Raw genomic sequence first — 68,028 nt, forward strand, 5'->3', positions numbered from 1 at the left:
CAAATTGAGGGATATTGCCTCATTTTTGCCACTCTATTTTATGAAATTATTTATTGTTTCTATGATTTGTTCTTTGACCCACTCATTGTCTAGGATTTGAGTTACAATCAGCTTTAAATCTATGCTTTCACCACCTTTGTGAAATGTACTTTTTATTTTCCCTTTTTTATGATCTTTTGGGGATATGGGCCCATTAAAGACATTGCTGTATCAAAGGGTACGTGCAGTTTAATAGCCCTTTGGACATTGTTCAAAATTGTTCTCCAGAATGATTGGATCAGTTCACAACTCCACCAGCAATGTATTAGTATCCCAGTTTTCCTATATCCTCTCCAATATTTATCATTATCTTTTCCTGTCATCTTAGCCAATCTGAGAGGTTGTGTAATGGTACCTCAGACTTCATTAATTTTCATTTCTCTAATCAATAGTGGTCTCTGGACCAGCCTCCTTCCCTGTTTCATAGATTTCACTTTCCATCTTCCTATGTTGTTTTGAGCTAGAAGAATGCTTTACTCTTATTTTTTATTGGCTCTACCACTTCAGAATTCTGCTTGAGATATTATATTAAAGTTTTTTAGAGGGAAATGTTGGGAGAACTTGACCAATTGTTTCTTCTATCACTCTGGCTGTATCTTAAGGTTGTTCATGTACATAGGAAATGAAATCATTTTCTTCTCACAATAATTCTTATGCACATTTTATAGTTGGAGAAATGGAGACTGAGAAAAATGTGGAGGAGAGGGACCACACAGCTAATAAATATCAAAGATAATATGTGTATCTAATTGTTCCATATGCCAAGTGTAGTGGCCTGAACTAGGGCTTCTTAAACTCTTTTTATTTGCAACCTTTTTTCACCCAAGACAGGTATACAAGTCAAACATTTACAGATAATAAATCATAATTTTATAATCTCCATAATCAATTATGAAACACCATATGGGATCACAAATCACACTTTAAGAAGCTGGGGCCTAGACATGGTGTCATTGTCTTATTTAATTATCAAAACAACTCTATAAGCCAGGTAATATAGGTCACTTAAGCCCCAATTTATTGATAAAAAATTGGCTCAGAGAAATTAAATAAACAATCCATGCTTACACAATTAAAGACAGAATTAGAACTTTGGTCTTCCCGAAATTCAAACCCAGTATTCAAAAGATATCAGAGTTAAAAAACAGCACCATCTTACAGAGAATATTAATGATATGACCCTCCAATCAAGAGGAAGCAGGTCTTCAAATAAGAGACACTGAAGTCATCTTTTGACTTATACTCAATGTGGCACAGTGGATAGAATACTGGGCCTGGAATCAGAAAAAGCTGAATTCACAGCTCTTTCTAGTCATACGATCCTGAACACTTCATACTGCCAAAGTTTTCTCATTGGCAAAATCAGGATAATAATAGCACCTATCTACCAATGTTGTGTGAATTAAATGAAATATTCGTAAAGCACTTAACACAGTGCTTAGCAAGTTCTATATAATCATTTGCTATTATTATTATTACTATTATTCATCAGCTGAGCTTCTCAGAGTTTTGTGCTTAACTTTCAAGAATCCAAGGTGACCTTTGAGTCTTATTGAGAGGTATGAAAGTTTGTTTCCTTGATGTGTTTTCATTTACACTAACAATTCACCCTCACAACTATTCCTTTGAATTGTACCAGCAATATCATTATCATTTTACAGATAAGTAAAACTGAGACTCAGAAAGTTTACTCCCTCTTGCTTCGGTTACACATCTTGAGGGAAAGATAATCAGGAATACAATTTATGAGTTATGACTTCCCATACAACATGACAACATTAATACACAAAGTTATATATAGAATGAGAGCCATGAGCTCAGTGTGGCAGCAAATTCTGGGGTAAATATTACTGCTGTTTTTTTTCACTGAGGGTAACTTGCAAGATGTGTTACCATAGAAAAAGTCTTTAATACTCTCTGTATCACGCTGAGGAGAAGGGAAAGGTCAAAGAATAATCATTCAGGTGTGACAGCTCAGCATGACTCACAATTGAACATGCATTTATGAAAGGTATTACCAGTCACAGTGCAAGAAAATAGCAATATAAAAACCAAAATAAATAGTCTATCTTCAAAGAGATTATATTCTACTAAAGTAATATGGTAGCTATACAGATAGGAATAACAAAGTATGTACAAGGTAAATATAATATAGTTTGGACAGAGGAAACAATAAAGCTTCGGGACAGTGGGGAGAGAGATGGTTAGGAAAGATCTCTAGTAGGAAGGAGCTAATGCTGGAATTAAGCCTTCAAGGAAAGGAAGAACATAGTAATTGGAAGCCATTTTTTTCTAGTCATATTGTTTTGATTCCTGCTGAACAATTAATAAAATCAGTCACAGTGACATGCTTTTAGCTGAATTTCTAATAACATTTATTGATACCATATTTGAGATCCATTCCGTAAATGACCCATGGAGCCAAACATCAAAATTTATTGCATCAGGCACGCTGTATTTGTTGTCTGCTGCCAATATTGGCAGAGGATTTGATACTAGAAAATCAATAAGAGCAATGTGGAAGAAACATGAATGTGGCGTGCCCTATTCATCTCTTTCATTAATGCAGGAAATTAATTACAAGTGGCAGAAATTTAATTCCATATCATGCCAAACCATCTGGCTTTTTGGACCAAAAAAAAATGTCACATTGTATAGGAAATTCAAACAGACTTAGAATTGGACAATCTGGGGTCAAGCCTCAGCGCTACTGCTTGCTAGCACACAAGCAACTGATCATTTTTGAGTCTCGGTCTTAATATTATCCTGAAATACAATAGGAATGAGAATTATTTGCAATTCATAACATCCCTGCTTTTGCACAGGCTGTCTCTAATATCTGCTATGCACGCCCTTTTCATTCCCAACTCCCAGTAGCTCTAGCTTCCTTCAAGTACTAGTGCCATCTCCTAAATCAGACCTTTACCAACCTCTCTCCCCCAGTATTCATTCATTCAATGAGCATATATCAATCACCTACTATGTTCCAGGATGGTGCCCAATTCCTCTTGAAATTGATTTGCCTAATAGGATTATCATAGAAATAGCCTTCTATTCATAGGATTATCCCTTACCCCTATCCACAAATATGAGACAAAGACTGTTTCCTGTTTTTTGTTTTTAGCACAGTGTCAGGCATGTAGCTGGTGCTTAATAAAAACAAAAGTGATTGTATTGGATTGAGTTGAACAATGCATGCTGAGTTATTTTGGAGAAGAAATACTGCTTTGGAAAGCTCTGCGTGACCCTAAATTGGGATAGAAGAATGCTCCTGATAATATGATGAAGCCCTAAGAGATTCCTGTCTGTGAATGACATCGTGCCGATTTCAGCAAGCTTCAGAATATTACAGTGATGTTGAAATATCAACCATCACTCAAAATAGCTCAACTCAACAAGTCACACAGGAAAAACCATGTGGATGAAGAATGACAGCTATCCAAACACTGGCATGTGGTTAGGTGGGCCACCTGTTAACCAAGGCTACTACAACCAATAACTTAGACGAGAGTGCAAATGGCTAATGAGCTGCAAATAATTTATTTCAATTCTATTTCTGAAATATTATTAAACACCAGTGATGCTCCAGCTACTGATGCTGATGTAGGAGACACAAAGACAAAACAAAATGTTCTCTGCTTTCAAAGATTTTATGCTCTATTGGGAAAATTCAACACTGAGGCAGGATTGAGTGGAAAAAATACTAGCTCTGAACTCAGAAGAAATATGTTCAAATCATATCTTTGATACTTATGCCTGTGTGAGTTTAGGCAAGTCAAATATATGTGTGTTTGTATGTATATTTATGCATGCAAAAGGTTTATATGTATATATACATAAGTATATGTATATTTATGCTTGTATAAAAGGTATCCCAATGGTCTTAGTGCAATTTTAAGCTATAATGCATTAAAATTTCACTAAGATTTTTGGGACATCTTATTTATGAATGTACTGCATTGACTATTTTCCCATACAAATACATTCATCTCTAAGAACCTAACACCATGCTGCCCCCTTAATCCCCCCCAAATTTTACTTCAAATTAAAGCTGTTCTGTCATCATCTTTAGTGTTTCATTCCTGACAATTTTCCTATGCTTTTAAATGGAATTAATTAAACCCATTCTTTCTAGAAACTTGTTGTTCAATGCTGCCCTTCCTTTTTTTCTTCTTCAGAGATGGATATTAAACTATACCAATCATTCTTCTCCTTCATTATAATAAAGTACATGATAGAGAGGTCACTTCTACCCCCAATAATTTTAGCATTTCTTTTTTTTTTTTTTATTTAATAGCCTTTTATTTACAGGATATATACATGGGTAACTTTACAGCATTAACAATTGCCAAACCTCTTGTTCCCAATTTTTCACCTCTTACCCCCCCACCCCCCCCTCCCCTAAATGGCAGGATGACCAGTAGATGTTAAATATATTAAAATATAACTTAGATACACAATAAGTATACATGACCAAAACATTATTTTGCTGTACAAAAAGAATCAGACTCTGAATTATTGTACAATTAGCTTGTGAATGAAATCAAAAATGCAGGTGTGCATAAATATAGGGATTGGGAATTCAATGTAATGGTTTTTAGTCATCTCCCAGAGTTCTTTTTCTGGGTATAGCTAGTTCAGTTCATTACTGCTCCATTAGAAATGATTTGGTTGATCTCGTTGCTGAGGATGGCCTGATCCATCAGAACTGGTCATCATCTAGTATTGTTGTTGAAGTATATAATGATCTCCTGGTCCTGCTCATTTCACTCAGCATCAGTTCGTGTAAGTCTCTCCAGGCCTTTCTGAAATCATCCTGTTGGTCATTTCTTACAGAACAGTAATATTCCATAATTTTCATATACCACAATTTATTCAGCCATTCTCCAACTGATGGACATCCATTCAGTTTCCAGTTTCTAGCCACTACAAAAAAGGGCTGCCACAAACATTCGTGCACATACAGGTCCCTTTCCTTTCTTTATAATCTCTTTGGAGTATAATCCCAGTAGTAACACTGCTGGATCAAAGGGTATGCACAGTTTGATAACTTTTTGAGCATAGTTCCAAACTACTCTCCAAAATGGTTGGATTCGTTCACAACTCCACCAACAATGCATCAATGTCCCAGTTTTCCCGCATCCCCTCCAACAATCATCATTATTTTTTCCTGTCATCTTAGCCAATCTGACAGGTGTGTAGTGGTATCTTAGAGTTGTCTTAATTTGCATTTCTCTGATTAATAATGACTTGGAGCATCTTTTCATATGACTAGAAATAGTTTCAATTTCTTCATCTGAGAATTGTCTGTTCATATCCTTTGACCATTTTTCAATTGGAGAATGGCTTGATTTTTTATAAATTAGAGTTAATTCTCTATATATTTTGGAAATGAGGCCTTTATCAGAACCTTTGACTGTAAAAATATTTTCCCAGTTTATTGCTTCCCTTCTAATCTTGTCTGCATTAGTTTTGTTTGTACAAAAACTTTTCAGTTTGGTATAATCGAAATTTTCTATTTTGTGATCAGTAATGATCTCTAGTTCTGCTTTGGTCATAAAGACCTTCCCCTTCCACAGGTCTAAGAGGTAAACTATCCTATGTTCCTCTAATTTATTAATAATTTCATTCTTTATGCCTAGGTCATGAACCCATTTTGACCTTATCTTGGTGTGCGGCGTTAAGTATGGATCAATGCCTAGTTTCTGCCATATTAGTTTCCAATTTTCCCAGCAATTTTTATCAAACAGTAAGTTCTTATCCCAAAAGCTGGGATAGCATTTCTTTTTCAGAAAAAATATTCTTCTTTACGAACTGCAATTAAGTTCAGAATATTTCATTTTCTTCTCCTCCTTTGGAGAGATAAAATTATGAATAAGACAAGAAGTAAATATATAACTGTTCTACTTTTAGAAAAGAAAGTCTACAGATGCCAGGGAATTGAAAGTATTCAGCACTATGATATCATACTCCTACACCATGTAGGCAATTCATTTCCCAAAATCCTTATCTAATTCTCCTTCTGAAGAGACAGTCTATTGCATACTAATAATAAGGTACAGCTTCTAGAGAAAATATTACAATAATTTTAAGGTCCCCTGACCTTAGAGTGCTATTGTTCTAACAATCTGTCTGTCTTCTGACCTTAGGAGAGTCCTACAAACATAGCTGAGTGTCAGATACATAATCTGCTGGTCAGTGATAATCAAATTTCTAAGAACACTCCTTCTAGGCCATAAAATCAGCATATCAATTACTGAAGAACTGGATAAATTCATCTCCTTGATCCTAGTTCTTTGTTAAATTCTTTTGGAACTTAGCCCGCTTCAATTGTTGTTGCAATTACAATAAACTTTGCCCCTTGACTTGGAAATGGGTTCAAACCTGCAAATTCTTTTGGACACCTCGTCACACTGGTCTGTGACCCCAATTTTTGGGAGTCTCTTCTCAACCTCAACATTAATAAAACACAATAGCTTGTATTTTCCCACTTGATGATCTCTAACCAAACGTTCCCCAGCTCTTCCTCTGAAAATCATTTCCATCTCCGTTTCTGTTGAAACACCATCATTCTTCCAGTTTCCCAAGGATGTGAATATTTCATGCTTTTTCATTTCTCCTCAAACTTTCAAGGCTACATTATCTAAGTCGAAGACTGTCCTTCATATTACTCCTTCCAAAATAGGTCATACACCAAGAGTTGTCTTTTCTTTCTTCCTCTTTACCTCAAATTAGTCATATTTCTTCTCCCACTACATCTTTCTTCAAATCTGGCTCATATGAAGCAACCTTTTGTCTTGTCAAACCACTCCATCAAAACTTTTGATCGTTTGCTGTTCCTTTCCACTGTTTATGTCTGGAAAGCTCTCCTTCATCTCTAACTCCTGGTTCTTTAAAGATTTATCTCAAATATTACCTTCTTCGACAAGCCTTTCCTAGTCACTCTTCTGTTCCTCAGTTCTAATGCTTTCATTCTGAGATCATCTCAGATTTACACTGAATACATACCTGATTATTTGTATGCTGCCTCAGTCCATTAAAATGTGAGCTCCCTGAGGGCAAGAACCAAGTTTTAGCCTTTTATATCCCCAGTTCTTAGTTCAGTGCCTGGTACATTGTCAATGCTGAATGAATTCTTGCTCTAAGACTTAGTGTTTTTTCTTTCATTATCTTCCTTTCAATTTTAAGTACATTCTCATTATAATTGTTTGCCTCAAAGCAAATATAAATTTATCCTTTTCCCCTTGACTAAGAGTCTATATTCCATTTATTTTATTATGGTTTATTAAGAAACATTGCTTATTAACATTGTTTATATATTATATAATATTATTTGTTCATGTACATTGTGTTAAAATATATTAATAGAATTACATTTTTAATAATACATAATATATTAGTCCAACTTCTTAAACTGAGGTTCACAATCCTATGTGGGGTCTGGTAACTGAATATGTGGGTCATGAAATTATGATTTTTATCAGCAAATGTTTGATATACATACCTATTTTATATACCTATATACCCAAGATCACATAAAATTTCTCTGGCTAAAAGGGGTTGCGAGAGGAAAAAGTTTAATCCCCCCCATATTATAGCTTATACTATATTACACACATTAATATATTATATTGTTATTTATTAATATATGTTAATTGCTGATCAATTTTAAGTGGTCATTCTGAAATTCTGACATCCCCCTTTTTATATACTGCCTTCTTATCTTTATATTCCCTTTGCAAATTATATTTTCTTTTCTCAATCTCTTTATCAGTCTTCAGTTGTGATGAAAACACCATCTGTGGCCAAAGGCCTTTCCAGTTTTCTTGACTTCGCAATCCTTAGCAAAGCTTCTTAGGGTCTTTTGGGTAAATCCTATTCTTCAGGAGTCATGAGAAATGGATAATGTTTATTAGATTTAACAAGTATCAGGAGGGTCTCTGCCACATCTTGTTTTTAGGTCTTAAGGAGACAGGAGATCTCTAACATTTTTCAGCTTATGTCTCTGTATCTCTGTCATTTACCAATGATCTCCACTTGCCTCTTCTTTCTCTAACCATTACTAAGTGACTTTTCACTTGTGAAACCTTATTATCATTCCTGACAACACAATGAAAGATTTCCTTCTAATATGGATGAGATCTTAAATCTGAGAAGAGCTCCATGATTATATTTAATTATAGATTTTTAGTTCGCCTTATTTTTATCCTCTATGGAATAAGCTTCTACCTTCTTACATCTTCAGATTGAAATTTCCTATGAATTTTACTTATTATTTGTTTCTTCCTTAAAGTACTTCTTACTGTCTTTAAGACATTCATTCCTTCTAGAAGCGTGGTGAATAAAGAGATATTCCTCCAATCATTTGACTTTATTCCTGTACTAGGAGGTTGAAAGCAAGGACAAATTTATTTATCCTAATACAATTTTTTCTCTTGATTTGTTGTTTTGTCATTCAGTCACATCCAACTCTTAATGATCCCATTTGGGATTTTCTTGGCAAAGATACTAGACAAGTGTGTCATTTCTCTCTCTGGCTCATTTTTACAGATGAGGAAATTAAGGCAAATAAAATTAAGTAAGTGTCCAAGGTCACATGGCTAATAAGCAAGTAAGTCCACATTTGAATTCAGGAAGATGAGTCTTCCTGACTCCAGATCTGGCAACTTTACCTATTGTGCCACTTAGCCATTCTTCTTGGCCATTATTGTTATTATTTTTAAAAGCTACCTAACTACCTATTACTTCTACCTACTTCTTTTGATAGAATTGAACCATTAGGATAACTGCTTTTAATTGCCAATTAGCACCTTCCCATCATTTTATAGTTTAAGCAAAAGCCACTCCAAGAACTGAAAATCAATTATTTAATTACACTTAATTAGATATCTCTTTTTTCCTTAAAATTGAGCTCCAGATATCTTTTTTTGCAATTTCCTAGCCAGTTGGCTCTCCTCCTTGCTTTTTCTGGCTCCCTCCACTATCTCCCTTTTCTTATTCATCCCACATACTATTGGCAGAATAATCTTTGAGTAAGTCCTCCTTGTTCATTTGATGTTTAGAGAACCTCAATATTTCTTCAATGTCTATCACATGTAAACTCTTCTTCAGCTTGGCATTTGAAGCCATCTATAATTAAGGCGCTGCTTATTTATCTAATCTTTCTCCCTAAGCTATAAAATGATCCATTCACTCCAATCAGACCAGTTTCTTAACAGGTGACTGAAGGTAGACTCTGGATAGAAGAAACTAGAATTGACGGATATTAAGAGAGATCACAGATAGGCGATAATGCTTTTTAATGGGGCCTAAAGGAAGTCAGGGATTCAAAGAGATAGACTTAAGGAGGAAGTGAAAGACCTTGAAACTGTCAATCAATAATGGCTCCAGAGCAGAGAATAAGGCTGTTGACTTTCCACAGCCTTGCCTCATTTAAATTCATTTCACTTTGTATTGTCATTGATCCTCTTCAGAAAATGAAGGACAAACAGCAAGAGCTTCTTCTCTACAACTGCCTTCAAATGGCCCTTATATGTTGTCTCACCCAGCTAGAGTGCAAGTTTATGGAAGACAGGAATTGTTTCTCTCTTTTTTTTGTCTTGTTTTGTCTCCTGTGGGCCTAGTACAGTGTTTTATACATAGTCAACAGTTTAAAATATTTTCCGATTAAGTATTGTTTGGCAGGCTGCTATCCTCAGAATATTTTCCAATTAACCAAAGTCCTTCCTAAAATGTGGCAGGAAGTACTGCTTTAGTCCCAAACTGTGTGACTCTAGCTAAGTCTAAAACTTTCAGTGTTCCAGCTAACTCCCAAAGATTATAATTTGCAGAACAGTTGTATGATAATTGTACATTTTATATTGCTGGATGTTATAGTTATAATGATGGGATTTGGCCAATATGGAGTCACTTAGGCTAAGTGGTCCTGATGCCCATAAAACATTTAGTCAAAGACTGACAGATTTGTACTTTTCCATTGTCCTGATCTGCATTAATGTTGTTTCAATTAGTTAATGCTCATATCTTCTGATATGAGCCAGCCTCTTCTCTACAACCTCAGATACTCAACTCAAACATTCTACCAATTTCTGTCCCCTACAAAGAAACTCCCGCAAATTTGGCCTCTATCAAGCCTGGTATAAGTGATCCAAAGAACTTCACTACCTCCAGGACTGATCAGGAATATCCCCTCCCAGAATCCTGGTTCACACTGAATATCTATTCTTGATCAAGTCCATATTTAAGGTATATAATTTCCTGGGTATAAAATAAGATATATAATTCCCCAATTTGTTGCCTCCCCAATACTTCTCTCTCCTCCTTGCACCAAGTTTTTTGCATATGTGGTGAATAAACCCCTATCTCAATTTTTTTTTTTTTTTTTGTGTGTGTGTGTGTGTGTGTGTATGTGTATGTGTATGCTCTTATTCTGGTTTCCCAAGTACACATTTCCTATAAATTCCTAAATCCAGGTCTTTGCTTTATCTCAAGCCATGAGGTATTGGCCTTGAACCCATAGAGATAATTTCCTCACTGGAATTTAGCAAGGAAATCGTGTATTTGATCAGTACTTCCCTCTTTTCCCATCCTCTTCCTGCATTTGTGCCCCAAAATAATGCAATACTAAGGCATAGGCATTAATACTAGAAGCAGAACACCTGATTAGAAATTCTGCTATCTAACTTAGTAAAAATCCCTTTATATCTCTATTTCCAAACTTCCTCAACTGTAAAATAAAGGTTGGATAAAATGACCTCTGAAAGTTTGTGAAAATCTATAAGAAACCAAAACATTACTAGATTTTACTTTTTCACTCCTCTTTGCTCTTTTTCCCTCCTTTCCCTCTGTATTCAAAGGGAATCATATCCTTACTTTTGGGTGCTCTGTCCAAAGGAATATAGTTTTTTTTTACTGCTGAAATCTCACAAGATAACATGGAATTGACAGGATAGATTTTGTTTTTTAAGGATCATGCCTTAAATCCACATCACTCTGGTTCTCATTGATTAGTCAACTATACAGCTTTGCCCGTGTCCCAACTGGTCATGGTTTGGGCTCTGATAGCTTAGAGTTAGTATAAATAGTAATTGTTTCTGTTTGGGCCAGAAACTCTGAGGATCTCCCTCCTAGACTGATTTTTTTCACTGGGTAAAAGACGTCATTCTTTGCCTCAATTCTTACCTAATCTTAATCACTGTGTGGGTATTGCTTCATACAAGCTGAGACCCAGGAAAGACTTAGCTTAAAAAGTCCAAGGTTTCCCACTTTGTCAGAGACCATCTCCAGTAATCTTGATATATTTTTCCATTGGACCCAGATGGTTACACAGGAGAGACTAAGACTGGTGACTTTGTACCGCCCTCATATAAATCCATTTCATTTGTAGGTCAAGACATCATTTTCCTGATATCTATGGTCTTCTTCAAGAATGGGACAACTTGGAAGAGGAAGGGAGGTGAGGGAGGGAGGGATTGGAACCCAAAATCTTACAAAACAGTGTTAAAAGCTGTCTTTAGCATATATTTCAAAAAATAAAATACTATTGAAAATTAAAAAAAAAAAAAGAATGAAGGGCAAATAACAATCATTTCTTTGTCCAGAAGCCTATAAATTCCTTGAGAACAGATATCCTAAATTAGTCTTTTTTCTTTCTTCCTCTATACTGGAGCCATGTGGGGAATGCAAAAACACTGTGAAATTGACTGTGACTTAACTTGAGAAACCGTAAGCTAATGAACAGAAAATCCCAGAAAACAAAGCTTTTGTAGCCTAAACTGAAATTTTCTTTGAAGTGTTATCTTTCCATTTTCCCCTGAAGTAAGGAAATGTGTGGAACCTATCAAGGTTATGGCACCAAACAGATGGGTTTCCCTAAAAGTATACTTGACTAGTGCAATGAAATGGATCCAGAATAATGGCATAATAAGGACTTTGCTATGGGCTACTTGCCATTGACGAAGCAGCAAAGAGCACTACAGGCAGTGGCTAGTGAGAAGGGAAATCTACTATGCATGCTTTATTAGGAAGTTGTGGATCTGTTATGACTAAAGTGTTATGTGGAGGAGCTAAGTGCCGCCCTCAACAAAAATAAATAAAACAATTTTCCTTTCTGTGATTTCTATTGCCAAAGCGTGCTTTAGAAACAGTGACCTCCATATGCGCTGTCCTTCATAAAGTCACAGGACAATGAATTTGGGAAGTATGGCTGGAAAAAAATTACAAGAAAACTCACATAAGAATCCCTGTACCTCATAATTAATTTTTAGTTGGTAACTTTTTTTTAAATTCTTTAAGATTAAAAAAAAAAAATGCCCATCTGTACAATAGTAGAAAATCATTTTATCACTTAAGGCTGAGAACATGGTACCATGAAAGGGTCAGAATTGAGTCAACAACCTGAATGAAAGGATTGAGTTGTAGAAAACTGACTTCTCCCTCAACCTAACATGTGCCCTTCTGGAGTGCATCATGGTCCTGGAAATTCCTGCTTTTCTAGTCATTTCAAAACATCATGAAACTTAATATAAAACTCTGGACTTAGCGCAAGGAAGACCAATTTGAGTCCAAGTGACACATGCAACATCACAAAATTTTATTGCTAGCAGAGACCTTAATAACCCTCTAATCCAAGTCACCCTCCCTCCCAAAAAAAGTCATATTATATTACTTCTAGCGGTTAGTATGCAGCTTCCACTTGAAGATTTCCAAGAACAAGGAGCTCACTATCTCTGAAGATAGGCCATTCCATTTGGGGATAGTTATAAATTGTTATAGTTATAAATATTTGTAAATTGCTAGGAAAGTTTTCCTGACTTTAAGCCTATATGTCTTCCTTCATCCTACAATTCTTCTCATTGCTCACAATTCTGTCCTCTGCCTTAAGCTTCTTTAAACATTTTTCAACCCCTTTCTATGTGACAGATACTTGAAAAGAGCTATTAAGTCACTCTCTAGTTGTTTACTTCTTCAATCTAAACATCCCCAATTCCTTTCATGACAACAAGTCCCTTGAACACTCTGGGTCTAAAATTCCTTATCTGCAAATAATAATTAAATAGGAAGTACCTCACAGTATTACCAAAGGTATCTAAATAACAATGGCTTAAGTATCACCTGAGTCAGGAAAATCTGTCCTGCCTGTAAAATATAGTCATTCTCTTTCTCCTTTTTTTTTCTTTTCTATCCACACCTTCTCTTCCTCTTCTTCTCTCTCTTCTCCCCTGACTTTTCCTCACTTTCCTTTTTCTCTTTTTTCTCCATTTCTCTTCTTCCTGTCTATGTCTCTTCCTGTATCTCTTGCTCTCAATCCATGTGTGTCTTCTTTTCTCTGTTTCTCTGTCTTTATGTCTCTCTCCGTGTCTCTCTGTCTCATTCTACCTGACCCTCTCTGTCTCTGTCTCTGTCTCTCTACATTTCTCTCACTCCTTCCCTTCCTCTTTCCCTCTTCCTCTTTCTCTCTTTCTCTCTCCCTCCCTCCATTCCCCCTCTTTCTCTCTGTTCCTTGACTCCTCTGCCTGTTTATCTGTCTCTGTGTCTGTTTGTCTATGTTTCTTCTCCTTCTCTTTTCCTTCCTTGCTCTCTTTCTCTTTTTCTCTCCTTTCCACCCTGTCTTTCCATGTCTATCTCTGGCCATCTATCATCTCTTCATTTTTTTCTTCTCTACCATAGCCTACCAATATTCCCCCCTGACTTTTCTCCACTCTTCTTTTTCTATTTTTTCTCCATGTCTCTTCTTTTTGCTTGTCTCTGTCTCTCTTCCTGTATCTCTTACTCTCAATCCATGTGTGTCTCTCCCTCTGTCTTTCTCTGTGTCTGTTTCTATCTCACTCTCTCTGTTTCTGTCTCTCTCTGTCTCTATCTCTCTCTATCATTATCTCTCTGTCTCTGTTTTCCATTTCCATTTCTTCCCTAATCCTCAAAAACTTTCATGTAAGGCTAAGATCCTACCTACATGTCATCCTGTACCTCCTCCCTCCTTTCCCCTTTCTGGATAAGTCTATACTTCTCCTTTCACTCACTTCTAAACTTTTTTTTTAATCTACAATTCAACTTTATCATTCAAATGAAAGCACTTGCTCCAAAGTTACTATTGATCTCTTTATGACCAAACTGAATCACTTTTATCCATCAACATCTTTGTTGACTTCCATAGTCTTTAATTTTTTTTTTTAATCTTTTCATGGATGTTCTCTTCTCTTGGATTTTCATGGTTCTGCTTCCTTCTCATTCTTTTCCATTTCCAATATGCTCCTTCTCCATTCTTTGTTGGATCTTCATTGAAGTCACTCCGCTAATTATGGATGTTCTCCAGAACTCTTTCCTAAGCTTTCTTATTTCTTTGTATTATTATCTTATTTTTGGTCTCATGGTTTTACATGGGGTTCAAATATCATCTTATGAAGATGATTTGCTGTTTATATATCTACTTTTTTCCTTAGCTTCAGCCATGCATTAGCCAACCGGCATTTCATATTGGATGCTTCATAGGTATCTCAAACACAGCATGTTTAAAACAGAGCTCATTACCTTTTTCCCAAAACCCTCTTTTTCCAAATTTTTCTAACACTCTATAGGTCCCAATGCTCCTTCTAATCACCTAGGTTCCCAAACTTAGTGTCATCTCTGAATTCTACTTCATACTAATTCTACAGATTAAGCTCATTGCCAAATATTATTTATATTTTCAGGACATCTTTTGTATCTTTCCCTTATCTTCATTCATTCAAATGCTAACCATAGGCACTTATTACCTTTTGACTAGACAATTGTAATATACTTTTTTTAGACCGTGCATGTCATTCCAAGCTGTTTTATTTTTTTAATTTATTTTTTAATTAAAGCTTTTTAATTTTCAAAAGATATATGCATGGATAATTTTTCAACATTAACTCTTGCAAAACCTTGTTGTCCAATTTCCCCTCTTCCCTCCACTCCCTTCCCTATATAGCAAGTAATCCAGTATATTTTAAACATGGTAAAAAAAATGTAATATATTTTCTATGAATTTCTCTGCCTCAACTTTTTCCTATAACAAATCCATCCTTCATTCAACTGCCAAAGTTATTTTTTTTAATCTTTAGATAAAGACAGCCCACATTACTTTCTTCCAAAATAAAATTAAGTAGCTTCCTATTTTTTTTCAGGACAAAATACAAAGTTATCTATTTGGTATTTAAAGTTTTCCCCAATCTGATCCCTCACACTTTATATCCTTCCATATCCTTTATGTTCCAGATGGATTACTTGGTGCTTCTCATGCACCACCATCTCTTGACAGCATATTTTCACAGGTTGATAACCGTACCTAGGATGTTATCCCTCTTCCCTTCTATCTCTTTGTTTCCCTGGGCTCTTTCAAGACTCAGTTAAAATCCCACCTTCCACAAGTATGCAAAGATAAAAATGAAACAAAAGTCCCTATCTCAGAAAGCTTACATGTTACTGAAAGACACAGCACGTAGAGAGATGTGTAGAAACAAGTGAAATAGAGAAAAATCAACAAGTACATTGGATTTCAGGAAAGCTCTGCTACTTGAATCAATGCCTTTCTATAGTGGACCTCAAAATCTACTTTTAACTAACAATCACCTAATGATGGGTGGTCCAATGTATAGCAAGCTGGGCCTGGAAGACCTGAGTTTAAATATAGCTTCAGACATTTAATAGCTGTGTAATGCTGGGCAAATCACTTAACTTCTATCTGTATGATCTGTAAAAAAAAAAATACTAGCACTAATCTTTTTTTGTGAGAATAAATGCTTAGCACACTGCTTATTCCCTTCCCTCTCTGATGGTGATATATGGCTGCAAATCATAGAATCCCTCAATTGATCAAACTGAAAGCACTCATCAAGTGCCTTTTTGTGTCAGGTACAATCATAGGCACTAGTGATATCAAGACAAGACACGACAGTAATAAAGTTCTTTCCCTAAAGAAATAGTAAGATTATAAGAATGATGGTGGATGAATTACAGGAAAAAGGTATAATTTCTGCAAAGGTATGGGAATAGAAGGTTGAGTGTTAAAATCATAAAACATCAAGAAGGCCAATGTGGCTGGATCACAGTGTGTAAAAGGTAATTTGTAAGTGCTTGGAGAGTTAGACTGAAGCCATTGTGGGAAAAGCTCTAAACATCAAAAAAGAAGAATCTATAATTTATCTTGAGGTAATAGAGAAACACAGTGAACATGAGAAGGACAGTGATATAGTTTGACATATAACTCAGGAATATGACAAGGATAGAGTAGGGGGAGAGAGACTAGAAGCTAAGAGACTAATTAGGGAGCTATGAAAGTAGTTCAAATAAAATACAATGAGGACTTGAACCCAGATAATGATTGCATGAGTGGACAGGAAATAAAGAATGTGAAAGGTAATGTAAAAACATCATCAATGGCTAAAATGGCAGGAAAAAATGATAAATGTTGGCGATACTTGGTGGAGAAAAGTGGGACACTAATGCTTTGTTGGTGGAGTTGTGAAATAATTCAACCATTCTGGAAAACAATTTGGAACTATGACCAAAGGGCTATAAAACTGTGCATATCCTTTGATTCAGTCTCTATTGGGTTTCTATCACAAAGAGATCATAAAAGAGGGAAAAGGATCCACATGTGCAAAAATGTTTATAGCAGCCTTTTTTGTAATGGCATGGAACTTGAAACAGTGTTTGCTCATCAGTTAGGAAATGGCTGAATAAGTTGTATTTTATGAATCTGATGTGTAATATTCTCTTTAAAATATAATGTTCTCTGTTGAGATTTTCTTGGAGTCTCTGGAGGCAACTTTCATTTCAGTTCAGTAAGCACCGCATGAGTAGCCAAGAGTTAAAGTCCAAATCCTTTATTGTCTCTTTCCAAGTCTTGTCTCCTTTCCTGCAGCCCAGTTAGCTTTCTTATAGTCCAGATCCTTTATTATCTCCTTCCTGGGGCTGGGCAGCTTTCTGGAGAGCCTTTCACGCTAGCCTTGGTTCCAAGAGCTTAAGCTCCCACCTGCCTTCTCTGGCTTCTAAATCTCTCCAACTGAATCCTGGTTGAGGTTCCTAGCTGATATATGCTGTCTTATCAAAGGTGTGAATCTTGTAGAACTAAGTACATTTACTGAACTAGAGAACTGTTAAGCACCATGCTAAATTAGGTAACCTGTCTCTATCAATTCCACTGACTTAGTACCTTGTAAGAATCCTTTGTTTCAAGTTCAGCATTCTGGCCCATAACACTAATGGAACATTGTTGTTCTTTGAGATACAATTAGCAGGCTCATTTGAAAAAAGCCTACAAAGATTCTCATGACTTGATTCTGAGTGCAGAAAGCCATACATAGTACACAGCAATAAGAAGACTGTGATGATCTACTGTGATGGACTTGGTTCTTTTCCACAATAAGATGATTCAAAACAATTTCAATAGACTTGAGATAGAAAGTACCTCCCACTCTAGAGAGAAAAATACTATAGTTATTTTTACCTTTTTATGTTGCTATTGTTGTTTGTTTGTTTGATTGTTTTTATTTCTCTTTTTCCCCTTTTGATCTGATATTTTTTGTACTATATGACAAATATGGAAATATATTTAGAAGAATTGCATATATTTAACCTCTGTCAGATTGCTTGCTGTCTAAGGGAGAAGGGTGGGGGAAAAGAAGGGAGAAGAATTTGAAATACAAGTTTTTGCAAAAGTGAATGTTGAAAAATATCTTTGCATTCTTCTGGAAAAATAAAATCCCATTGAAAAAAAATTTAAAGATCAATAGTAAAAAAAAAAGGAAGCATAATCAAAAGATTTGGTAACTTGTTGATATTAAGAAAACGAGAAAGAGGTAAAAGTCATGAGTCTCACTGAGGTTGCAAAATTGAATGAATAGAAGTATTGTGGGTACCTCAATAGAAAGAGGAAAATTTGAAGAAAGATTTGGGATGGAGGGGGTTAGGAAGAGAACAGATAATGATTTACATTTTGGATACATTAAGTCTGAAGATGTCCATCTTGACATAGTGGCTTGAGACTGCCTTTCTACAAGCTTTTTTATATATCTGAAATAACTTTTTTTTTCCTTCTATCAAACTTTCAGACTCCCTAGCCTCCTTCAAAGCTTAAGCAAAATTCCTAAAAGAGATTTTTCTTATTCCCAGTAATCAATCTCAGCATCTCCCCAAATTCACTTTAATTTTCTTGATATACATTTATATCTACTAATATTCCTTTCTCCAACAGAATTTAAGCTCCTTGAGGACTAGAACAGTTTAGGTTTGTCTTTAGTTTCCTAATACCTAGTAGTTAGAAACAACTTAGAACTTAATAAATGATTACTGATTATTTGGCTTGAATTTAAGAAAGAGATTATGTTTTTAAAATTCTAAAGAGTTTCCCCTGTTTATTTTAATTACATACAGTTATGGTATAACTTTGCCCTATCCATTAATAAAGATTCTTTCAGTATCTTCTATCCACCCCCTTTTTATGTGTCCTTGGCGATGTCTTTTACTTATGGCATTTGATGTTTACAAGTTATTACTGGTGATGTATTACAACAAATACACCCCCTTGCATTTTTTTTTATCTTTGAGTTAACCTTTTCTCCATGAAAACAAAGCCACTATCTCTCATCAGTTCCTTAATTCAAATAATTTGATCAAATTCATCTCTTTACAAGAGAGGTGGTTATGGAAAATAGTGGGAAAGAGCATTTCTTGCCTTTTCTATATACTAATATGGGGAATGGGCAAGGGCAGTAGAGATCCTTTGGTATTCCAGGTAGTATGACAAGGGAATAAAGTATGCAAAAAGAGAAGAGAATTAATTCCCTGGATTTCACAAGTGTCTGAGGTAGACATAAAGAAGCTGTCCATGTATCATGCCTCTGAAATCAATCTCTCCACTTCTTCTTGAAATGACAGGTGAAGTGCCTGTAGGACAGCTAACTATTCCTACTCAGCAGAAACCATATAAGATATTATAGTCTCATCAAAAACAATAACATGTAAACATATCAGTGTAAATAACAGAAACTTGAACTTAAGACCAGAAGTCGCTTCATTTGATTCTGATTCTATGCCAGGGCCAATGGGTGGACAGTTTAAAAATGTACATCTATAATGTTGTGAAGACTTTGAGTATAATTAAATTTCTTTTAAAGTGCCTAAGAAGTAGCCATTTTTTCTAATTTGTTTTAACAAACATTTGCTATAATAAAAACATTAGACTGGGAACTAGAGTTATCAAAACCAAAATGAAAAGACCACTATCTTCAAGGAATTGAGTTCTGTAAGGAGGATATAGCATATATACACCTAATTAGATAGTCATTTTTGGAAGAAAAGAGCACTAACAACATGGGAGGGAGTTACTTGGGCTTATGAGCTTAGGTTTAATGATGCCATAAATTTAGAATAACAAATTATTGTCTTCAATACATGAGTGTGCGGGAGGAAAAGGATGTGAGATAATGTAGAAACATAATCAATGGCTCCATTGATATGTCATGCTTACTAACTGTGGGTATCCCCCCCAGTCTTCAATTTGGGTCCTCCTCAATACTCTCTATCCTGTTTTGCTTAATAATATCATCAACTCAAGGTTTTGATTACCAACTGGTTCATGATTCAGTTTCAAGAGGAAGAGAATAAGCAATAGATCCAGAAACCTGATTCCAAAGGTTTTTCCATAAGCTCAGGACTTCTCCAGTTTTCAGAAGAAGTTCCTTAGACCTACTATTAAGACTTAATCTTGGCTTCCATCCAGTTGCAAGAGAGAAAAACTGAAGAGAAGTAGTCAATGGTTGGTGGGAGAAGGTTTTAATTAATATATTACATTAAAATGTTACACATTAAGTTTTTGTTTATTTTTCATGGTTGGGGAAGGTAAAAGGGAGGTGTACTAGGTAATCAAATAATCTCCCTAACTTACATTTTCCATATTTATGATATATGGATCATGATTTGCTGAAGTCCCAGTACAAAATAAAATTGTTTTTAATATATAACAAAAACACAAGGAATATTAATTAGTCTTTCCTTGAAGATTCAAACAGTATTTCAGTATTTTGCAGTGCCTCAGGGTTCCCATTATGAATGTTAGTTATCACTGTACCAGTGAAGCAGAAAAGTTCCCATTAATGGAGATTATTGTTAGTGGAAATGCTAGATAAACCAGATTTTATTGCATCAGTGGAAGGAGAGAAACAAGAATTTTTGTTTTCATTTAGGCATGCTATCCCTTGGGCACTTGTGTGATGATTTGGATAAAATCAGAATTTTAGAGCCAGATAGGAAATAGGAGAGGAGATGATGATATAGTGATAGTACATGATGACAAAAAATCTCAGAATATGGAAGTGAAGGCAGATATGATCTAGTAGAACCCATTCTTGAAAAATAAATCCCTCTGGCATATCAAAGATGTGGTCAATCAGGGCTTACTCAAAGATCTGCAGTGAAAGAGAGGCCACTAACTACAAAGCAGCCCACATCTTCACCTGTGTTTTGTACATTTTGAACTGGGTGTCCTACAAAAACCTCAAATTCACCATATATAAAACTAAACTCAATATATTTTCTTCCCCAAATCCCCTCTCATGGTTCCACTTTCTTCCCCTTTATATATTCTTCAATATAATGACATCTACCTCCTTATTCCTCACATGAAGCACTCTATATGGCAACTTCATACATTTTCACTGTTTATTCCTATTCTTCTGATTTCTCTGATTTTCAGACTGATAATCAGTCAGTAGATTCAATTATCTCTTAGAAAAATCATTTACTCAAAGGTAAAAGCAAATCATGGCTACTGGCACTGAAAGATCTGGACATCTTATCTCTTCAAAGAGTCTGCTTGAGTATCTAGCTAGGGCTTCCTGTATTTCTGCTCCAGACACTAACTTTTCTTCTCTATTGCCAGGAGTCATGATCCTTTGCTTCCCTCCTCAAATGACTGTCTCTCTATCCATGCCTTTTTAGGGTACAAAGTCTCCTACTTGCTCTAAACTACCTTTCAAATGCACAAGACTGATTTGTCAGTCAGTGTCATGAGATAGAAAGAGTCAAATTTATACCCCATAAACGGATTGAGACATACAAGCTCCATTTTCATTTAGCTTAATTCATCATTAATCACTTGTGCTTACATAATCGGCCTTTTATGACTCCATCAACTGAACTAGGGAGCAATGGTAGGCAATCATATCCCAATGTCTATTTTGGTTGAAAATTAAATAAGCATTATAATCATTGAAAAAAATTATCCCTTTATCAAAAATTATACAATTTTAACATATGGATGGGACATACCTTATTTGAGGAGAAATATTAAAGTTGTGCTTTGTTCTGTTGAAATAACTTAAAATCACAATGAGGTTCAGTTCTTAGACAATCATACAATTATGAAGATGCATAAAAATCACTTTTAAAAGTCTACCCATTCCATTCTTGATTTCATCAAAAATACCCTTGATATGGACAAAGACTGTTCTCATAAAGATTAAATAGATCTGTGACAACAGGAATAATTGTTACTAATGCATTTTGGTCACCTTATTTTGCTGTTGAAAATAACACTGTCCATAATAGTTTTCCTTTTTGGAATCTTCCTCTCTTTGATATTTCTTGAAAATATTTCTCTGGGTGTCTTTTAAATTTAATCTACTCAAAGATGGATTTCCTCTAATCTTCAAGTAATCAAAATGTTCAAAGGACAAAATGGCATTTTTTTAAAACACTTAGCATAGTACTAGGCATATCGGAGACACTTAATAAGTTTTTGTTTTCCCCATCCCTTTTTGATCAACTACAGACATTTCATTTTCTTGCATTTCATTTCCATTTGCTCCTAGAATGCATACGGTTCTGAAGCTAGTGTTTCCAGTCTCATCAAACAATGAGAATACAATAGCTACTTCTATGTTGCCACTGTCACATTTCTGGTGCCATTTATTAAAGCTCTTGGGTTATTCTGCCTTAATTTGCTCAGATGTCATATTCACTCCATGCTTCTACTACTCTGCCCGATTTCCATTCTATACAACTAGATGCCCCTTAGTCTCTATCCCATGTCTTCCCTTTCTCTTTTTTGTGGGTTGTCTCCCCCTACTAGATTGTAAACTCCTTGGGAGAAGGGAATGTCTTTACTAAGGGTATCTTAGTACTCAGCAGAGTACCTGGCACATAATAGTTGTTTAATTATTGGTTTTTGGATTGGATTAAATTGGATTGGGGTAGGTGGCTCTGACTTTGTTTGCTCTGAGGTCAAGTTTTTTGAAGGTTCATTTTTCTCTCCTCCAAATTTTTGCTGATTTGGGTGACTATGCTATTCATTGTCTCATATTGTCCTCCTTTTAAACAATTTGTTCATAATCTAGATCTGTGGACCAGTATTGAGTTTGGTGGCCATACTCTTTGCTTTGTCAACACAATCAAGTGTTTTCTAACAAAAACAATTTCTAGACTTTTTATCTACCAGTTTGGGACAATTGCTTTACATTGATTGGATTTTTCAGAGAAATTATAATAATCTGAGTCAATGTGTTTACTTTTATCTATGTCCCACTTTTCAGAGTCAATAGTTTGTTCAAATAGCTTTTATTGAAGCCATTATAATTGCCAACTTTCTTCTCATCATTACCCTTACTTCTAATTTGTTGTTTACTTCAACCTTCCTTCTAACTAATCAATAATCTCTCTGATCAAATGCAAGAAACATAACGTCCATCATGGTTACCAGTTGTTTTCTCTCCATCACCAAAATAAGATAAACTTGCTTTTTATGATGTAATTTCAATGTTTTCAGTTCTGCTCCTTCCTAATTCTCTGCTTAAAGAAAAAATACCCACAAATACATATATGTATATATATGCTAAAATAGTTTCTGAATTAACTAGAAGCTTTTTTTTCTTTCTATCTTTTCTCAGATATGAGCTATATTTTCTAATATATTCTTCATCTTTCTCTCCTTGATTGATGTTTGCATTAAATTCACTTAATCTTTCCTTATTATTTATAAAGTTTATGTACTCCTTCAAGTTCTAGAACAGATATTGCTACCTGAATTTTAGTTTTTTTCTTGAAGTCTCACTTACCTGAGATCATTTAATTCAGCTCAATTCAATTCAACTATAGTTTATTAAGTGACAATTTTATACAGGGTTCTGTGCCAAATCTTAGGACTATTTACATGTTCTCCCAGCATTTACTTTCTATAAAGTGATTCAACACATACACAGCTAAGTTAATGCAATTTTTTTATGATTTGGGGTTTTTTTTTTTTCCCTAGATCTTGGATGTCACCAGTTTGAGAAGTTCCCAATTAATCCTTCTCCTGATATAAATCAGTGATTGTTCTAAAACCTTCAGTCTTAGAAATTTGCCTTAACCCTTGAAGTATTAACTAACTTACCCAGGGTCACACAACCAGTATGTTTCTTAGGCTGCATTTGAAGTCAGAGCATCCTGATTGAGAGTCCAACATTGTTCACTCCAGCATACCATCGTGGCTCTCTATAAAGGCCAACAAGGTGATACAAAATAGCCTCTGCCCTCAAAGAGTTCACATTTCTATAATTCCATATGTAATGACTTGGCATTACATATCTTCTCCAGAAATAGAGAATGTATTTCGCTCATTGAGGTAAAAGAAAAAACTGTTGATAAACCATTACAGGAGTAGCAATAGCCCTCAAGAGGGACTCTAAGCGAGTCTTCTAGCTTGGGATTTTCATCAACAGTTATGGTCTTAGACAGCTCATGGAATGTACCATAGCGCTAGTTTCTCTATTGGTAAAAATGATCAAGTTGAACTAGATATTCTTTAAGTAGGAGTTCATATTCTGGGATTTTTTTATTTGTTCATTTTGGTATTTTGATAACTGTATTTTAGTAGAGAATGGCTCAGTGGATAGAGTGTCAGATGTGGAGTTAGGAAAACTCATGTTCCTGAGTTCAAATTTGATCTCACTAATGCGGAATGCTGGAGGGGATGTGGGAAAACTGGGACACTGATACATTATTGGTGGAATTGTGAATACATCAACTCATTCTGGAAAGCAATTTGGAACTATGTTCAAAAAGCTATCAAACTGTGCATACCCTTTGACTCTGCAATGTTTCTACTGGGCTTATATCCCAAAGAGATTTTAAAGAAGGGAAAGGGACCTGTATGTGCAAGAATGTTTGTGGCAGCCCTCTTTGTAGTGGCCAGAAACTGGAAACTGAGTAGAAGCCTATCAATGGGAGAATGGCTGAATAAATTGGGGTATATGAATATTATGGAATATTATTGTTCTGTAAGAAATGACCAGCAGGATAATTTCAGAAAGGCATGGAGAGACTTACATGAACTGATGCTGAGTGAAATGAGCAGGACCAGAAAATCATCATGTACTTCAACAACAATACTGTATGAGGATCAATTCTGATGGACATGGCCATCTTCAACAATGAGATGAACCAAATCAGTTCCAACAGAGCAGTAATGAAATGAACCAGCTACACCCAGGGAAAGAACTCTGGGAGATGACTAGGAACCACTACATAGAATTCCCAATCCCTCTATTTTTATCTGCCTGCATTTTTTGATCTCCTTCACAGGTTAATTGTACACTATTTCAAAGTCCAACTTTGTTTATACAGCAAAATAACTGTTTGGACCTGTATACATATATCGTATTTAACTTATACTTTAACATATTTAACATGTATTAGTCAACCTGCCATCTGGGGGAAGAGGTGGGGGGAAGGAGGGAAAAAGTTGGAAGAAAAGGATTTGCAACTGTCAATGCTGAAAAATTACCTATGCATATATCTTATACATAAAAAGCTATAATAATAAAAAAAGAAAAAATAAATAAATCCAGCAAAAAAAAAAAAAAACAAATTTGATCTCAAAAACTTACTGTGTGACCCTAGAAAGGTCACTTAACCCCATTTATCTCAGTTTTGTCATGAGCTAGAGAATAAAAAGGCAAACAACTTCTCTGTCTTTGCCAAGAAAACCTAAATGAGGTCATAAAAGAGTCATGCATAGCTAAAAATGACTGAAAATTTTAATATAATTGGTTTCTTTTGAAATCAGTGTATTTTATCTTGTGCATTTAAAGCTGAAGTACCTCTCAGCTTTATGAAACTATCTAAAAGATACATGTTACACACACACACACATATATACATTCTAACCCCATATTCTATTCTATTCCTATTCTATTCTATAGTGGAACCACTAGAAAAAACATCAACTCTCATATCAGAAAACCAAATTTCAAATCCTACCCCAGAAACTTACCTATATGATCTTGGACAAGTCAACTCATTAGGCCTCAGTTGCCTTATTTGTATAATGATGATGCTTGATTAAATGAACTCTAAGGTCCCCTATAGTCTAGAACTATGAAGCTACAATCCTATCCTATTTTTAAATATTTAATAATTTTTTTATTTTATATATATATTTATATATATATATATTTTAAAAATTTAATAAATGAAATAAATAAATAAATAATAAGAAAGAAAGAAAGAAAGAAACTGGAAGTTAATTGAAATAGAACACTGTATACTTCCTTTCCAGTTGAATCAAGCCAGATTTTTAAAAATCTTTGTGACACCATCCAGAAAAAGGGTCTATGCCAACATTAGCCTTCTTCATTACTTTATTAAAATGAATTGTCTATCCAGGCATGTGTATGATAATCTATATTGCCATATGGAATTTTATTAAGAAAATTAAATTTAATAGGCTCAAACAATATGAGCATTAGCTGGACTGAAAATAGGCTGCTGAGATTTCAGCAGAGAGAGAATTAGAGGTGATTTTAGCTCCATTACCAGTATATCTCAGAAAATGAACAGAATGAAGAATTGAGCTGCAAACTTGCCACACAGGCTTGTTTTAAGGTTAAAATGAGATAATAGATAAAAAGCATACATTTATTTTAATTTCAAAGTATAAAATGGCATTTTTTCTTCTTGTGATAGTTGTTTTTCTGAAAAGAAAATTTAAAGTACCATTTGACAATCTGTACACACAGAGAGAATAACCAGGTAGAGAAGTAGAATGGCTTATCCATGGAAAAATGAGTAGTGAGTAGTACAACTAGGATCCATAAATAAGTCTTTTGGTTGTAAATTCTGTCCATTTTTCACCATACCACAAGTTTCCTCTGGGAAGTTTGGTGGTGTAGTGAATAGAATGCCAGGTCTGGAATCAGGAGAACCTGAGTTCAAATCTAACCCCAAATAATCTTAGTAGCTATGTGACCCTGAGCAAGGCTTAACTTTATTTGCCTTAGTTTCCTCATCTGTAACATAAGCTGGAGAAGGAAATGGCAAACTATTCCAGTATCTTTGTCAAGAGAAGCCCAATGGGATCATATAGAGTTGGACATGATTAAAAAATGACTAAACAATAACAACAAATCTCATACCAAATTTCAGGTGGCTAATAAAAATGCAAGTATTTATTAAGGACTTCTAATATGCCAGATATTGTGTCAAGTGCTGGGGATACCAAAAAGAAAATCAAAAATACCCACTGCCATGAAGTTTTCATCGAAATGAAAGAGACAATATGTAAATAAATAGGTACATAAAGATTTATTCAATAAAAGAATGCAATCTGAGAATGGAAGACATAGTAGCTGGCAAAAGATCAGGAAAGGTCTCCTACAGATGATGGAAACTGAACTGAGTTTTTAGGAGTACTAAGAGGTGGAGGTGAAAGAGGGCAGCATTTGCCTGTATAGGAGTTAGCCAGTTCAGAAGCACAGAGGTGGGAGATAATGTGTCATGTTTAGGTTTGAAAATATTGGTGGAAGGGGTGGAAGAAAGTGAGCATAATAATATTTAAGAATCCAGAATTGACCAGGAGATGTGAAAGTTCTTTGGAAGCTGCATTGAAATATAAACTGATAGAAACTTTTATGACTACTCTCATATACACACAGGGTCCACTCACTTGATATTCTTTACATCCCTTGGTTTCTTTTTTCATTCTTCCTTCTATTTTCTTTCTTTCCTTCCTTCCTTTCTTTCTTCCTTCCTTTCTTCTCTCCTTCCTTCTTTTCTTCCTTCCTTCCTTGTTTCCTTCCTTCTTTCCTTCCCGTCATCATTCTTTCCCTTCTCTCTCTGTCTCTTGGTGTCTCTCTGTTTCTCTTTCTCTGTTTGTCTATCTCTTTGTGTGTGTATGATATTACATTTTCAAAATTTAAGTCAATGTTGGTCTCATCTATGCATGGATGGACATATAAGAGGACATAGGGAAACACATAGGTACTTAATGATATTCTAGAACAAAAGGACATATAAATTATTCCACAATTGGACATTTATTAGGCATTTACTACATACTAAGCAATGTGCTAAGTACTAGCGTTTTAAAAAGGAGGGGAAATAGCCCCTATTTCAGGGAGCTCACATTATAATAAGAAAGACAACATAAACATAGTTAGGTACATAGAGGATTGTTGGGAACACAATATGTAGACCTTTTCTTCTTTCCTTGTGAGAGCATGATGGTGATTCAAGGAGACTAAGAGGTTGTTGCTGTTCTCTGACCTCCCCACTGAGAAGGCCATTGCGCGTTGTCTGATCTCTCTTCTTTCCCCTCTGCCTCCAATTTATTTTCCCAGTCCACAAGCAATACCTGTGTTAGTAAGGGTTGCTTTTGCAACTCCTTCAGATTTCACAGCTGTGGAGGCTCTTGGAGAATTGACCTGCCCCTTACAATGCACTTAGACATGGTCCTTAACAGAAGATCTATAAAGAGTAGAGGAAAGGAAATCCCAGAGAGGGAAAATGGCTTCCAGCCAGATGGAAAAAGTGCTACTAAACAAAGCAGGATTTGAACTGAATCTTATATCAAACTAAAAAAAATGGAGTTGAGTAATAAGGGCATTCTGGTTATGTAAGATAAGCATCAAGGCTCAAACAAATGGCCTTGGATTGGGAAATGGATTGTCTTGTTTGAGTTGCAGTAAAGTAGGCCAGAGTGGTTCAATTATCACCTCTAAGAGTAAAGCCAAGGTTGATTTAAATTGGTCTTTCCTATGAATTAAAGATTCTTTCCTTATTCTTTCTAACATTGGGTTGTAAACAGCTGATCAGGCCATCAACTTAAAATGGAAGGGAAAATTATGTAAGAGTAGAATGATGAAAAGGAGTTGAATTGTGAAAAATTTTCATTTCCAAACAATGGAGTTTAAATTTGATTCCAGAGTTAATAAGGAGCCACTATAGTTCTTACAGCAGGGAGGAGAACATATACTTTCAGACAATCATTTTGGTAGCTGAATTGGATTGGGAAAGAAAAGGAGAACAATTGGAACTCAATTTTAATTATCCAGGTGAGAAGATAATGAGGACCTGAACTAGGGGAATACCTGTGTGAGTAGAGAGAAGTTTCATGGAAGAAATATTATAGAGATAAAATGACAAGATTTTCATAATCCTTTTGTTAAAACTATGAGCTTACTTGCATGCACTGTTATTAGAAATGAATCTTAGCAAGATTTATTCATACAGATAGTTCTAGTCCAAATGAATTTTGAAACCAGCTATTCTCTTTTCAAAATCCAGTACTCTTATCACTGCCCTTAGAAAGCTACACAAATTACAAACTAAACTGCATGGATCATGGAAAATGCAATGGAAAGAGGAATATATAAAATCTCTTTTGGAAGGCTAAAACAAATAAGTTCTTTCATTATTGTTTAGTCATTTTCAGTCATGTCTGATGCTCAGTGACCCCATTTGGTGTTTTCTTGACAAAGATATTAGAGTGGAATGCCATTTCCTTCTTCAGATCATTTTACAGATGAGGAAGTAAGTCAAAAAAGGTTAAATGACTTAGCCAGAATGACTCAGCTAATAGTCTCTGAGATTAGATTTAAGTTCAAGTTTTTTCTGACTCTAGCCTGGCACTCTAGCCACTGTACCACTCAGCTATCCTTACAGCAGATAACCAAATATTCAGGTGATTGGAATAACTGAACTTGCCTACTTTGAGATCACAGAATCATAGCTTTAGAACTACAAGGAATCTTAGAGGTCATTTAGTCTAACTGTCGATCTATAGGTAACAAATGAAGACAACAGAAAGGTTAAAGAATTTGTCCACCATTACACAGGTAATACTGGTAGGGATGAGATTCTCTGACTACAGATCCAGCACACTTTACATTTTACATAGATGGATTGCTTACATTTTAGGCCAAAACTCATAGGATCATCACCCATTAACCACCAAACATGGGGCAAAAACCTTGGTAGGATAAAATGAAGTCAGACTATTTAGAGGACATGGGAATGTCTAGTGAGGGATCATTGGATATGTTCTTTAGTTTATCTCTGCCCTCATTGCGATAAGCCGGGATAGATCCAAATGGGACTATGGATTTAGCAAAAATTTAACTGCTGATGAGGCTAAGCCAGAAGTGTTATTAATACCAGGGATCACTAAGTTAAGCTACAACTTAACTGAGCTAGATAAGGAAATGCAGAGCTCAGTAGATTTTCCACTAGACTAGGAATTGGTCTAGCAAACTACTGCATAAAGCTAATCAATGCAAATTTTAAAAAGATTGCAGCTCTAAGTCACTTCATAACAGAATAACAGTTGTCCTAACACCCTTTGCTAATGGTTCCTTGGGCACTGGATTAGTGGCAGAAATTGACTTGACCCCTATAAATACAATTGAGTGAGTCAGTTTCTTGCAGTTTAAGTCATCAAGCAAGCACATGTGAACTAGTTTCATAGAATCTCAGATTTAAAGGCTGAAGAGACCTTGGAAGACCTTGGAGACCTAGTTCAACCACTTCATTTTACACATGAGGAAACTGAGGCTCAAAGAAAGAATGAGTAGAAAATACATTCATAAAAGGAAAACTCCCTAATTAGATCTAAGGAGAAATGGAAAAGATTGCTTTTGGTGCTAGTGGCTTCCCATCCACAACATTGCTCAGCTCCACATTTTTTGCACTGCTTAAATTCCTTGAATTTTCTCCTTATTTGTGACTCAGAACTGAAGCAAACAAAGGTTAACTGATCTGTCTAAGTTGTCACATGACCAGTAAGGATCTGAGGTTAGAGTTTAACTCAAGTCATTCTGACTCAAAGCCCTATACTCTGGCCATTGCACCATCTTGCTGCTTATAATTGCCTAGACCTTTACTTTGGTGAAGTAATTTGACTTCTTCCTTCCCTAGGGTTCCCTAGGGTTGCTCCCTAAGCAACCCCCTAATTCTGAAAGTTGTACAGGAGTTTTGGTCTGTTTTGGTAAGAATATTCATTATTATGAGCTTCTTATGTCCATGAAATGCCAGGTCCAGATCCATACTATATCTTCTCTCTGTGTTTCAGTTTCTCTGTCTCCTTCTTTCTGTGTCTCGTTCTTTTTCTATCTCTCTGTTTGTCTCTCTGTCTCTGTCTGTTTTTCTCTTTGTGTGTGTGTGTGTGTGCATCTCTGTCTCTATTTTTTTCTCTCTCCCTCTTTCCCTCACCTCTCCCTCCTTCCTTTCTTCCTTCCTTCTCTCTCTCTCTCTCTCTCTCTCTCTCTCTCTCTCTCTCTCTCTTTGTGTCTGTTTCTCTGTCTTTCTGTCTGTCTGTCTGTATCTCTCTCTCTCTCTCTCTGTCTCTCTCTCTGTGTCTCTTACTGGTTCCAAATGACGTTTGGGTTTTAGCACCAAATGAGGAGATTGTAGGCACCAGTTGTTGGATCACCTGAAGAATTCACAATGGCCACTCTCTTTGACAAAAGTAGATTTATTTAGGAGAATTACAGACAAAATGAAGGGATTTACCAAGAGTGGTAAATATGAAATAGAGTTGGGAGGGCACATTAATAACTAATAATAGAAAACACAAATTCCCTAGTAGAACTCACAATTAACCAAGAGAAATGGAATACCCTGTGAGGTTGGGTTAGTACCCTAATAGAGTTAGTTAGCTCTAAGAAGGAGAAATATACCATCAGGCATGATGGGGTGAAAGGAGAGACACTACAAGGCATAGTGAGGGGGAGTAAGAAGAAAGCCATCATGTGACATGGAGGAGAACAGAGGGGAAAGACATCATGAGGCTGCTTTTTGTAGCTGGCTATAACCCAAAAGGCATTCAGTAAAGATGGAATGAGCCATGGACAGATTTATAGAGGAAATTTAACCTCAGGAGTTTGACATAACTCAGATTTTTGACTGGACATAACAAGGTAGGGCTACCCACTAAAGGTACAGAAGATGGGATCAGGAGGCTATTCCTACCAGTGACCTTCTGTCAATATTTCATTCTTTCTATCCAAATACATCCAGTTACTCAGGACCTCATCAATAGTATGTATACATATATCATAGATAATGATGATTATTTTATTTACATGAATATACACTATATGTTACATCTAGCTATAGATGTTTTGGACCTGACCTGAGATTTCATTGGTCTGCCAATGAGGCAATGAGGAATTGCCAATGAGGAAATTTCCCTCTATCATTGAAGTATAGCACTTTCTCTGCAACTGAGTCTTAAAGAACTGCCCAGGGTACTAAAAACTTAAATGACTTGCCCAGTGCCATATAAAATTACGCAGTTATGAACATAAACACTGGTCATTCTGTCTCTAAGTTCAGTTCTCTATTTATCATGTCATCCTGTCACTGAACTGAAATGCTTTAAGAATTTGAGGTAAATCATTACCAAATTATAAACACGTTAGCACACCAATCTATGTATTATTTTTCTTCACATGCCTCATTGCACTATTATGGCATCTTGCATTTAGTATGTGTTCATTAATTTTTCTTTGTTTTTTGTCAATTTATTGATAAAAAGTTAACAGGCAATAAAAATAAGAGATTTGCGTAAAAAAAATCATAGTGTTACAGATGAAAGGGTTCCTAAATAAGTCATCTGGTCCAGTTCTTTCAATTTACAAGTTAAAATTTTGAGAAAGCACAAAATCCATATGGTCTGATGGGGATGACTGACGTTCCTGGGAAACATTATTGAGACCAGATGTTAGCTGTTTTGTTCACCTTTGGTTGTGTTTTTCTTGACTGATTGGATTGATGAACTGGCTTATAATTAAGCAATATGTACTGGATAAGGCGGTGGATATGATATCTAAAAGAACTTCAGGAAATCAGGACACATGATCAAGATAAGAATGTACCAGGTACAGTCATGCCCATGCAACTAAGCAGATTTGCTGTCCATAGACAACATAGATTATATCAGAAACAAATACCGTATTTTTTTTATTAATAATTCTTTGGAAATATAGGCAACAATCAATGTTTTTAAATTTATTGATTTATAGAGTGTAATGTTCAGGCTAGCTTTCCAGAGGTCCTTGGGATCTGCCCAAGTCCTTCATCTTAGTGGAGAAGTGATGAAAGCAGGAAAGTCACCAGGAAAATGGTCAAAGATAGAATGTTTCCTTAGGAATTGAATCAGGACATTATCATTGTAATATTCAATTAGTTGCTCTCCCACTAGTTTCCACTTATTGGCTCTATTTTTTCCTTAGACAAACAAGGGAACATGTATTCTAATGTATCTAAGAGTCCAATGATCTGCTCCCAAGTTACCAACAGTAGACCATGGTTATGAGATAAGGAGTTATAAATATAGAGAATTGTTAGGAAGGTAGGGGTAAATGCAAAACAAAACATACTTTTTTCCTAGGAAATTTATTTATTTTTTTAATACACATTGCTTTATGAATCATGTTGGGAGAGAAAAATCAAAACAAAGGGGAAAAACCATGGAAGAGATTTAAAAAAAAAACAGAAAAAAGAAGTGAACATAGCATGTGTTCATTTACAGTCAGTCTCCTTAGTTCTTTTCTTGAATGAAGATGGAATTTTCTGTTCAAAGTCTTGGGATTACTTTGAATACTGAACTGAGAAGTCTTTCATTGTCGATCATCACACATTCTTGCTATTATTGTGTACAATGTATTCCTGGTTCTGCTTATTTCACTCAATATCAGTTTATATAAACCTTTCCAGGCTTTTCTGAAATCAGCTTGTTCTTATTCTTTCATAAAACAATAGTATTACATTGTCTTCATAAACCACAACTTGTTCAGTCATTCCTCAGTTGATGGGCATCTACTCATATTCCAATTCTTTGCTGCCACAAAAAGAGCTGCTAAAAATTTTTTTGCATAGGGGATCCTTTTCCCTCCTTTGTGATTTCCTTGGAATACAAACCCAGTAGTGGCATGCTGAGTCAAAGGACATGTACAGTTTGACAGCCCTTTGGGCATAGTTCCAAATTGCTCTCCAGAATGGCTAGATCATTTCACAACTTCACCACAAAGTATTAGTGTCCCATTTTTCCCATATCCCCTCCAGGATTTGTAATTATCTTTTCTGTTATCTTAGCCAATCTTATAGATGGGAGGTGGTACCTCAGAGTTGTTTTAATTTGCATTTCTCTAATCAAGAGTGATTTAGATGACATATTCTTATAAGTGACATATTCTTATAAATTTGTCACAGTTCTTTATATATTTTAGAAATGAGATCTTTATCAGAAACACTGGCTATAAAGATTTTTCCAGCTTTGTATTTCCCTTTTAATCTTGCTTCTTTTAGTTTTGTTTGTGCAAAACCTTTTTAATTTAATGTAATCAAATCGTCCATTTGGCCTTTCATAATGTTCACTAGTTCTCTTTTGGTCATAAACTCCTCCCCTCCCCAAAGATCTGATAGGTAAATTATTCCTTGTGCTCCTAATTTGTTTGTGGTGTCATCCTTTATGCCCAAATCAGTTATCCATTTTGACATTATTTTGGTTTGGGGTATGAGATGTAGATCTATGCCAAGTTTCTGACATATTATATTCCAGTTCCAGCTGGAGTTGGGGGGTTTTATCAAATATTAGATAACGATAAGCATTGATTATTGTGGTATGTGTATCTAAACTATTCCATTCATCCACCAATTTATTTCTTAGCCAGTATCAAATGGTTTTGATGACTTCTGCTTTACAATATAGTTTTAGGTTTGGTACTGCTAAGCCACCATTCTTTGTAGTTTTTTTTTTTTTTATTAATTCCCTTGATATCCTTGATCTTTTGTTCTGCCAGATGAACTTTATTATTTTTTCCAGTTCTATAAAATAATTTTTGGCAGTTTGATTGGTATGGCACTGAACAAGTAGACCAATTTAGGCAGAATTATCATTTTTATTATATTAGTTTGGCCTTCCCATGAATAATTGATATTTTTCCAATTGTTTAATCTGTCTTTATTTGTGTGAGAAGAGTTTTGTACTTGTGTTCATATAGTTTGGGTTTATCTTGGCAGGTACACCCCCAAGAAAAACATATTTCTTAATGACCAAACTGATTGAAATGGAGATCTATTATGAATGCATGCAATGGAAGCACAATTTCAGTAATAATAAGGAAGAAAAATATTGTGTAAGGATGTCATCATTGAGATGTATGACCCCAAAAGAAAATGGATCACCCATATAGTAAGAATAAAGAATAAAAAATGGACAACCCATGTTGTCCATAGGTATCTGTGTGCAAATACATTTAATAGACCTTTTGGGAAGTATTTTTGAGTAGTAATGAACAAGAATTGAATACAGCAAAAGATCTAAATAGAGGGTGCAATCTGTGTGCCTAGAGAGAATAATCATTTTGAGGAAACTACGGATTCAGCAAGAGAAATTTTAAAACAAAACATAGCTGCCTACAATGCCCAGTCTCTGAAAAGCATTGTTTGTGAAAGCTAAAACTGTCCTTAAAAATATATCTCACCTCCTCCCTTCCCGGTATTTAAACATTCCCAAAGATAGTAGTAGAACCATGACTGGAATTTAAATCTCTTTACCTTGTTGTTCTTTCTACTCCACTATGCTCACCTCATCTGGTTTCTTCATGGCTAAATTTCTTTGTCCATGGATCTAATTCATCCTCATTTCATTACAGAAATGTAGGAAGTCAAAGAGTCATAGATTTAGAAATAATCTTATAGGTCATTAATTCCAACTCTATTTTATGGATTATAAAACAGATTTAGTAAGGATACATAGCCTACCCAGGGTCATTCAGTTAATAAAAATATGAACTCATGTCTTCTTTTCTCCATATTCAGTGTCCCATCAACTATTCCACACATCTAAGGTAAAATTACCATTCCATTATTCATTCTCTCTACTATATTCTGCCATGTAACTTGCTTTATTTATTTCAATATCCCTTCAAACTTTCCCATCTCATTGTATACACAATAGACCAAACATACCCAATTTTGTTTTCCCTTTTCTCCCTTGTTAAATTCTATCACAAACTAGAACTTGCACAATAGTGAGATCAGCTATGGTATGATATTTTCAGTCAGACAGAGATTCAGTTGAATTTGGCATTTACCTTTTCAGTAACTTTGTATTCATCTGTTAGAAAGTAAAAACAAACACAGCTAAATAGTCCAGTTAACAAAGGCCCACCTGAAAAAAAAGAGCTAGATTTATCTTTGGGGAGCAGGAATTACAGAGGGAGGGGTGATTGCTCAGCTACAGTCTATAAAAAGAAAAAGAGGTATAAAATGGGAGATTACATACTAATCCCCAATAATATTTATCAAATAGAGAAGCAAGCAGCCCCTACTGTACCTTAATTTACTTTCTAATTTTACAATTCATAAAATACTCACCAAAGCATGACACGAGTTTGGAATTCAAGCACGATGCACTTTATGTGACAAGACCCATAAAAGGACACTAATTTCAAAGTTGGTGACTTTCTCAAAAGAAAAAAAAAAGAAACTTAAATACATTCTCAAGGAGCCCAGTGCAGGGAATCTGAGGTGAATGCTGCTTTCTTGGATGAAATATATGATCTGTCATTCTCCATTATAGTTACTTCTGTCCTGAAACTGGGGTTGATCCAATGTGACCAACTAGGAATAGAACACCATTCCTCCATTTCTGGTCTCTGCAGAGATAGGGTAGAAGGAACGAATTAGATTTCCCTTGAGCATTCAGCAATCACATTCACATTTTTGACTGGAGAAAGGAGACCTTAGCTCATGTTGCAATGAGTCACCTTCTACTTAATTTTTTTTCTTTTGCCTCATTAGCTGTTTAAGAGTTAGAGTAAGCTTATGGCTACTAGGGAAAAGTCTCCCCATTATCCTTTTCCTTTGAAAAATAGAATTCTAAGAAATAGAGTCTACAAAGCATGGCTAAAAAGAAAGTGGACTTGAAGGTAGAGATGGAAGAATAGAATCTGATCCCAATTTGACGATTTACTGGTTCTTAAAAACATACCAGTTAATCATACTTCAATAATTGTGGCTTTATGAACACACACTATTCTTGACATTGAAGAAACAAACAAAAAGATGAAAAAGTCCCTACAGGATATAAGCCACTTTGGGTTAGAATAGGTGCTGCCTCCTATTATAATTATATGTGTGTATTATGTATGTATGTATGTATGTATGCATGTATGTATTTTGCTATATACATGCATATACACAGGTGTGCATTTACAATGCATACATACGTGCAGTGTATATGTCTATACATACCCATATATGTATGTATGTATGCGTGTATGTATGCGTGCATGTGTGTGTGTGTGTTGGAAGCATAATCCTCTGGATATCAGCTTCCTCAAAATGGAATTAATTTTACCCATGTTGACAACTTCAAGCCATTAAAATTAGGGTTATATTGAAGGTTCATTCATGCCAAAGATACACATCTATCCTCCCCTCTACTTCTTGGCATTTTCAATTTAATTCAAAGGCCAGTTTATGTACCATCTATAAAAAACAAGTTTTCATCCACATCACTTGCCACATGATAATGTTCTCTCTGTCTCTGTCTCTGTCTCTGTCTCTCTTTCTCTTCTCTCTCTTTCTCTTCTCTTCTCTCTCTCTCTCTCTCTCTCTCTCTCTCTCTCTCTCTCTCTGTCTCTCTGTGTGTGTGTCTTGCTCTCTGCCTCTCTATCTCTGTCTCTGTCTCTCTCCTTTCTTTGTCCTTTCTCCCCCCTCCTTTCTCTCTCTTTGTCACTCTCTTTCACTCTGTCTCTGTTTCTCTCTCTCCTTCTCTCTCTTCTTCTCTCTCTTTATCTTATCTCTCTGTCTCTCTGCTTTCTGCCTCTCTATCTCTCTGTCTCTGTCTCTCTCCCTTTCTTTTTCTGCCCTTTCTCACCCCTCCTTTCTCTCTCTCTCTGTCTCTCTCGCTCTCTTCCTCTCTCTGTGTGTCTCTGTCTCTCTCTTTTCTCTCATTATTTGTAAATGTTTATGTTATAATGGGAGCATCTTGGGACTGCATTGGATGGAGTGAGAGGCCTGGAGTCAGGAAGATTCATCTTGATGAATTCAAATCTGGTCTCAGACACTTACTAAGCTGTGTGATGCTGGACAAGAATCTTAACCCTATTTGCCTCAATTTCCTCATTTTATATGACTAGAAAATGACTGAACAAGCTGAATATTGTATTTCTAAAACCTCCCATTCAAAAACAGTCTCTTTAAAGAAAAGAACTCCTTCATTTTTTTGTCTTCTTATACCCACAAACTAGCACATTTCTTGGCACATATAGATTCTTAATAATTGTTTTCTGAATTAAATTAGCATAGAAGTGCTTTGACAACTGCAATGTGCTAATTGAATGTAAGGAATTGTTATTAATGGTCAGGATGTTAGTGTAATTTATCAGAAGGCTATTAAAAATATTGAAAAGAGAGAAATCAGTCTTGGCATTAATGTTCAATATATTGTAATGTTTTTATTCCAGGTAATGAGATACAGTAACCAAAGATTAGTCTTTTATTCTTGTACTTGTTACTCTCATCTCATTTACTTACCACTCATTTAAGGAATTAATAGCAATTTGCACTAAACTGCTCACCCTGGCCATTCAAAAATTTTAAATTTAAATTTAAAATCAACTGAGAAGTTCTAAGCTCTTCCATTCAATAGGTTTTGGAAAGACAAAAATGACTCTTTTTCTAAGTCTCCAGTAGGTAGAAAAAACATAAACCAATTAATTTCAACATATAGTAATTGACTATCTTCTACATAAAAAATAGAAAGGCATCATGATATGCTGCTGAATATGGAGCTTACCAGGGTGTATCTCCTGAGTTCCAATCCCACTTCTGACATCTACTGGTCACTGGGAAAGTGATGCTGGGCCTATCATTTAGCCTGGTATTAGAGGCAATATTCTAAGACCATAAAATGGCGAAAACAAATGGCAATTTACATTGGTAGATGTTTCTTCTGCCTGATAGAGTTTCTTCATTAGGATTGAAGAAGGGGAGAAGAGGATATGGGAAAGGAGGGAAGGGAAGCTAGAGATTCTCAAAACTAGTGATGAAGACATTCTTTCCAGACATAGAGACTCGCTTGTGCAGGAAACTGAAATGTCATGCATAGGAAATAGCCAAAACCAGTTTGACTGGAAGAGAGAGTATGTGGAAAGGATTAATAAGAAGTAAGACTGGCAAGGGAAATAACAGCTAGATTATAAGGTTATAAGATGATAGAACACAAAGGAAACCTTCCCCCTTTCTTTTTACAGATTATGAAATTGAGAGTAAGGACATTAAGTAGCTTGCCCAGGGTCACAATATAGCGAGCATGAGTGGCAGAGTTTGAACTGAAAATGATTTTTTCTTACCACTCAGCCACACTGATGTAGGGCCATAGGTGCCAACCTGAGGAAGGCACTCTATTCTAGAGGCAATATGGAGTCCCTCTCTTAGGAGAAGAAAGAGACAATGTGGAAATCAGGCCCCTGAAATCAGACTTTTGTCCACAATGTGATGTTGTTTTTAATGTTATTGTTTTCCTGCCAAAAAAGGGCTTGAGGACACTAAATCCATAAGCTATTATTTGTTGCACTTTTTTTTCCAAACCCCACTAGGAAGGAGAAATGACAAGACTGATGTGTGCACAAAAACATGAAAGGGAAAAAGGTGAAGTGCTTGAAATTTGTATATTCTTCCTCCTCTAACCTGAAATGGGGAGGAGAGAATTTTGGTTGAAAGAAGGTATGCAGAGAAGAAAGCTAGAGCTTCATAGGATGATGGATCAAAAGGCAGACAAAAGCATCGAAGTTACTGATTCTACTTCATTTTAGAGATGAGTTGCTTACAGCCCAGAAAATATAAGTGCCCCAAATCACACAGTCAGGAATGGGATTCATTTCCCATGACACTAAATTTCAACATGATTTCCACTGTGTCCTGAAGTTTTCAGATCACAGAATATAAACAATCCAATTTGACTGGAGCCTAAATACCAGAAGATGGAAAGAGTGAAAAGGTCTGTTTGTATATGTCATAACAGAATCCTTGAAGTAGAGGTAGAAAAAGCTTGTGCAGTTAGGTGGTGCAGTGTATAAAATGTGATGCCTAGAGTCAGAAAGGTTCAACTTTCTGAGTTCAAATCTGATCTCAGATTTGTTTTTCTAGCTATATGACCATTAACCATGTTTGCCTCAGTTTTCTCATCTGTAAAATGAGCTGGAGAAAGAAATTGTAAACCATTCCAGTATGTTTGCCAAGAAATCCCCAAATGGAATCACAGAGTCAGACACTACTAAAATAACTAAGCAGAAGGATCTTTAGAAACCATCAAGTCTAACGCTCATGTTATAGATAAAGAAACTAAGGCACAGAGACATTAAATGATTTGCCCATGTTGACAACTAGTGCTTATCTTATCTAAAGTAGCATATGAATCCAAATATCTAGTGCATCCATTCTGTTATGTTGCCTCTTATTTTAAGAAGTGAATACCAAATTTGAGAAGCATAGATTTTATTTAGAAGGTAATAGGGAACAATTGAAAGTTAATCTTCACTGAAAAATCAAATCTATTCTATTTCAAGCAGTGTTTCATGTTTCAGAAGAAAGCAATAAAATTCTCAAGGATACTGATATGAGTCATCACTTTGTAAAGAGTATTGATCTGTCAGAGTATGACAAATAGGACAAACAGGACAGGGAAAGTCCTTAAGTTTATACCATGTGAGGGTCAGTTGAAGGCACTAAGGAGTTTTACCTTTAAAAAAAAAGAAGAATTGTAATGTGGGAATGGAGTAGATGACAGCTGTCTTCTCATTTTTTTTAGTATCTTATTTTTATGTTTTAATTTATGGAACAAAACAAGCATCTCCATAACACAGAAAAAAAAAAAGGTGATTGCACATGAAACTGCAAATCTACCATACATAACCTCCAAATATACAACAAAGTCCTCTTGTAGATTTCTTTTTTTTTTCTTCCCTTTATTCTCCTTCCTGTTGACCACAGAGAGCAGAAGCAGGAGTGGTAAGCGAAAGTTGTTAAGAACTGCATTTTTTGTTAATGCAAAGAACAATATACATAGTATGAATTTCCTGGAGGATGAAGAGAGATATAGTGTAAAATAAACCAGAATATCAGATAGGATGTAGAGGGTTTCAATCTTTGTGATAGTCTGAAATAGTGAACTTAAGTATATTCAACTATTGCAGGGGTCCTCAAACTACGGCCACGGGCTAGATATAGCAGCTGAGGACAATTATCCCCTTCACCAGGGCTATGAAGTTTCTTTATTTAAAGGCCCACAAAACAAAGTTTTTGTTTTTACAATAGTCTGGCCCTCCAACAGTCTGAGGGACAGTGAACTGGCCCCCTATTTAAAAAGTTTGAGGACCCCTGCATTAGAGAATGACTAAACAAATTGTCAGCATATAAATGTGAGAGAGTATTGTATCATCATCAAGATCATCATCATTATATCAATAACATCATCATCATATCAAAATCAACATCATATCAACATCATTATCATCATCATATCAACATGAGCATCATAAAAATATCATCATCATAACATCAACATTATCATATCAATATCATCATAATATCAACATCCTCATCATGTCAACATATCAACATTATTATTATCATAATATCAACATTGTCATCATATCAACATCCTCATCATCATTATATCCATATAGATCCATATATCATCATCATCATCGATAGCATTTATATATCCCTTGAGAGTTTGCACAGGACTTCATATATATGATTTTCATAACAATTGAGAGATGGGTGCTATTATCATTCCAATTTTATAGATGAGGAAACTGAGACACATAAAGGATAAGTGACTTGCTCAAGGTACTCTATCCATTGAGTTATCTCCCTACCCAAGAAATGATGAGATGTAGAGGGCCACAGATAGTGGGGGAATTCAGGGTGAGGTATAATACCCTTCATCCCGGAGGGAACCTGTTGACAATGTCTGTTTTGGCTCCCCATCTCCCCTAAGGACTCTCGACCTTCCTGAGAAGTCAGGTGTTGTGATTAAAGCAGAGTGATAGATACCAAGTGACAAAGAATCATCTACACACAACAACAAGTTGTTTATGTGGTCCCACATGCAAAGTATATAGTTAGTGCAAGTACAGTGTTGCTATGGTTACATAAGGGTATTAGAATATATAAGGCAGAGACAATTTGGAATAAATGGACTCCATGTTTGACCATTCACGTGAGTCTTCTAAGACCAAGGACTTAGGCTGGTACCAAGGTCCTCCAGAGATCTAGTCCGGACACAACAATGATATGTTCAATTTCAGAAGAAACTAGGAAGACTTCTGTGAAGTGATGCAAAGTAAAGTGAGTAGAAGTAGGAGAGAAATCTACACAATGAAAACATCATTATATATAAGAACAACTTTAAAAACTTTAAAACTTTGATCAACACAATAATGCACCATTAAGCCCAAAATTATAAAGATGAAATATGCCATTTACTTCCTCCCAGAGAAGAATTAAAATGCTGGAAAAGACATACATTTTCAGATGTGGTCATCATGGAAATTTGCCATATTATTCACATATGTACAGGATGCTTTATTCTTTTTTTATTTTGAACAGTAAGAAGGGACTAATAAAACAAAATAGCTAAATATCAGAAAATGAACTGAGTGGTAGTGTTAGGCTGTTCTGAGAAACTACAAAAAAGCAAGCCAAAACAACATATCAATATCATTATAATTATTTTGTTATAAATATCTATGTTCAATTATCAGATTTAAGATTGGCTTATTATTAAATTGAGATAACTTTTTTTATTGTAGTCAAAAGATATCACTTGGAACTTCTTTAGCAGGAAATCGCCATGGTCTTAATTGAGCAGTCAGATAATCACCTGCTCTAACAGAGGGGTTGCCCTGATTTTTCACTTGGGTATTAAGACTGAGTCTATCCTGACCTCTTCCTCTGTCCAAGCCAAGTCTTCTACTTGATGACACCTTCCCATCCTTCTTCATTTGTCCCTTCATAAGGCACAGTCACATATATAGCCATAGAATTCTTGGCCACATAAACATCAAAGTTCTGCCACATAAACTAACTCAAAGTACAACCTTGAATAAACATCAGAACAATTCTCCAAATTCCTCCCAAATTTGTTTCTCAAAATCCCTTCAAGTGTGTTACATTTGCTGTCCAAATGGCATCTGCAAAGGCACTCCCAGGATTTAACGAGCCTTTTCCTGCAAACTGCAAATCAAACCCATTTGTAGCATCAGCAAAATACTTTCTTGCCTTCTTAGCTCAACAAAAAACCAATCTAACTCTTATTTCTACAATTTCAAGGAGTGAGAATAAAGAAAATAGCACTCAGATTCTGAGAACTCACTTTTTAGTTTAAATTCTGATAGTAGCTGTGTGACCCTGGAAAGTATCCTTAACCTCACACTCCCAGTTTCCTCATCATTAAAATGGGACTATCTATCTCGTGGTATTGTTACAAGTAAACTCTTCTCAGAGTTCTTTGTAAACTCCTATAGTTCTATGTAAACTGTGGAGAGTTTTCAACCTGAGTGGGATACATGCATAGCAGCTTTTAAAATGCTTTATCCCTTGGGTATTTTGTTTGCATAGACCAATCCTCATGTCTAATAAGAAATAAAGACATTGCCATTAAGAATGGACCTTGAATATTCAGGAGTTATGTGTTTGAATCCTGATTCTACTACTTTTTGCTTTGATGGAAAGATATTCACCTAAGTTTTCTGAAATTTAGTATCCTCCTCCACGAAATAGAAATTAATCAAACAAAGAAACAACATTCTGTTACTAAATAGCTACATTATTTTTTCCAAGTGCCTTCCTAGGCACTAGAATACAAAGACAAAATGAAACAAGACTTGCCTTCCAGGAACTGACCTTCTCTTGTGTAAGGAGAGGGATAACAGTCAGTCGATAAATATTTATTAAATGTCTATTATATACTGTTGTGTTTTATGCTCTAAGAATACAAAGAAATGTAGAAGAGAGTACCTGACCTCAAGGAGCCCATATCCTAATGGTAGAAACAAAAATGCAAACAACTATGTGCAAACAAACTATATATACAGGATACACTGAGAATACTCAACAGAAGGAGTACATATGTAAATATGTACAAAAATGAAGGTAAATATAATGTCACAGAGGGAATAAGCAGCTGAGGGAAATAGAAAAGACTTCATATAGGCAAAGGATTAACAATTTTTGTGTTCATTACCTCATAGTGTTGTGATGAAAGAGGAACCTTGCAATTTTGAAATACTATATAAATTGAGTTATTATTCTTGAGTTATATACACACATCTCACCTCAGTCTGATGATTACAGTGACACCAGAGAAATATGAATCCTGATTGTGAAAAGATGTCATCATTATGATCCTCTTCTTTCTTCTCCCCTTCCTTCTCAAAATTATCATGTTTGGCTGTAGACAGAATATACTTCCTCATGTGAGGGGAAACTTCAAGCAGAGGATATAAACATTTTTTTGTTTCTCCAAAGACAGAGTTCTAAAAGGGCCAAAGGCTTATATTAATGGCAAGCTCATAACCTTAGCTGAGAATCTATATAACGTTTTATGTAAACAACCATAGTTGTCTCAGTATATTGAACAAAAGTGTTTGCTAAGCCCTTTCAGGTATCCTAAAAAAATTCCCAAACAAACTTAGCTATTACAAGTCTACCTGGAAGGCACTTTCATATAGTCATGAAATAGTAACAGCAATCTTCTATGAGGCAGTAATCTTCCCAAAACATATTAGAGAGGAGTTGTACTGTTCATGTATCTACATGCTGACAGTCTGACAGCCCCATTATCTCTTGAGGCCGCCATCATCCAGTCACCACCAGGTCTGCAGGTGAACTCTGAGCACAGGGACTTCCTTTTGCCCTTCTTTACATCCCCAGCATTTAGCACAGGGGCTGGCACATAATAAGAAATTAATCAGCACTTATTGACTGACTGGCTGACTATTCAGAAGATCACCCTTGAAAATGCCTTGCTGCAGGTGCTTAAATACTTACTGGTTGGTTGACTGATTCTCTAATAAATTTAATTTGATTCAAGTCAAGTATTCATTTCCCATATCTCTTTGAGTCTATTTCCATATCTCTCTCATTCATCCCCTTCATTTCACTTATGCAGTTACTAACCTGGTTCAGTTCTAGATCTGAATACCACAGAGTACTACAACAGATCTCCTCTCCTCTCCTCTGTCATTCTTCTTTCATCTGGCCAAAACTAATTTTCTAAAACACAAGTTTTACCTTTTCCCTCCCAGCTAATGATGTTTCAGTGGAGGCTTCTAAAAACCTCTAGGACAAACTGTAAACATTTCCTTCTGGAATTTAATTCTCTTTAGAATCTGATTCTTAGGTGTATGTCTTTCCAAACAAGCTTGGATTACTTCCCTTGTGAACTCCATTTTAGTTAAACAGCCCCATTTTTTCTTAACATATAGCATTAGATTTCCTAATTCCATGCTTTTACATAAACTGGGTTTTCCCCCACCTCCCATTTCCTAAAATGTTTTTCTAATTCTTTTCCCCTTACTTTTTTTAAAAAGCATACACAGGTGCTAATTTATTCCATAATTAGTCAATCCTTCAACAGCATCCAATGGGCTCTAAATATGTTTTAAGCACTGTTCTAGAAATGGAAGGAAAGGCAAAAACATAATCTCTGCCCTCAAGGACGTTCTAACCAAAGAAATAAAATATAAATCACTATGTACCTGTAAGAAATGAACAATGCAAATGGAAATACTACTAGCATCATTAATTACCATTTTACAGATTAGGAAATAGTTTTAATAAAGTTAGATGACTTGACTAGGGTCATACAGTTATGATTTCTCAAAGGCAGGAAATAGATCCAGGCCTCTACCATCAAATCTCCATCAATTTTCTTCACTATTCTAAGATAATTCTTTATGAATTATTTGTTAACAGTCAATACTGAAATTTAAAAAAAAATAGAGATATGGAGGGCTATGAGAAACATTTAGTCCAAGTATCTAAACACATAGTTGATCAAGAACAAAAGCAAAGCTAAAATTAAATGTTCCTGACTCTCAATATATTGGTGTATTCACCACACCACATTTCCCTGAATCTTGTAATTGCCAATATCTCTAAGCATGATATTAGGTCATATTGCTATGGTTTAGTCACTTTTCAATCATGTCCATCTTTTTGTAAACCTTTCTGGGGTTTTTACAGCAGAGACATTGGAGTCGTATGCTATTTCCTTCCCCAATTCATTCTAAAGATGAAGAAACTGAGGCAAACAAGATTAAAAGACTTGTCCAGGATCACACAACTAATGTGTTATCTGAGGTCAGATTTGAATTCAGAAAGATGAGTCTTCTTAACTTCAAGTGTGGCATTTTAGTCACTCCAAGTACTTTTAATGACTCCTGCCTTGTCCATAATATTTCCCCAATATGGTATTCCACTTCGGTTCCACTGACCTAAATTGCATCTATTTGTTCTATTTGACTTGAGGTCTATTTTCCCCATTGTGCCTTTTGATAACTGTCCCATTCTATCACTAATTAGATGACTTTGGACAGGTCAACTTGCCTCTTTGAGTATTAGTTTTCTCATCTAATAAAATAAGAGGGAAGTGTATAGGATTTGAAAGCTAGATGAGATGTCAATAGCTATGCAATCCACGTGAAAGAATTCTCACCACAACCTTAATATCAAAAAGTAGTTGCCTAAATTAGTAGAGAATAATGAGTAGTATTTGTATTATATGTTAAGGTTTGTAAAGCATTTTGCAAACTCATGTTCACTCATTTGATATTCAATCACTCTTGTAAATTCTCATTTTAGAGATGAAGTAACTGAGTTGTTCAGTCATACAATGAATAAGTAATCGAATTGGGATTCAATCTCAGTAACCTTCAATTCCAAGCATAGTGCTCTATCCATAAACTATATTATTTCCTTGTGAAACCTCAAAACCTTAGAATGGACACATTTTGGTCTCAGTTCCCTAGGAAATTAGGTCAACCAGGCAAGCAGACCTTAAGAATTTAAAAAGAAAGCATCTTCTTTCCAATTTCTTCAGAGAGAGTCAAAAAAAAAAAAAATAACAAGACATGGGAAGGGAGGGAAGGAGAAGCACAGATGTAGCCAAATTAGATTTAACCAATTCCAGATGTTTACATGAAAATGCTCACAGTTACTAAACAAATTTTACTGACTTAAAAATTCCCAGAACATTAACACTGAAATAGACTTTCTTTTAGAACTCCCTAAATAGAGAAACAAACAAAAGAATGTTTTCATTGTTATACACCAATTAAAGATCTTGTGTATTTTTTCCTAGCTTATAACTGCTTAAATAAAGTGCAATGACAAAAGAGCAAACTTCAGGGATTAGCTCCATGACTTCATTTAGGAAGGACCTAAGAATGGAGAAGGGGATCTAAACTCCACATATCCCTATTAATTTCTTCTTATTCTCCAAAGACTTTGAAATCTTTTTTTTTTTCTTCATTGAAGACTAAAAAAAAAAAAATTTCTTCCCAGGAAAAGTTTCAGATTTAAACTCATTTAGCCACAACAAAATCTGCAAGATTCAGAAGGATTCATTCAAGGTAAAGGCAAATTGAAAACTGCCTAATTCAATCCAATAACTTTAATTGGTGTTGAATTTCAGATTTAAAATGATCACAGATTAATTGTAATCAATCTCCTTCTTTAGCTGCTTCTCTGTAGATCTGCCAACCTAAAGCATTTGACTATGTGCATTATGAAAAGATCTAGAGAGTTTCAGAAAAGGAAACTCTCTCTATAATGAAAATCAATATGCATCTTTTCTGAAACTTACAGTTTTACAAAGCTGCCAGCTTTAGTGAGAAGTGACTTGCCTTGCCTGAGGTCCCACAATCAGAGGCAAGGATTTGAATCCTGGTCTTCATATATTCAAAGCCATTTCTCTTTGGGTCATTCATGCTTTTATTATCATGATACTTTATATTTGAGTGCCCTCAGGGATGAAGGAGAGTGATTATGAGTAAAAGAATAAGCAATGGATTAACTATCAGTCCGGATAAATTGCCTTCAATTCAGTCAATAAGTATAATTTTTAAGTACCTTCAACAAGTCAGGCACTGTGCCAAATCCTAGGGTTACAAAAAGGGTAAAAACAGTCCCTGACTTTAAGCAATTTACAATTTAATGGAGAAGACAACAAGCAAACATATGTACAAACTAAGCTATATAGGACATATGTAAATATATACAGGATAAGCATAAATATACAGAATATATGTGAATAATTACTAGAGTGAAGGCTTGGGAAAGGTTTCCTATAGAAGATGGACTTCCTATAGACAATGCCTTTTCATTTGGGACTTGAAGGAATTCAGGAAAACCTGGGGGTAAAGATGAGGAGGGAGAGCATTCTAAGCATAGAGAACAGTCAGAGGAAGTACTCAGAGACAAAAGCTGGAGTTTCCTGTTTGTATTCTAGCCAGTGTCATTATAAGGAGTGAGATATAAGAATGCTAGAAAGGTGGTGAGAGTGAGGATAATTTCTAAAGGACTTTGAAAGACAAAAAGGATTTTTATCTTCAATCCTGGATGGAATAGGGAGGTGGGGAGTGAAATGGTCAGACTTGTATTTTTGGAAAAACACTTTGGCAGGTGAAAGAAGGATAAATTAAAATGGAGAAAGAATTAGGGCAGGCCCACTAGCAGGTTTTTTGAGTAATCCCAGATTTAAAATAATGAAGGCTTTTACCAGAGTAGTTGCAGCATTAGAATAAAAAAGGATTTTTTAAAAAGTATTAGAGATGTTGCAAAGGAAATTAACAGACCTTGGCAACACATTGGATTGCATTGGTAGTGGGGAGGGCAGTGTTGAGAGATAAGAGAGTAAAATAAAATAAATCCTAGATTAGGAGCCTGGGGGATGAAGACGAGGTATTTCTCATGATGGTAATAAGGAAGTTTGAAATTTGAGGAGAGTTTAGTAGGAAAGATAATAAGTTCCATTTGGGGCATATTAAGTTTCAGATGTTTAGCAGTGTATATCCAGTATGAGATATCTGAAAGGCATTTGACAAAAGAGCTGAAAATATCATGCCAAAAACATGAGAACAAGCATACCACCTTGTTTCACTCCATTGATGACTAGGAAAGCTCAAGAGCATTGCCCATTTTCCAGAACCCAGGCAAGCATGCCATCATGAAATTGATGAACTATTCTGATGAACTTCTCTGGGCAATCAAATTTTGACATAATTTTCCATAAGTCCTCATTACTGACAGTATAAAAGACCTTGGTCGCTGTTGAATGTCCAATTTACGCTTGCTAAAAACATTATTTTATGGAGAACTCACACATGGCAAGTGCCTCCAAGATGCTCAGAAAAAGAACATTCTGAATGTCTATCTTAAGAACTTTAGAACTGATTGTATGACACAGGAGATACTGAGAACTGATTGTATGACACAGGAGATACTGGCAGGACAACTCAGCATGGGGTGCCTTTATCAGAGAAGGTGCTGTGCTCAATGAACAGAACTGAATTAGCTCAGAAGAAATATGAAATATACAGTTAGAGAAACCATTCCAAATGTTCATAAGGCTATTTGTGTCTGACCTGTGACAGAGCATCCAAACTCGTATTGGTATGATTAGTCTCAGAGGGACACACTAACTCAACTCTGAAATAATGATGTCATTTTGGTCTTCTTCAAGAACAACCAACCAACCAGTCTGAAAGCCACTAACTAGCTTATAAAATGGAAGGTAAGCATAGAGTTTGGAGAAGGATAGATTAAAGAATTATTAGTCTGAAGATGATAATTAAGTCCATGGAAACTGATAAAAGCATCAAGTGAAGTAGTATAGAAGAGAATAGTACCAGGACAGAGTCTTGTGGGATGTCTATGGTTAGAGTGCATAACCTAGATGAGGAGGCAACAAGACAAAGAAGGAATGGTCTGATATATAGGAAGAGAACCAGAGAGAGTGGTATCCCCAAAACCTAGAGAGAAGAGAGTATCAAAGAGGAGAGAATGATCATGTCAAAGGCTGCAGAGTAGATAAGGTAAATGAAGGTAGAGAAAATCCCATTGGATTTAGCCATCAAAATTCAATGATTCCATTTTTCTTTTCTTTCTTTTTCTTGGGTTTCTTTTTCAACTTGACTGATATGGAAATATGTTTTATGTGATTTCGCCTATATAATTGATAACATATTGGTTACCTTCTCAAGATTAGGGGAGGGGTGAAAGGGAGAGAAAGAATTTAGAACTCAAAGTTTAAAAAAATAAATGTTAAATATTTTTACATGTAATTAGAAAATACTTAGTGAACTAAAACCACTTTAAAATATTCAATTCAACAAGCATTTATGATATTTCTGTGGGTTTTACTACCACATGAAATAATAAAAGAATGCTGGATTTTAATCAAAATATCTTGTGACCTTAGTCAAGTCCCTGATAGGTTTCCACATGTGTGAAATATGGTGGAGAGGAAGAGAAAAAGTATTATAAAAATTTCTTTCAGCTCTAAAAGAATGATCTCATGCTCTTATATATCTTGGGCAGGCATAATGCAGCTGAATAATGTGCACAGGAAGTTAGGCACAGAATTGAATAGAGGAAGAGAGAAGCTTGATTACATTTGCCAAATTGCTCAGTATGTCAATGATCCCAAGCTGTTCCATGTCCCCACAGTCCAACTGTTTAATGAGTTTCTTCAAGTGATGGTTATGTGCTTGCTAATCAATGGACACTATGATTTCAAAACAGATGAACCAGTGAAAACAGATAGATACAGAATAAGTAAGCTGTAGAATATTACCCACAATAATGTGACATTTTAGAAAGCATGAAAAAGAGATCACCAAGAACACATACAGGAGGATGGCCACCCTAAGTGTTGGATTGATACCCACATAATATTTTTTAAAGTAGAGAAAAGTATCCATAATGATTATTTAAATATACTTGAAAGGATATGTACAAGGTGAGATACAATAGCAGGGAGAGAGATTACTCTGGTCAAAAAAAAATCATGGCCACATTAAGAATATAATGGATCCAGGATCTAAAATGGTGTAGATCAAAAATTTATCCCTGCCTTTTATAATTTGCACTTTTTTTCTGGATTTATAATAAATCCTACTGATAAAATCAGTGAAATAGGGTCCTTACTCCAGATCTCTTAGCATTGTATAGGTATCAATTAAGCATGAGGGTTATCCATTATTCCTCTCTTACTTTTACTAGGTGAGTAGATCAGATTCTATTTTCCAATCTTCAACTTTGACACAGCATTCTAAAAAATTCTTCAGTAGTAACAAAATTTAGGAAATGACTATTTTAGTACATTGAGGAGACAAAGTGGAGGAATCTCTCTTTTGTGAGAAAAAAGTAGATTGCTCAATGAATTTGTAGGAGAATTAATATGTATGTTGAAATCTCTTAGTATGAGGGCAGAAGTTGAGAAAAAAAAGAACAATTTCTCCCTTACACCAGACTTTTTCCACATCTTAGTCTAGAGATTGGACTGAGATTATGATTGAAACAGCTCCCAAGGCTAGTAGCACTGTTCAAATTAACCCCAAGATCTCCCTGTCAATCTCCCTTATATTTGCTTACCTGTTCCATTCCTCTTCATAGAATGGAAGTGGGTACAGCTTTATTATATCTTTATGTTCCTAGCACATAGTGCAATGCTTGGGATTTTGTAAGTGTTTAATAAATGTTTGTTGAATTGAACAGTATTATGTATAATGACCAAAAAAGGGCATAGTTTTTAGTAAGCCAACATGATTCATTCCATAAAAACTCTGAAGTTAAATTTTTCTGTGATACATCTAACCATTCTAGGATCTCAACATCTTTTACAATCAAGAATTTAGAAAACAATGACTTACTGGAAACTACAGTGTTTAAATTAACATTTTTTTCTAGCAAAACCTTGTCAGTTCAAGCCTAGCTTTTTCTGAACTTTAAAATGAGGATGTAACCTGGTATAGTATACAGAATCCTAGCTCTTGAGTCCAAAAACCTGAATTTGAATTCTGCCACTATTGGAACATAATTGTGTAGTGTTAGGTAAGTCACTTACCCTCTCTGGGATACAGCATCTTCTGTAAAATGAGTGAACTGGACCTTTAAGATTCCTTCTTTCTGTAAACCTATGATTTTCATCCCCAAATATTCAAAGTAGGCTTCTTTCTTTCAATGGAAATCAAAATTAAGGGTCTCAAGGATCTCCAGCTGCCATGTGGTATCAGTAAAATATAAATTTAATGGGCTAAATTCAATGAATAATAACAGGGATTCATCCCTCTACAGTATCCTCATGGATTTAAAAATTAATGGAAAGTGTGGAAGGGAATTTGACAAAATGTTATTTAGGTTTAATTGGACTCACAAGTTTTCAAAATTGACAAAGATTTAAGGAGTGGAAGGAAAGTATTCCTAGAAAAAGGAAATGGAACTCTTTTCCATTCATCACTGGTCGTAAGTAAGCAGCTGAAATCTACAGCCAGAAGTTAAAGTCAGAATTCACAACTTCGACAGAGCTTGGATCCAAGGTACAGAAGTTCCTGAGTCAAAGCTGGAAATGAGGGTCAAAGCTAGGAAGAACTGGTAGCAAGTTCAGAATTGTTCAGATATTGCAGAGGCCTATGTTTCAACAGTGAAGCTGGTGGGAAAAGCACTAGACTTGAGATCCACAGAGACTCTGATTTCATTTCTCACCCCTCCCCACCAAACAACCTCATATACAGATAGAGTTTGATTTCCCTAAAAGTTAGGTAGCACAGTGGAAAGAAGGTTGGGTAGGCCAGAAGTCAAAAAGACTAGAGTTCAAATCTGCCCTCATACACTTAATAATAGTGTGACTCTGGAATAGTAATCATGTAACTGCTGTCTGCCTTGGCTTCCTCATCTGTCAAATGAAGACAATAATAGCACCTACCTTCCAATGTTGTAGTGAGGACTGAAGGACAAACAACAGAACTTAAGGATCAAGGGAGATAATTGTAAAGCACTTAGCATGGTAGTTTGCACATAGTGAGTCCTTAATAAAAGCCTGTTTTCTTCCTTTCTTTCTGTTCCTATACTTTTCCTGCTCCGCTTAAACTCCTCTCTTTCCCTACTTCAGCTCCAGTTGCAAATACTGCCCTTCTTATGTGCCTCGAGAATGGAATAATTATTTAACCAGACTTTTCTCCAACTCATTCCCGCTCCGGCCACAGCTGGTTTAACTAGGAAATATCTTCTCAGTTTGCTCATCTATAAAATGGAAATAACAAAGCCTGTAGCTGCTATCACATTGTGTTTCTGTGATCATCAATCAAAGTAAAAGCTATTAAACACACTGAAAACTGTAAAGAGCTATATACTTATATTATGTTATATATTCATTATATTTATGTTTATATAGTATTATCTTGGTTGTTCAGTCTTTTGAGATGTGTCCATTCATGACCCCCATTTGTGTTATTCTTGGCAGAGATACTGCAGTGGTTCGCCATCTTCTATCTGAGTCATTTCACAAGTGAGGAAACTGAGGCAAACAGGGCAAATTGACTTGCATAAAATCATGTGGCTAGTAAATGTCTGAAGCCAAATCAAATCCTATGTCTTATTGGTTCCAGGCCTGGAATTCTCTCCACTATACCACCTATCTTCCCCTGTTGCCTCTTTAGTCATCTGAGAGCTCTGAAAATCACTTATTGCCTATCTAGTCCTCCTGACTTCCTTTTTTTCATATATTTTCCTCTATTTGTTTGACGCTGTTATAAAAGCAGTATGGTATAAGAGAGCAGCATCTCACCTGGAGCCAAAAGGATGTGGATTTGAATTCTGCTTGTCATATAACCATGATCATTCTATGATCATTCCAATCCTTTGAACCTGTATTCTCATCTGTGTAATGTCATAATAGTAGCACTCACTTAGCAACACTGTTGTGAACATCAAATGAGATAATGTATAGAAAGCTCTTTCCAAACAATGTAAAAGTTAAACTACCCTACAGTCTTTCTATTCTGTTCTTTTGCGGAACCCTCACCCCAATTAATATAATCATTTGAAAACCAATTAATTTAACCATTTATTAACAAAAGCATAAATGCCAATGAGTCTTTAATCAGTTAGGGAGAAATGAAGTACTTTGGATGATTAGATAAGGGCAGAGGGTTTTCACTCTAGAAAACTCTTGGTACCAGTTTTTAAAAAGTCATAGATACCTCTAAATTTATGTATAACTCAGCAAATCAGTTCAGAATCAGGATTTGTTGGTTGTTGTGGTTGTTCTTGTTGGTTGTGGTGGTTGGTTGCTGTGGTTGTTGTAGTGGTGGTGATGGTGGTTATGGCTGTGGTGGTTGTGTTTGTGGTTTTGGTGGTTGTGGTTGTGGTGGTTGTGGTTGTGGTGGTTGTGGTGGTTGTGGTGGTTGTGGTTGTGGTGGTGGTTGTGATGGTTGTTTGAGGGGGATATTATTTCCAACAGCAGAATAGTGGTTGAATTCATCAATGGAGATCTACAAAAAGAATAATTGACTTTGTGATTAGAAAGAGGGTATTAACCAGTTGACATCCAATAAAAAGTAAGAAAACTTTAGAGACTTAACAGCATTACTAGTATGGTTAACTCGTGTCAGAAGCAGGACACTAGGACACTCACATTGAGTACTAAAGTGAGTAGTGCACCAGGCCTGGAGTCATCTGAATTCAAATGCAGCCTCATGCATTTGCTAATTGTTTAACCCTATGCAAGTCCCTTACCCTATTTGCCTCAGTTTCTCATTTATAAAATGAACTGGAGAAGGAAATGGCAAAAACACTCTAGGATCATTACCAAGAAAATCCTAAATGTGGTCACAAAGAGACAGGCTTGGCTGGGAAAAAAAACAAAAAACTGAACAATGACAAGGCAGGATATTCTAAACATCAGTGACTGATGACAATGTCTGCACTGAGAGATGAGGGTTATATCAAAGACAAATGACACACTAAGGGGAAAAAAAAGCTTTGAAATTCTACAAGATTGTCAGCTGTTGAAGCTAAAAAAAGATCTATACCTAGAGGAAATATCATGAGGATCCCATGAAGGGAGAAGATTTCCAGTAACCAAGAGTTGTGAGCCACACAGATTTCATATATATATATATATATATATATATATATATATATATATTATTCCCACCATTTAATACTTGAACCCATTATCTCCAAGGACTGTGTGAATGGAAAGGGCAAGGATACACTCCAGTTTGATGGAATCATTTGTATAACTATTTTTGATATACCTTTTTAATAAATACCCTTTCTGAAGCTAAAGAAGTCTGATTGATAAACAAGAGCACATTATACATGGGCTTACTAGTACCTGTACTACAAAATTCCAGTATCTAGTGAATTTCTTCAGAAGCTTTAGGAAAAACATGTTAATTCTCTGGGGAGACAACCTGCCAATGAAAGTGGGAAGTGAGATAGAAGGGATGTAACACTTCTAACAAAAAAGTAGGAAGAAGAAAAGAAAATGCCCCAAGAAGATTGCGTTTGTGTCAACTATTGAGCATTAGACTTGGAGTCAGAAAAACTAATTTGAATCCTGGCTTTGCTATATGCTACCTGTAGAGCTGTGTTTAGTTTTCTCTTCTATAGAATGAAGGTCTTTGGCTAGATCACCATTCATATGCCTTTCAATTCTAAATCCCTTAATGCTATGATACTTTCCTTCCTTCTAATTAGCAAAAATGGTACATGTGGCCAGACAGCCATATTTCCAAAATGTTCGTTTCCCCTTCATCCAATTCAAATTCTGAAAACTTAGTGTTGGTGTACAAGTCACTTGGTGGTAACCAACTGCAACATCAGAGGACTGATTGTTTTGCTTTATTGAAAGGGAAGGTTTTACTTGACTGAAAGTGACAGCTATAGATAGATGGATAGATAGCTATGGTATGATATATTATTAAATAACATTAATTATAACATTATAAATTATATGTTATAAATGTGTATATAGATTGCCATTTGACAGAGTAAACTCATTGGCTTTTTGATCTAGCATTTCTCCAGCCTTGTATCACTAATGGAATTAGAGATCTCAATAGTTAAAATTGTATTTACTGAGAAGTAAGTAAATATTTGAAAAGCATATAATTGATTTCATAGCCACTCTTGAAAACTCAAGGCAAAACAATCCACAAAGTTCTGGATGATCCTGAAGATACTGATCTGAAGGAGGAAAGATTACATTGAAGCTGCCCTACATTATGGTTGAAATGTTTTGTTTCTGTTCTGTTTTATGTTGCTCTACAACATTTTTATTGTTCATCAATCAGATAACTTCCAATTCTCCACTTCCATCAGTACTAAGAAGAAATCGGCTAATTTTAAAACAGATAAAATATATGTGAACTTCAAATAAAACTTGGATATCGCACCTTTATCATAGCAGAGCCAACAGAAAAAGTGATAGGGAAAATAAACTAAGCATATCTGGTGAAAGTTGAGACCTTGTTAAAAAGAAATAGCTAGTATTTATCTAATATAAATTTATCTAATAAAAAATTTGACATACATTTAAAATCATAATAAAGCACTTTAATATAAAAAGAATAACTTATTGATATTATATCTTTTCTATCCCCTATTCATATATATGAATGTATGTGTGTGCGGGTATGTGAGAGAGAGAGAGAGAAAGAGAGAGAAACTGAAAGAGAAAGGGAGGGAAGGACAGTATGTTCTAATATTCTAATATTGGGCTTGAAATAAAAAATAAGTAATACCTGAGTTCATGTCCCATCACTGATGCTCACTAACTAGGGGACCAAGTCACTTCAACTATATGTGGTACAGATATCTTTCTAGTATTTAACTTCTAATATAATATAAGCATCTTGAGGAGAATATATTTTTATTTTCACCAATGAATTCCTAACATCTAGAACAGTGCTAGACACAGGCTAGGTAATTATTAAATGCTTTTTGAATCAAATTGAAGCAAATTTCCATAGTCCTAAATGAGATATGCAGTGATGGAAGGAGACTGCCTGTAAGTTCTCTATACTAACAAAATCATAAATCCTGTCCGTAGTTACAGGAAAGAAGAATGAAACAAACATTACTTACTACAGTCCAGTTGCTATGTTAAAACCCTTACAAAAATTATCACATTTGACCTCATAATAGCCCTAAGAGGTAAGTGTTGTTATTATGCTCATTTTAGGAAACTGAGGCATAGAGCAATATAACATTAGCATTTTCCTTATATGTTTTCCCTGACTTCTTCCTCCCATGCCACCTAATTGGCTGCAGCTTACCTGATGAGCTTCTTGGCCAGGGAGAATAAAAGGTTCCTATAAAGTGTGTTGGGAACTCTAAAATTTGATGGGTGTCTAAGACAAGTGAGTTATCATAATGTCTGGTCAATAAATCATTGATCAAACTTTGTTAGAGATGAGGAGGGCTGAGTTCATTCAAGCTAAAAGCCACCATATGTATGATACATCAGAATATTAATCTCTTTCATTCAATGACTCACAAGTATCTCATTTCATTTTATAATTAAGCTTAAATTAAGTTTGCTGGTGCTGCAGCCACTCCTACACAAGACAGGTCACTTGCCTAGGTCACACAGCTATTAAGCATTCAAGGCTGGACTTGAATTCAGATCTTCTTGACTCTAGCAATGCACTATATTCAATGCAACACATCCCTGCCTTGAATAGAATCATAGATTTGGAACTGAAAGGTAGTACAAAGTTGATCTGGATCAATCTCTTTATTCTAAATTGAAGAAACTGAGCCTCAAAAAAAAATAAAGAGGGCCCAAGTTTGAACACAGGTTCTTTGACTCCAGATCAAGCCTCCTTTCTTAAACCACACATTTTGATGCTTTGAATATTTTTATTGACATATTAATGTGCATGGCAAAGTGTATGCTCTGCTTATTTCATATCCTTGTACATTTAATAGTCCTCGTTATTTTAATTTGTATCTCCTTTTGGAGCAGATTATTCTATAGAATTATGAAAGCTCAACATTGGAAAAGATATTAGAGACAGTAGAGTCTAACCTCCTCTCACTAATTCAGAAGTATTCCTCCCCAATATAATTCAGAGATAGTTGCCATGTAATAATATTCCTTCTTTGGCTTACTGGTTCCTTTAGACTAGACATAAGCACCCTTTGGTAGGATCAAAAGATTTCCCCAACCTCCATATAATAGTAGTTATGATATTATCCAGTGATTGAAAAAATGATTACAGAAGAATCCTATCAAATCAGTAAAATTTTAATGAATCTGTATCTTTATATTGGTAAAATAACTATATATGATACATATAAACATATATACATATTTTAATTATGGAGACATATTTTAGTCAATCAATACTATTCATATTTACTTATTATACTGAGCTATTTAATGAGATAAAATACTTCTAATAATTTTGTTACCTGTCGCTCCTCAAAAATAGCTCATATCCTACACATTCAAAACCACTGTACTACTTTTCTTTTACTATAATTTGACAATCTGTGGTCTGTTTTATTTACCAAATTTTAGAACAAATTTTTATCCAACCACAAATAGTTTTAGTAAATTGTCATTTTTAAATGTTTTAAAGGGTCAGCTAAGTGATGCAATGGATAAAGTTCTGAGATTGGAATCTTTAACCCTATTTACCTCAGTTTCCTCATCTGTAAAATGAGTTAGTAAAGGAAATGGGAAACCACCCCAGGATCATGACCAAGAAAATCTCAAATGGGGTCATATAGATGGACATGACTGAAAAATGGTTGAACAAGAACAACAAATATGCTTTAAAACCCAGAAAGGTGACCTTAGAAAAAGAAAACTCCTTCTAAAGGGAACTTAGTAGATAGAGACATGTACTTGACACAAGGATAGCCACAAAGATGCACAGAGATTTTTGTCCAAGTCGGTGACAGACCAACAGATCTAGTTTAGAGCTAAGCCATATGTCAAATGAATGGCTACTTAGGGGTTCTGTGAACCATAGGTTTCCTTCAGTAGCAATACTTCTTCTAATTTCTTTCAAGCTATGAGCAGATGGCTATGCTCATGAAAAAAATAATAATTCTATGGAGGTTGAGTAAATATAAAATGAGTTTAGTGTTGTAATCAAATTAAACTTGCAACAAAATTAAGTAAACAATATTTAACATGATGGGCTTCATTGTTATTGTGCTCCATGGTAATTAAGCACTTAATGTAAAAAATAGTCATTTTTAAGACTGTGACAAAGTCAAACCAAGAATTGTGATTTTTCTCTACCCCTTGTTAGTTCTTAAATACCATTAGATAATATAATCATCACCACTGTTAACCCAAGTATTGCAGTTTTTCTCTGCATTTCTTAGTTCTTAAATATCATTAGAGAAAATATCCATGAACCATTTCATTTGCTAGCATGCAGAGTTTAATTATCTTCACAGAAAACCAGGCACAATACATAATGATTCTCTGATTCCACTTCCCAGCATTCCCAACCACTAGTTGGGTTCCTACTAAGTCATCCCATGCACTTCACCTATTTCTTAGAACTCCTAGCTTTTATTGAGACTCAGATCATGCACTACCTTCTACATAAAGGTTTTCTTTATCTCCCCTTTGCTACATCATATTTATTTTTATATTCTGAATATACTTCTATATGTCCTTTTGTCTCTTATAGAATGCAAGCACTTTAAGGGCAATTTTTTTTTTAATATTTGTATACCCATGGCCTAGCATGGAGCCTGATACATTGATACACTTTAAAAAAAATGTTTCTTAATTAATTATTATTAAACCTGGAATGTATAAGGCCAGAGTTCTGAGGATGGAGCCAAGATGGTATTCCAGGCTCTCTGATCCTTTATTGTAGAAGCTGTCAGATCCTGGGTAATCCTGACTGTTGCTTTTTGATATTTGAGCTGTTTTTGTCTGGCAGCTTGCAGTATTTTTTCCTTGAGATTATAGCTTTGGTGTTGTGCAACAATGTTCCTTGGGGTTTTCCTTGTGGACTCTCTTTTCAAAGGTGATCGATAGATTCTTTCAATAAGTATTTCCCCCTCTGTCCTAGAATATTGGGGCAGTTTTTCTTAATGACCTCTTATAGAATGCTATCCAGGCTCTTTTTTTTGGTCTTGGCCTTCAGGTAAGCCAAAAATTTTTAAATTATCTCTTCTGGATCTATTTTCCAAGTTGACTTCACGCTGACCTTATACATTCAATATTTATATTATCTCTATTTTATAGATGTAGAAACTGAGGCTTAAGTAACTTTCCCATGGCAATTTACTTGGGAAGCACTTGAGGGAGGACTCAAAATTCAAATCTTCTTGACTATAAATCAACATTCTACTTAGCTGACCGCTCATATTCCTGGAAGGGCAAAGAACAACCTAATTCTGTAACTGAGAGTTGTGCTTTCGCAAACTACATAGGTTTTCTTCCTTTGTATATATTTGTTATTTGGTTTCTACCAGAAAGGTCACCCCCCCAGAGATAATGACTAAATATTTTCAAGACTGTGACTTCAGTTTATTTAGGATTTTTGTGTATTTGTCATATCTCCATCTTCTATAACTTGTGAATACTTGTTATATTATTTTTTTGCCATATTTCTAAGCAAATGACTATGTTTTTACATTCAAAATAGGCATTATGTGAATTGCTAGTTTGTGTAAATGGAAACACATTGGTGTATGCTAGAGTCAAGGTCTGGGTAAGGACTTGCATTCTTCCACAATATGATTTATTGAAGTCCCTGAGATAAGTTCAGCATTATTACATACTAGAGGTCTTTTTCTGAGAATCCATATTATCATGTGAGATATGCGAGTTGCTACTGAGTGAATGTATTCCCCCATTCAAGTGTTACATAATCAACAAACATTTAGTCAATGCCTCCAGTATAATAGACATTCTGAGAACATAAATGAGAAAATAATCTCTACTCCCAAGAATCGTATATTCTAATATGAGACAAGTACATGAATAAATATGTAGTGAATAAATATGAAGAGAATAAATTAAATACAAAGTAGTTTAGGAGGGAGAAAACCAGCTGTTTGGTAAAGGTAATGATGACAGAAAAGTAAATTAAAAATTAGTTCTTGAACATAAATTTGAAATAAGATTGTCTAGAAATTCTTATTGAGCTTGTGTACCATCTGCATTTTATTTTGAGGCTTTGCTTATAGATATTTTATTCTCTCTCTCTCTCTTTTAATTTCTGTCTTGAGCTTCTCTGTCACCATAGGAGGTTTCTATACCCATGTTCTTTTGTTGTTGGCTTGTCCATTTTCCGGTTATTTCATAACTTTGAGATTTGTGTTAAAAATGGATTCTGCTCACCTCTGGCTACATCTAGAGGTCTGTAGATTTTCAGTGCTTCCAAAGTAGTGTGATCTGGGGAGAGTTCTGGTAATTATGTTCTTAATCTGTTCACTAGCCCTTACTCATGCAGGACCTCTGCTCCCTCACAGTTGCAGAACATAACTGCTCCTCTTCACCCTGGAACTGCAATCAAGAACTGAGCAATGAGCTAAAGAGTTGCCAAATAGCACCCGGCTTTATGTCAAATGTTAGCACAAAGTCTCACTATAATATCTTTCTAACCAGGTTGTTATCATCCTTAGATGTAGAGTACTCTAGGAATTATCAGTACTTCAGATGCCACATCAGGCAGAGAATGGCCTCTTTTATTTAGTAAAAAAAATAAAATAAAATCACTCTGGGAGGTTAAGACACTCAGGGTTTCTGGCCAAAACAGAAACAATTGCTATTTTCATTCACCCAGAGAAAATCAAGTCCCAAACAATGACCAAGTGAGATTTGGCCTGGAACCTATTGTTGGGCAATCATTATGGCTGTAGGCCTTGTTTCCCAGAAGACAACCAAAATGCCATCACTCTGTTACAGTAAGGTTAATGTATCCAACTGTATCCAAACCAACACAAGCTCAGAGTGTTTTGCCCTAGGTCAGACACAAATAGTCCCCATAAACATTTGGGACCAATTCTCTAACTTTGCACATCTCATGTTCAATCTGAGCTACTTCATAGAGCCCAGTATCTTTTCTAATGTGGAAACTGGGAAGTCCTGTGCCAATATCTCCTCTGTCATAAAATTAATTCTTTTTGCAAAGCAATTGGGATTAAGTGACATGTCCAGGATCACACAGCTAGGAAGTGTCAAGTGTCTGAAGCTGGATTTGAACTCAGGTCCTTCTGACTCCAGAGCCAGTGTTCTATCCACTACCCATATAGTTGCCATCCCAAACAATCAATTCTTAAGTTCTTAAGAGAAACCATGAAAGTATCCTTGTATTGCTTTTTTTGACCACTTTGCGGACACTTGCCCTATGGAAGTTCTCCATAAAATAGAACTTTCCAATCAATGAAGGCCAGAGTAAGGCATGGTCCTTACGAAAGAAACCTAGCCTATAAACCCCAAGGTATCTTCCAATATTTCAATAATCTAAGTCAAATTCAAGAGAGTCACTGAAAGCTTGAGGAAGTAAATACTGATCTATGCTTTCAAAAGAATATTCAGGCAATTATGTAAAGAATGAATAGGAAAGGGGAGAGACTAGTATTAGGACAACCCATCAGATAAGAAGTAATGAGTGTCTAGCCCAATGTAGTGACCATGTGAACAACAAGGAGAAGTGAACGTTGCCTGGGATATTGTAGGTTGAGAATCAGAGAAAACGGATAACTAATAAATGAGTGAAGAAAGAGACTTAATAGAGGAATTGAGGCTCATATTGGACTTGGGCAGGTTGAAAACATTTCCATGAATGTAAATAAAGAGTATTCTAGACATGAACAAAATCACTGAAGAAGGAATCAAGGGAAGTGTTTGAGGATCCGCCTGATTGGACCAGATGGTATATTTTGAAAAACAGTATTCAGAAAGGTTAGAAAGATTGATAGGCACCTGATTGTTGAGGTCTCTGAATATCAGACTAAGAAGTTTGGACTTTATCTTGTTTTTGAGTAAGATGATAATGGAACTGAAATGTTGTTTAAGAAGGATTCATTTTATAATGCCATACATATTGGAGAAGAATATTAACTACTTATGGGCTGAAGCAAATCAAAGAGGACTTCAAAATATATGAAGATGGGTCAAACATCAAATTGCCTTTTGCCTAAAATGGGCAGAAAATTAGGCTTTTAGAAGCTTTGATTTTTTTTAATCATTTACATTCAGATAATTACTTTAATTTCTCCCCTTTCTCTGGATGTATCTTTGAATATAATTGTCACTTTTCAAGGGCTGGAATTCAGATGACTAGTCATTTCACTCCAAGAATTTACCAGCTGTCTCTACTAGCAAAGTGAATTAGAGAATTAAGCAATTACCTGCGTAATTAATTCAGGGAGGAAATATTTCAGCCCAAAGTCTGGGCCATCTTCTAATCTCTGGGAAATTAATTAAAGTTTAAGGAGCCTTGAAAATAGTTTTCAGAATTCATTAGGTTGCAAAAGTTGTATTCAGACCATAAGCTCTGTCTTGTTTCCCTCTGTTTCCAAATATCATGTTCCCTACCTCTCTGCTCCCCCCACATCGTTCTGTTCTCTGTAACAGAGTAATAAAAAAGATACTGTTTTATGCATAAAGATAGCACTTAAGATTTGTCATTAGGAAAAGAGTCATTTTGAATTTTTTTCCAACAATGAAAATACATATTCCCATATTCCCCAGGTTTCAACCATTAATGGTTTGTGTGAGCCTTGCTATATATATAATACAGGTAAAATTGCTGAATAGGAGTGAGGATGCTAGACAACAATGAAGGAACAAACCCCATCTATAGAATTGACCCAGGACCTTGACCTCATTAAAAGCTTGACCAAATAGCCAGAATCAGAGATATTAGATTTTTTTTAATTACAAAGATTTTCTGATGGAGAACAGTCAGAATTTAACCATAAAGATAGATACCCATGCAAACACAAAACAAAAGTCATAGAAAGCAATCTATTTGCTAACAATTAGAGCTACACAAAAGGCAAATGTACTACCTTGAGATGTAATGAGCTCCATCTTACTGGCAGTCTTCAAGAAAAGGATGGATGGCCATTCATCAGTTGTGCCACAAAGGGAATACTTATTTAGCTATAGTTTGTACCAGCTGTCCCCTAAAGGTCCCTCCCAACTATGAGAGGAAGTGAAAAAATGTTTGACTTTCTTCCAGGTTGCTTGCTTTGATTATAGAGGGTAACATACCCTTCCATTCTCACCCCACTCCCCTCCAAAAAGTACTAGTATGGAGAGCCAGAAAATGTTATTTTTTTTTTAAATCAGAGCCATGATTTCATCAATGGAAGAAGCTTTCATTTGGACATTGCTCTATAAATGAAGACTGGCATCTTCTCTGGAACTTACTAGAAGAGGACCAAAATGACATCATTATGTTAGAGTCTAGTTACCATGTCCTACTGTGGCTGATCAAACCAATACAAGAGTGTTCTGCCTAGATCAGACATGAATAGTCCCCATGAACATTTGGGGTGGATTCTCTAACTTGGCATGTCTCATGTTCATTCTGAGCTACTTCAATTCTGCTTTGCTCATAGAGAACAGAATCTTCTCTGATGAGGGCACGTCCTGCTAGGAGGCCCTGTGCCAGTGTCTCCTCTGTCATACAATCAATTCCTTTTTTGCAAAGCGATTGGGGTTAAGTGACTTGCCCAGGATTACACAGCTAGGAAGTGTTAAATGTCTGAGGCCAGATTTAATTGTTCGATCTGACTGGAGTGCAGAGATTGTGACTTTCCGTAGACTAAAGATATGAGATATATAAAATGTGAGAACTGACTGACCCAGGTCTTTTGGGCTATGAGGCCAGATCTTTAATCTATTGAAACTTCCAGTTTTCTCATGGAAAATTTAAAATACTATAATATTAAAGCTGAATGGGATATTAGGGGTCATCTTTTCCAATAATCTCATTTTTCTGCAAACAAAACTTAATAAAGTAAAAAATGTTCAGAGCAGAGAACAAAAAAACAATTTACAAAGAAGTAAAGTATATTCACATATATCAATATAATATCTTTGCCTAATATATATTCTTTCTTGAACTGGTATTTATTGTTATGTATTTTTTAATCCTTCCCTATGTTCTGCTGGCCACATGACAATTTTCTCTTCTGTTGTGTTTCATTTTGTCTTGTATTCTTTTTCTGTTTTTTTTCTTATGCTGTTTCTTTAAGTAAAATAAATTGGGGATGGGGGAGAGAAAGGAAAGGAAACTAAAGCCCAGACAGGAGAAATAGAGAGAATTTTCATCATTATTTTACCAAAGAAAACATTAGTCTCAATGCAGACATGAAAGTAAATTCCCAAAGGTAAATAACCTTCACTTCCTTCAAAGGAGGATGAGTTTTATCCCTCCTCTTTCTGAAACTAAAAAAAAAAAAAAGGGGGATGCTAAAACAAATATATATGATGAAGAAAACCAAACTGTAACCATTTTTTATTTTTTCTTAACACTATATGAATTTAACATTATTATTAATGGAAACCACAAATGCTATGTATTGGTTAAAGATCTCAGAGGGAGTAAGGCCTAAATTTAAACCCCAACTTTGACTGTGACTGTATGACCCTAAACAAACCATTTCATCTCTTATTACCCCAGGCATCTTCCTAAATCTATAAATTATAGAGTAGAGTGGCATTTCAGTGGTTTAAAGCAACAATAACCAAAAAATATTCCCTGTACCAATGTAATCACATAGATTTTACAACAACAATAACAGCAAAAAGGTTTAAATATGAAGTTTCCCTGAGCAGTTTCATTATATATATTTAATATAATTCTTCAACCCCCACATTTGTCCACCTCCTTGTACCTTATAATATGTCATATTTGATAAGTATTAGAATGTGTTGCTGAGAATAAAATGGCTTCCAAGAAGAATTAGTTAAGGCCAATAATCAACTTGATTCACTTTGTTTAAGTTTTTAAACTGAGGTCTATATTTAAGAGGGGAGTCTATGAACTTAAATGGGAAAAATACATTTTTGTTCTCATTAACTTCCAACTAAAATTTAGCATCTCTTCGGTATTTAAAAGCCATTCTTCTGAGGAAAAGTCAACAGGATTCAAAAGATTTTCAAAGACGTCCATTATCTTAAAAAAAAAAAAAAAGGGTTAAGATCCTTTGATTTAAGAGAAGTCCTCAAAGGGAAGGCATGTAAGAAATCTAGAAAAATCCCCAAGGCAGCCCAATCTAGAAGGTCCAAAGCCAGCCCCATGAATCCCCACATTGTACCAGGATCAGAAATGACATATCTAAGCTAGGCTAAGACATCCCAGTGATCTCTTCACACTAGATGTGGAATGGAAGCCTCCAAAGCAGAATGAAAAAAGACTGGGAAGGAACATAATCAAGATTGACAGAAGGAAGTGGTAGTCTACAAAGGTTCATTTGGGGATACCCAAAAGAACAGGAAGCAAGAGCATCCGGAAATATCATGATGAACCAACATTTGCTGTTGGTGCTGTTATCTGTCCTTCATTTACACTCTGGACTGTTCTGCAAGATATTTCTTTATGCTCATTCAGTTAGCAAATATTTTTAAGCCTATACTAAGTACCAGATGCTGTGTTAGACACAAAAATCAAAGCACAAAAGTGATTTCTTGAATGAGACAGAGTTGTACACTCATAAGTCTTTTCCTGAATCACTAAATTCAGTGGGCAGGACAAAAATCAAGGTGATTATCTGATCCAGGATACAGTGGACGATCTTCATGGCGTAAAATGGGAAAAAGGACACTAGGTTCAGAATCACAACACCTATCAAATCTGAGCTCAATCACGTACCTTGTAAAAGAAAATTAATTTTGGGGGATCTTGCTTTCCCCACAACAGGGTAGGACAATTAGATTATACAGTGGACAGAGTGGCGAGTGAGAGTCAATAAGATCTGAGTTCAAAAGATACTTACTAGCTGTCTGACCCTGGGCAAATCACTTAATCCTGTTCACCTGTTTCTCATCTATAACATAATCTAGGGAAAGAAACGGCAAACTATTTCAGTATCTTCACCAAGAAAACCCCAAAAGGGGTCACAAACAATCAGATAGGACTACCAAACAAAAAGTCCTCAAGATAAAATGATCTCAAATACCTCTTCAATCTCTAAATCTAGAATCCTATGATATTTATTATCTTCTGATTCCAAAACTAGAGCTAATTCATTCTGATAATCTGTCTACTGAATTATGTGGAAATTATGTGCAGAAATCATGGATTAGATAGATTTATATCTGCTCATTTAGCCATGACATCTCAAGAGAGGTACTTGGAAACATTAAAATTTTATCAAAAAGAGATAATATTTGAAATGCTTAACGCAGTGCCTGACACATAGTGATTTAAATACTCATTTCATTTATCCCTTCCTCTCTCCATCCCTCATTAAAAATGCAGCCTTTGACCAATAGAAATTATCAGAAATGAACAACTTGTATAGATCAAGTTGGCGAGTCCTGTCTACCTATGAAAATACTCTACATCCAAAAGAAATAAATGTTTGTGAAATTAATTAACCAATCAACATCCTTAGGAAGCTAGGATAGAGTGATAGAAGTTTTCTTCTGATCCCTAATCCTGCCTCTAACTCTGTTTCTTCTCTTTTGTTGTTGTTCAGTCATTTATCAGGTCATGTCCAGCTCCTCATGATCCCATCTGGGGTTTTCTTGGCAAAGATATTAGAGTGCTTTGCCATTTCCTTCTTCAGCTTATTGTACTGATGAGGAAACGGTGAAGAACAGGGTTCATTGACTAGCTCAAGATCACACAGCTAATGTCTGAGGCCAAATTTGAACTCAGGAAGATGAATCCTTCTGACTCCAGGTCCAACACTCTGTGCATTATGGTGCCCTCTAATCTTCTGTTTCTTCTCCACATGGTTCTTTCTCCCGTATCTCAAACTGGCTATGATTAATTATTGGTGCTTTCATATATGAAGATTTCACACCTCACATTATCCCCATGTTATTAGTGTTGATATTATTTATTTGACAAATGGGCTTTTGGATTCAATACAATTATTCTTCATCACTGAGGATCTTGTTGTTTGCAAATTGTGATTCAAATAATTCAGGATCCTTTATTTGGGCATAAATGAAGTGAACTGTGAAAGCTGTCATGCAAGATGGAGACAGTGTTGTAAAAATTGAGTGAAGGTTGACTGGGCCCCAGGACCAAGTTTCTTTCTCTAGAAATCCCGTGGTTTACAAGGAATGGGACCTTTTCTTTGTGAGACTAAGTAGGGGCCGCCTTGGCACTGAAACTCCTATATAAGGTAATTTATTGATCCTAAAGATGTGGTTGGGTTGAAAGTTTTTCCTCACTTATTGTAATGGGCTGAGGTTTGAGTTGATGCACTGAGGTCCCAAGTATGTGAGGCTAAATAGTAATTGGGCTATACTCTATTAATATATATGATTGGATAAAGAATGGTCCCTGCCCACTCTCCGTGCAAGTCCTGATGTGTTGTATAGGAAATGACGATTTTGGTGGGTGGAGGCAGAGAGAGAGACAGGAAGAGAAGCTGGGAGAGATTGGGCTGGATGTGAGACTCCGAGCTGCTGGTCGTGTGGCTGTTGGTCGAGCTAGCTTCTTG

The 68,028-nt window shown here is 35.5% G+C and overlaps 1 long non-coding RNA gene across 1 annotated transcript; it reads right to left on the reverse strand.

Annotated features, from left to right (window-relative positions):
- Positions 1-35,691: 35,691 nt before the first annotated feature.
- On the reverse strand, positions 35,692-53,241 carry LOC116421080. The gene is made up of 3 exons (XR_004231401.1): positions 53,183-53,241; positions 43,668-43,868; positions 35,692-35,975 (listed from the first exon to the last, which is right to left on the reverse strand). It is a non-coding gene; the product is annotated as an uncharacterized LOC116421080 (long non-coding RNA).
- Between the last annotated feature and the right edge of the window lie 14,787 nt (positions 53,242-68,028).

This window comes from Sarcophilus harrisii, chromosome 2 (assembly GCF_902635505.1).
Source record: "Sarcophilus harrisii chromosome 2, mSarHar1.11, whole genome shotgun sequence".
NCBI classification, from domain to species: Eukaryota; Metazoa; Chordata; class Mammalia; order Dasyuromorphia; family Dasyuridae; genus Sarcophilus; species Sarcophilus harrisii.